At 32.9% G+C, this 66656-nt stretch overlaps 2 protein-coding genes across 3 annotated transcripts; one reads left to right on the forward strand and one right to left on the reverse strand.

The window, feature by feature from the left end:
* Window positions 1–1534: 1534 nt before the first annotated feature.
* LOC132760102 (tetratricopeptide repeat protein 27-like) lies at window positions 1535–60392 on the reverse strand. Its single transcript, XM_060752000.1, has 17 exons — window positions 60257–60392; window positions 59476–59585; window positions 53458–53527; window positions 52846–52959; window positions 52194–52289; window positions 49944–50066; window positions 49137–49310; window positions 48212–48265; window positions 47783–47881; window positions 47045–47097; window positions 44964–45042; window positions 44557–44643; window positions 43654–43767; window positions 43149–43211; window positions 42559–42670; window positions 41062–41163; window positions 1535–1662 (listed from the first exon to the last, which is right to left on the reverse strand). The coding sequence occupies exons 1-16, from the start codon at window positions 60389–60391 to the stop codon at window positions 41069–41071; spliced, it is 1578 nt and encodes a 525-aa protein (XP_060607983.1). The 5' UTR covers window position 60392; the 3' UTR covers window positions 1535–1662; window positions 41062–41068.
* On the forward strand, window positions 34159–38289 carry LOC132760101 (uncharacterized). Of its 2 annotated transcripts, XM_060751999.1 has the most exons (3): window positions 34159–34697; window positions 34963–35036; window positions 35550–38289. In XM_060751999.1, exon 3 carries the CDS (start codon window positions 35831–35833, stop codon window positions 37403–37405), a length of 1575 nt encoding a protein of 524 aa, XP_060607982.1. In that variant the 5' UTR covers window positions 34159–34697; window positions 34963–35036; window positions 35550–35830; the 3' UTR covers window positions 37406–38289. The 2 variants fall into 2 exon arrangements, with proteins under 2 accessions (XP_060607982.1, XP_060607981.1); XM_060751998.1 differs by lacking the exon at window positions 34963–35036.
* Window positions 60393–66656: the final 6264 nt, after the last annotated feature.

A 66656-nucleotide genomic window follows, 5' to 3' on the forward strand; every position in this document is an offset into this window, starting at 1 on the left:
CCTGTAAAGTTTCATGACTATAGGTCGAATATGTTATTGAGCTACGTGCGACAAAAAAATGGGAACGGACGGACAAGGGTCATTGTACCCCCCCCCCCTTAAGTGGGGACACAAAAATGTTCTAGAGCAAAATATTATTAATCATCAGAAAAATATTCATACTAAATCATTTAAACTTTATCAACATTTTTCTTTCCAGTTATATTTATAATAATTTCCAAATGATACACTTTTATTGTTTTTATTAATATATTTGAAATATTTTAAGAGAGAGGATGTGCCCATTGTAGACCAATTCACGTTAAATTAGTATGTTTTTTTTTTCTTTGCACATGTACAAACACTTTACAACTTCTCTTACGCTAACCGAAGCATTTTCGTAATATTTTAAAAACTATTGAGGATAATTGCTTGAAATTTTCAGGACAGTAAACGAAATATATCAGACAGTGTTTGGTGGAAAACAAACAACAGACATCTCCGCATTTTGAAGATTTTGTATTTTATTTGATGCAATTCCTACTTTACAAAGTCACAACATTTATCGGATAAATACAATTACTAATAAAGTTATGGTTCCCAATCTTGTAAAGTCCTTGGAATGCTAAAAATAAATGTTTCAATAGATTGAATAAAATATAAGATGTTATCACCATCTTTGTATAAAGTGAATGTAAAAATATATATAATATGACGCGTATTATTCTGACAAAAAAAAAAGTAACAACACGCTATCCACCGTGTATGACACACTAAACTTAATTGTGTATGTGTATTTGAAATACCATCTTTAGAGCTTTTCAAGCTCCATTACATAAAGCATTCAATGTATTATAGTCATGTATTCTCGGCATTATCTAAAACTGAATACTTGGTATGATCACTTTTTGTTAATATAAGCGCCCAGCATCGCCTGCGCATGGACAAGACGTTATTTCGACAAGTGGCCTGAAAAACACGGTTCCACTCCTCCATGACAAACTGTCCCAGTTGCCTCATGCTCATATGAGCAATCAAAAAGTTTTTTATCGTGTTTTTTTGAGAGGGGTGGTATATATAAAATAACATTTGATGACAATTATAATAATAATAGCGATTATAAAAAGAAATTTAATTAATTATAAATTTGCAATAAACAGTAAATAATGTTTGATACTGAATAGTTATCTTAGTTTGCGACTTTGAAAAACGGGATTTCGTTGTAAAATAAATAATATCTGTAATCTTTAAACTTCTTGCATTGTAAATTTTGTATCAAACAATGACATTTGTATCAATCTAAAGTTCCTGAAAATATTATTTAGTTCCTTTCGGTAGTTTTAAAGTTATTGCGAAAATGCTATTGGTGTCGTTAAAAAGTTGTTAAGTGTAGACCCATTATCATTTCAAAAATACTATACAATTTATGAACTAAGTTCTTTATTCATTTATTTAACTATAGGATTTAGCAAATCACATGTAAATTGAATGATTTTCAGTTTTTTTAAATTTCAACTGTTACTTTATATTTATGACTGTAATCACCAGTCACTTGTGGCATAAGCCAAATTTTCACTGTTTTATATTGTGTATAAGATTATCTAGTTGTTCTTGTAGCTGTGAACATAAATCTCGTATCTTGTCTGATGGTATACTCTCTGTTATAGGATCTGTATGTTGTTGCTAAAAATATTGAAAACGACATGTTGTTAAACAAGTGAATAGTTAATATAAAATATTGACTTACAAGTCCCAAAGACACAATCTGGGTGTTCAAATATGATCACATTGTCACAATGATGATACACTAAATATATCACCATGCAGAATTTATTTCATAACAGTTGTTAAATTCATTAAATTACTTCCTTTGAGAAGGTAACCAGACAGATTAACAGATAAAATGCTCACAACAGAACATTTGTTGATTGTTTTCAAAAGTACACAACAATTATGTAAGGGCAAAACAATTGCGGACAGCAAAATTAAGTTATCTATTTGTTCCCTGTCCTCTTGTCTCCATCACAGTTCACACCAGACATACACTACCAGGTTATTCCTTTGACATTGTTTATCCAAAATATTTCTTTTTTTGTCACCCAATTTAAAAAAAAAATACTATCACTCTTCATTTTGTTTTCTATGAAATATACCTAATAATGTTCGGTTAAAGACAAACAATTACCCCCAGTATCTACTTAGCCTGTACAAATCTAGGACAACCAGAGGCAAATAATGCCAGGTTCCCTTTTCATTAAAGAACAAAAACCTCTCACACTGAGAAAACACCTTTTATCATTAATTTTGCTGATGACATCAACTGTAGAGACTGCGTGGAAGTTTTAGCCACACTGCTAGCTGAGACGTAGCCTATAAAAACAAAGTAGCATACCTAACACTTTAACAGCAATTAACGTTTCCATTTTGTTAATATAACCTTTGATATCAATGTAAATTAAGCAATGAGGAAATACTAAAGGGTATTGGTAAATGTAACGCAGCATAATTTGAAAACTTGATGTGAAAAAAAAAACAACATCAAACGACCAAGAAGTAGATAAATGAAGCCCTCAATACAACCTGTTACCTCTCTTTAACTATTTTATTTATGAATAGATACACATATCTATGCTAAATGGTCTGGTATTTTGCCAACAGTTAGTTAGAAGGTAGTTTCAAAGTGAAAGAAAATAGTAAGAGAAAGCAGAACAAATTATTTGGCTTTGTTGTAAATCATTTCTTTCTCAGAAGGTTGAACAGGCCAACCAAACCAAGCTTGCAACATTTTCAAATTTGTCGATCCTTAGGGATTCAGTTTTTCTCTATTTTGTAAAGATGTGAAATTTTAAAAAAACTAGCAAGGAATGGACAGAGCCTGTCACATTGTGACATACTATATGTTTATGTCTGCCACAAATTTATAATTATGTCATAATCAGACAGTTCTAATCTGTTTAGAACATCAATAGACATGATCATTAACTTAGGTACTTTTCAATATATAATTTAGCTTTGCTTGAAATATTTCTATTTTACGTTGATGGCTATTTAATTTAGTATGCAATATTTAATTATTTGAACGTTCAGTCGGCCATTTAGAATTCTTAATCCACTGGCTCTGTGTTTAACAAGGAAATTCGATGAATTTATATCCCACGCCAAGAACTGGTTATTACTAACATAACAACTGGAGGCATAAGGTTTCATTTATATATTTATCATGGCATAAAGAGAAATATCCTTTGTACAAAATTCAGAGCAATAACAGAGGCCATAACTCCGTATTAAATAGTATTATCTGGACATGCGAATGAGATGCAATTGCTTTTTTGTATTGATGGTACCAATAAAGATTTGTTGAAATCAATCCAGCAGTTGCAAAGAAATAGCAATATTGCTCTATTTACATATTTCATAACTAATCAAGGGCCATAGCTCTGTGTTTATGGGGTGTGACCTGAACAAGGAAACGATATGCGGATCTCGTCTTGGTATTAATGGTTTCCATAAAGTTTTATTGAATTTAAACCCATAAATGAGAAATATTGCAGAAACGTTTATTGCTCTACATGCATACTTCATAACTAATCAAGGGCCATTACTCCTGTGTTGGAGGGTCTGACCGGAGGATCTCGTCTTGGTATAGAAGATTCGTATAAAATTTGGTTGAATTACTGCAGTAGATGCAGAGAAAATGCACGGAAACGATTATTGCTCTATATGCATACTGCATAACTAATCAAGGGCCATAACCCTGTGTTGAAGGGTCTGACGGTATGTGCATCTCGTCTTGGTATTGATGGTTCCCATAAAGTTTCGTTTAATTCCAGCCAGTAGTTGCAGAGAAATAGCACGGAAACTATTATTTGTATATATGCATACAGTATACCTAATCAAGGGACATAACTCTGTGTTAAAGGGTCTAACCGAAGCAATACGATGATATGTGCATCTCATCTTGGTATTGATTGTTCTCCTAGTTTCGTTGACTTCCAGCCAGTAGTTTCTGAGACGAAATTTGGACGGACGGATGGACGTACTTACGAAATGGTACTTATGTGACTTTTCCTTTGATCTTTTTAGCCATTTCTAGTCACACAAGGCCTAAAAAAGACCTCTCCGATCCTATTTCGAAAGAATCATAATATGTGTTTATTGGCTGAATAATGCCAAATACAATAATTGAAATTGCACCTGATATTTTTAAAGTCTAATAAAATCAAAACTACGCGGTAAAAGTATTTTATAAGATCAACCAATTTACTTTTGAAAAGATTTAGGCAAACTTGAAAACATTCTCTCATTCTGGTAAATTTGGAGATTTTTTGAATGAGGTTCACCAAGTAGGAAAATGGTCAAACAAGTGTTAAAAATGGGCCTGGTAGAGTAATATTTGTATATTTACTTCACACATTTTTGAGAAGAAACAATCATTTTGCTTGTGTGATTTGTTAGCTGAATGCTATTATTTGTTTCTTCACAATAGTCAGTAGTAAAACAATTTTCATGAGGATGATACCATGAATGTTTTAAAGTTTCCTCATTTCTGAAAAAGACCCCTTCAAAAAAGTGTCCATAATATGAAAACCGTACGGCAAATTTGTCAGTTGTTTTTTAAACCATACATCTGACCCATGTTGTCTATTTTTCAGTTCCTTAAAGTGCCCATTTAAAAGGTGGTCATACCTTAATTCTTAATTTTTCAGACAGTTCAGGTATACATTCATGGAAGTAATCAATGTCTATAGTTTCACAAAATAAGTTACCATCTAGGCCTTTCCGAATGTATGTTCTTAAACTTCTTTCTCATTCTATCCAACAATGTATCTTGTTTTTTCTTTCTTTTTAGTAAGATCTTTTGACCAATTACTAGTTTCACTATGATTTAATTGGCAGTTAAAACATTGAATTTGTTATTTCATGCCAAGTGTGTTTAAAAAGAAATAAACTTCATTATTTCAAACAATATAAATACTGTCATAATTTAAGTACATAGTACAAATATATAGAGGACGTTAATAAGCTTAATAGCTTTTTGCCTATACGCCGAATACGCAGGTGCGTACTATTCATTTTGGAAAATCATTTCAATGCGAAAAATGGCTTTAAAAAAAGTGCCATCGGGCCTGCGGTCAACTTACGTAATGTATAAAAATACCATATTTATTGTATTTGATTATAACATGGCCTTACAAATAGAAAGACCCTGATAATAATGTACTAGATTCTATTTTAACTTAGTTATATAACATTATTCATTTGTTTTAAATGTAGATATAGGTACCTCTTTCCGTTTTTAAAAGTGATCAACTTTTGTATTAAATTCGCCTGACATGTAGCTTGAATACCAGCTCTTTCCGTAAAATATTACGAAATAATACATTAGCTTTTGAAAAAGTTGCATTTCTTTTTAATTTTATGAATGAAAGAAAATAATGCAAACATTTTGATAATATCGACATGTCATAGATATCACAAACATGTAAGACAATACGTCGAAACAAAATTTCTTAAATGTGTGGTATTATAAATGTGATATCTTTAAATGACTTAAGTTTTATTTTGAGCGGAATAGGGCACGTTCTTAATATTGATTTTACTGAATAATCAAACAAAATATGTGTACAAGTTCACATGAGACGTACAAGTTCGATATGTCGTATCAAGTGAGCGTCTGAAAATCAGTCTGTTGCAAATTGTTTCAACATTGAATTTTGGAAGGATTTTTTTTTTCTTGCAAACATCATTGAAGTGAAATGACATTTTTTAACAATTTGAAAAAATAGAGTAAATTTTAAAAATGGTAAAATCCAAAAATTACATTGCTAGAACGTTTACCAAATATTGACTTGTGCGATTTCTTAAATATCTGCCAATTTTATAGTGGATGCAACATGATCCTGACCTCCCCTTTGGCTGAATATATAACGTATTTTACAGAGCTTGATTAAACAAGATATGTTTGTAAAACATGTATGCCCCCTATCAGCAGCCAATTAGTCATGTGATAAGGTTATTATGCATGACTTCTGACCCAGTGATCAAACAATTAATAAGGGTTATAAAGTATCTACTGGTCATGACCTTGACCTTTGACCTCTTGACCCAAAACTCAATAGGGGTCATCTGCTGGTCACGACCAATCATCATACAAAGTTTGAAGTTCCTAGGCCTAGGCGTTTTTAGTAAATTGATCAGAAACCGTTTTTACCTACAAGGTCAATGTGACCTTGACCTTTGACCCCTTGACCCCAAAATCAATAGGGGTCATCTGCTGGTCATGACCAATCACCATGCCTAGGTTGAAGTTCCTAGGCCTAAGGGTTCTCTTATTATTGATCGGAAACCGTTTTAACATACAAGGTCAATGTGACCTTGACCTTTGACCCCAAAATCAATAGGGGTCATCTGCTGGTCATGACCAATCACCATGCCAAGTTTGAAGTTCCTAGGCCGAAGCGTTCTTTAGTTATTGATCAGAAACCGTTTTTACTTACAAGGTCAGTGTGACCTTGACCTTGGACCCCTTAATCCCAAAATCAATCGGAGTAATCTGCTGGTCATGACAAATCACCATACCAAGTTTGAAGTTCCTAGGCCGAAGTGTTCTTGAGTTATTGATCAGAAACCGTTTTTACTTAAAAGGTCAATGTGACCTTGACCTTTGACCCCTTCACCTAAAACTCAATAGGGGTCATCTGCTGGTCATGACCAATCATCACACAAAGGTTGAAGTTCCTAGGCCTAAGCGTTTTTAGTTAATTGATCGGAAACCGTTTTTACCTACAAGGTCAATGTGACCTTGACCTTTGACCCCTTGACCCCAAAATCAATAGGTCATCTGCTGGTCACGACCAATCACCATACCAAGTTTGAAGTTCCTAGGCATAAGGGTTCTTAAGTTATTGATCGGAAAGCATTTTTACCTACAAGGTCAATGTGACCTTGCCCTTTAACCCCTTAACCCCAAAATCAATAGGGGTCATCTGCTGGTCATGACCAATCACCATACCAAGTTTGAAGTTCCTAGGCCTAAGGGTTCTTTAGTTATTGATCGGAAACCGTTTTTACCTAAGAGGTCAATGTGACCTTGACCTTTGACCCCTTGACCCCAAAATCCATAGGGGTCATCTACTGGTCATGACCAATCACCATCTCAAGTTTGAAGTCCCTAGGCCTAAGGGTTCTTTCATTATTGATAGGAAACCGTTTTTACCTACAAGGTCAATGTGACCTTGACCTTTGACCCCTTAACCCCAAAATCAATAGGGGTCATCTGATTGGTCATAACCAATCACCATACCAAGTTTGAAGTTCCTAGGCCTTACGGTTCTTTAGTTATTGATTGGAAACCGTTTTTACCTACAAGGTCAATGTGACCTTGACTTTTGACCCCTTGACCCCAAAATCAATAGGGGTCATCTACTGATCATGACCAATCACCATACCAAGTTTGAAGTTCCTAGGCCTTAAGGTTCTTTAGTTATTGATCGGAAACCGTTTTTGCTTTCAAGGTCAATGTGACCTTGACCTTTGACCCCTTAACCCCAAAATCAATAGGGGTCATCTACTGATCATGACCAATCACCATACCAAGTTTGAAGTTCCTAGGCCTTAAGGTTCTTTAGTTATTGATCGGAAACCGTTTTTGCTTACAAGGTCAATGTGACCTTGACCTTTGACCCCTTGACCCCAAAATCAATAGGGGTCATCTACTGATCATGACCAATCTTCATACCAAGTTTGAAGTTCCTAGGCCTTAAGGTTCTTTAGTTATTGATCGGAAACCGTTTTTGCTTTCAAGGTCAATGTGACCTTGACCTTTGACCCCTTGACCCCAAAATCCATAGGGGTCATCTACTGGTCATGACCAATCACCATACCAAGTTTGAAGTTCCTAGGCCTTAAGGTTCTTTAGGTATTGATCGGAAACCGTTTTTGCTTTCAAGGTCAATGTGACCTTGACCTTTGACCCCTTGACCCCAAAATCAATAGGGGTCATCTACTGGTCATGACCAATCACCATACCAAGTTTGAAGTTCCTAGGCCTAAGGGTTCTTTAGTTATCACTCGGAAACCATTTGGTCTACGGACCGACGGACCGACAAGTGCAAAGCAATATACCCCCTTTTCTTCGAAATGGGGGCATAATAAATGAAGTATTAACATTTATTCAAATGCGAGTAACTAACACGGTGCTGGTGTCATAGGCAATGCGAAGAGCCTTCCCAAATGTAATCGAGTCAACACAACCATTCAATAAGTGTCGAAATAATGGAGTTATGCCAATTAATATCCATGCATATACTAAAACAGAATCTCAAAATGCATTGAGAAATAAGCATCCAAGTAGAAGCGTACTACGTCGCAATATATCTTTAAAATGTGCTATTTTTAAAAACTTATACATAACTAATTAGATGAATTTCAAGAGCGAATTTCAATGTTATATTAAATTATTTCCATGATGTAGATTGTTTTTTGTTGTTTTTTTTTTTTCAAAAAGAGTGTCTTTAATCTAGATTATTTGATTTGTTTTTCGGTCATTGGGTACTATGCTTCCTAACTTTTCGTTTTGATTTGAATATTAAACTGTTAAATCGCGTAGAATTGCTTGGGCGAAATTTATGGCGAACGAAAAATCCAAAACAATGAGAAAGATGTTCTTCTTGGCATAACATTCTCCGATCATTGAACAAAACAAAAACAAGCTTTTAAATCGGGTAGTTTAAAAAACTGTTATTACCTTTTTCAGCTTTGTTTTTGTCAAGAGCTCTACAACGGTAGTATTGAGGACTCTCATTTAAATGAGAAAGAGCAAACCAGCATTTACTACCTCCCTGGGTGTAATTAGTCTTTCATAAGATTGCTTTTTTAGGATTTAAGCCACATCTTTGTGATATTAAATGCGTGTGAAATTGTATTATCGAATCATCATTAAAAGATTAAATCCGTGCGTGTACATTTGTGCGTATATTTAAAATTGCTCTAGCTACGCCCCTGAGACAGTTGTATTCATTGTTTGAATAAATTATGTTAGATCGGGTTTCTTTTTCCATACTTAAATCGGTTTATGTAACCATATTGGAAAATCAATATGTAGATTATTAGGACAGGTACGCTTTTAAACTGACAACAATTCAATTAAAAATATCTGACTATCGCAAGTATCGATCACTAGGTATGATTATTAAGTGAACTGTGAGAATTCGGTTGTTTATTTTTATCATTATAAACATTTTAATCATTTGGATGATGTTTGTGTACAACTAGAGGGTATCTTGTAACGAGTTTATCGTTTATATTCAGAATATAAGCAGTAAGCACAACAACTAGGAATGTAAGACAGTGAAATGATCAGTTTGCAAATACAAACTCAAAATAGATTCTGTCTCTTGTGTAGTACTTTCAAAAGTGAACTAAATTTTATGCTGTGATCTGTTTTCAAATATGGAGGAGTTTTGTAGTGATGTTATTGAAAAGGTCTAGATAGATAGATAGATAGATATTTATTCATGTATACATAAAACAAACACTTTAGCATTTTATATAAAACTGATGACACAATTGTAATAAAATATTTCGGAAGTTTGTCAAGCATAAATATCACAGACGGCTCATTAAATAATAAAATATTATAACTAAAAACAAAATCTAAAACTCTTTCTTTCCTATGACTAGATATCAATTTACTAGTTTAATAAAATGTAAGGACGTAAATGGAAACATGTATAGAGTAGTGTGCAATAACCTCGGATTGCCCATGAAAGCCCGAAGGCTTATTTCCAATGGGGTCCTTGGATATATACTTACTATAATATACAATATAAAACACAAAAACATTGAAAAATACAAAACGTTGGAAACAGGAAGATGTCATTTACGTAAAATATCAAACTTTAGTAGTATTTCCATTAACTTTGCTAAAAAGAAAACAATAAAAATGAGATCAATATCTAGTCATACTAGTGGATTTAATTATGATTTACTAACCTAACTGTTCTAGTAAATGGGCCTTCACAGAGCTTTTGAAATTTCCTATCTTATTAATTTTTTTGATGTATGTTGGCAAGGAATTCCAATCATTAATTGCTTTTTGAAAAAAAGTTACATTATCTTTCCCATAACTTCTTGGGACCCTAAAATTGTACTGATTCGACCGAGTTGAATAAGAATGAATGTCTCGAACAGGTATAAAATTTTCTATCATATATGAAGGACACTGGTTATTAACAATTTTAAAAACATGATTAAGACGTAATTGCTTATTTCTGTTTTCTACATTAAGTAAAGACATATTAGCAAGAATAACATTATTGACACTATCTCTAGGTCCCATACCGTGTATAAATCTAACAATTTTATTTTGACAAATTTGAAGCTTATTTTTAAAACACTTGTTCAGGCTCGGCTGTTTAAATCATGAGAAGGCAGAAGTAGAAGATGTAACAAATGGACTGGACCAATTGATAAATCGTTTTGTTGATCTTATGTCAGCAAGGTTTCCAGACTTTAACATTAAACGCGTGACACGTTGCGGAAGTATGGCTGAGAAAACAAGAATCAAAGAAAATGAACAATTAGAATATGATTATATTATTGAAATGGAATCCTGGCCAAGATGTGGTGAGCTAAAATTTCGAAGATCCTGTGAAGGATCAATGCAACCTCTTTATAAAGTATCAGCTAATGACTATGTATGTTTAAGCACTCAAATTATAACTGTTTTCCGTGACAATTTATTAAAATCAATTGAAAAAGGTTGCAAGAAATTTTTTTGTCCGTCTCTAAGACACAAACAGGTGTATTTAGGCGAAGGGAATAACAAAATAGCTTACAGGTGTCAAAGCTGTAGTATATATATGACTACTGGTTGTCTAATACTTCAGTCATCAACTAATGAGCCACAGTATCCGAAAGACAAAATGTATTTCACTTTTGCACGGAAATACATGTATCAGGCAAGCATTAATCATTCTTCATTATCCTCTACTCAAATCGAACATTATAGTGACAATATTTGTGATGTCTCTGTAGACATCCATCCCGTTTTAATTTTTGCTCCAGAACGAGTGTTGGAACATTATTCGGAGAAAAGAGATGTTTTATCAAAAATGGAAAGCAATTGCTATCTTTTTCCAAACAATACAAACACTAGCCCAAGCTGTGACGGGAGGACTGGGTGCTGGAGAATATCTCACTATGACATAGAAGTACAGATGCTGCAACAAACATGTCAGCTGCATAGGAACATGTATATGATCCTAAAATTCATAAAGGAAAATTATTTAACTTCTCTGACACGCATCACGGCTTATGGCAAAAGCTTAAAGTAACATCTTATGAAATTAAAACCGCTGTACTTCATCATATTAAAAACTGTAACTTGCCTGAACCTGACCTTAGAAGGTGTCTCTTAAGCACTATAAAACATTTATCTTTATGTTTTCAAGAGGAATCACTTCCTAATATAGGCTGTGGATTTAACATTTTCCTTCTTGAAACAAATCATGGATATGACACAGGCTAGACAGGCAGAAAGACAAGCTAGAAAATAATAGGATATATATTTGAAAGTCTTCATGAATTACTCACTACAGGTTTAAAAACAGGGAGAGCAGGAGTTTTGAGGAATTTAGAATCAATACAATTAGAAGTTAATAGAGCATTCGGCGGGTCAAAACATACAATAAAAATTAAGGAGATAGAAACTTATCATGTTCAAGCATGCAAAAACTTTTTGAGTGAATATGTTCACAAAAGAATCAGTAGAACAGCTGAGTCTCTCTTTCGTGAATTTACAATGAAGATGTATAGGTATGAAAGATTGTCTCGATTACTCAACCAAAATTCACAAATGAATATATTAAATGAGGATATGACAAGAAAGATCGAAGATGTAATAAACAACTGAAAGAATATGAAGGGTACTACACGTTCCCAATATGCTTCGGAATATTAGAAATGGACAACTACTAAGAGGATGTTATATCTAAACTTGTAAGCACAGTTCATATGTCTAAAAGTTTAAAATGGAAACAAGAACGTTTTTGTTAAACACAAATGCCCGCGGCTCAGATTCTTCAAACAACTCAGCGACCCCCAAACTCCATCCGAACTTTAAGCCAAAGGACCAACTTAGGTATTTTTCTTGTAAATATGAGACATTGGTAAAAAAACAACAACAACAAAACAACAAAGGCTGTATTCAAAAGTGTTAAAATCTATTTTTAGCACTGGTGACCTTGACCCAAATGACATCCTTTCAAATTTGAAAATTATCAGTAAAAAAATAAAGGCTAGCAAATTTGTAGAAAACTATTATTGTATTATGGGCTTTCTTGGCCATGAACACTGACCCCTTACTCAATCGAAAGAAAAAACATGCCAGTTATATTCCAACCAAATATGAAAGACATCTGTCCATCAATAAAGGCTCTATTGGCAAAAGTGAAAATATCTATTTTTTTGCACTGGTGACCTTGACTCAACTGACATCTTACTTAATCGAAAGGAAGAAGACCATGCAAGTTATCATCTTTTCAAATATGAAGTACGGCAGTGGAGAAAATAAAATCTATTGAAGAAAATGTGTAGAAATCTATTTTTGGCATCCTTGACCTTGACCAACTAACCCGTACCTCAATCAAAAAAAAAAATATCATGCAAGTTATATTCATACCAACTATGAAATACATGTGTCAATAAATAAAAGTTGTATAGGCAAAAGTGTAAAAATCTAATTTTAGCACTGTTGACCTTAACTAAGATGGCGCCAAATTCCATCCAAAGAAATAATACCATGCAAGTTATCTTTCTTCCAAATATGAAATACATCTATCAATAAATAAAGGCTATATGGCCAAGTGTAAAAACCTATTTTAAGCACTGGTTATCTTCACCCACTCACCCCTACCTCAATCAGAAGGAAGAATACCATGCAAGTGATCTTCCTATAAAATATATAAAACATCTGTCAATAAGTAAAGGCTGTATGAGCAAAAGCCTAAAAATCTTTATTTAGCACTGGTGACCATTACCGAATTGACCCCTAAGTCTATCTCAAGAAATAAAAAACAATTGTTATATTCCTATCAAATATCAGAAACATCTGTCAATAGAATAGAGTTCTAGTATGAAAATATATAAGTTTTTGACATTAATGACCTTGGCCTAAATGATCCCTAACTAAACCCAAAGGAAGTGGACCTCCCTCAGCAGTTTGTATTAAGCATGACTGACATCAACTTAAAAACAATAGCTGTCACAGGAGACAGCAAATTTCGAATAATAAAATACTGGACTCAGTTAGGAAGAAAAAAACTATGAAAGAACTAGAAATGTGCCGATAGGACACGGGTGCCCCCACCTCGCCACTGTTCTGTCAATCTTATGACTCTAGGTTTAATATTTTTTGAAAACTAAAAATCTTTTACTAAGTAAAGGGCAAGAACTTTACAAATACTGAATAAATCTACAAGCAAACCCCAAGGTGCATAAGTACACATGCTGACCAACATTCTTGTAAACTTTCAGGCCTACAAGTGAAATACTTTTTGAGCTATGTATGAACAAGTTGAAAATTGCAACTTTATACTACTTTAAGCCAAGGTCAATAACTCTAACAAAACTTTAAAAAAATCCACATGCAAAGTCCCAGGTGCATAGCTTCACAGTGATGTGAATCATTATTCCTGTAATTTAGTGATGTTGATCATTATTCTGATTCTTACTCAATCACTCAGAGAACAAATTACAACATAATGAAACGGTTTTTACTAAGTCAAGGGAAATAATTCTACAATACAAGATAAATACACAAGCGAAACCAGATGTGCAAAACTAAATATGCTGAGCAACCTTCCCGTAAGGTTAAATGACTCTAGGTCAAATCCTTTTTGAATTACATGCGACACAAGTTGAAAATTGCAAAAAAAATTTAAGTCAAGGGCAATAACTCTAAAATATTAAATAAATCCAGACGAAAATACCCAGGTTTTGTGACACAAAAGAGAACGGACGGACGGACGGATGGACGGACGGACGGGCGGACAAGGGTAAATCTAAATGCCTGCCACTTAAGTGGGGGCCCAAAAAATCAATTTTGTATTATTATGTATTAAGTGATAGTAAAAAAATAACATTTGGTAACATAAATTCCAAGTGTAAGGGGGAATAATTCTGGAAAAAGTCACGCTAGAGTTATGAAACTTGTCACACAACATGTGTGTAATAATAAGAGATATATATTGAAAGTTTGAAGTAGATAATTTAAAAAGTAAAGAAGTTATTATATTTTAAAAGGAAATCAAAAGTTCAAAGAGATATAAATCTGAAAATATTGCTCCAAGAGTTATGAGCCTTGTCACATGAAATGTAAATGATGATAAGGAATGAGTATTTTAAGTTTGAGGTAGATACCTTTAAAACTTTCCAAGCATAAACATCTATGTGTATGGGAAGAAAATTCTTTCAATATTGGTGCTAGAGCTATGAACCTTGTCACATAACATGTGGTTATTGAAAAGGAACATATATTTGACGTATGAAGTTTATCCCTTAAGAAATAAATAAGTAACAGTAAAAAATAATATTTTAAGGAAAATTCTTAGTTCAAGGGGAGATAAATCTAAAAATATTGGTGCTAGAGCTATGAACCTTGTCATATAAGATGTCGTTGGTGATAAGGAACATAATTATATTTGATTTTTGAGGTTGATACCTTAAGAAATGGAAAACGGTATAGTGAAACATATTTTACTGCACCAAATCTTTAATCTGATATCTCGACGCGGACGCCGACAACGACGCCGGGGCGAGTAGGACAGCTATACATATACTTCGTTTAGTCGAGCAATTAAGGGGCTAAATGAGCAAAAATGGTTCAATTTGTTACACCAGTGACCTTGACCTTGACCCCAGGGACACCTTACTCCATAAAAAGTTAGAGTACAATGGCCGAACGATTTTATTGCCTGTCCTATTTCGTCAAATTTTTCATTGAATTATGCTTGTTTCTCGCTTCCTGTCTTTGAAATCATACAAATGTGATATTTGAAAGTGAAAAGTAGGAAGAAGTATTAAATTTAATGAATCCAGATTGCTTCCTATACATTCTCATCTTAATAGTATTCTGCTTGATAACACACGTGTACATCAGCGTAAAGGTATTTAAAATACAAGAATAAAATACAAACATGTACATTATATAGAATTTATTTCACCAGCAAAATATATGTTTCAATTACATAAATAAAATTGTCAATTATTTTGGAAATAAAGTCAGGTTTTTTTTTGTTTTTGATGTTTTATTTTTGTATTTCAGACGCAGAAAAGTTGCCTGTAAGCATTAAGCATTTGACAGTAAGCATTTGACAGTAAGCAGTTGACCCTTGACAGTAGGCAGTTGACAGTAAACAGTAGGCTGTCGTTTATGGGGAATTCCGTAATTCGTAACCATTTTTCGTTGATAATGAAAAAATTTAATAAAAAGGTTATTATTTCGTTTTTTTGTAAAATGTGGTATACATTTTCACTCATCATGATAAAATGCCACATATTTTCACTCGCCTCCAGGCTCGTGGAAATATGTGGCATTTTATCATGTTGAGTGAAGCTATATTCCAAATTTCACTCACACGAAAAATTATCCTGCTATTACTAATAGAAAAAAGGAGGCGTAAGGCTTTATTCATATATTTATCATGGCATTTACAGATATATCCTTTGTACATGATGAAAAAATCACAGCAATAACAGAGGACATAACGCCGTGTTAAATACAGTATAATGGAACGCCATAGCTGCCTCATCTTGTTACATTTCGTTTTATTTTTCCCTAAAAGCGTCATATTATGTATAATAGAAGTGTTAGCTTGCCAACATTTTATGGGAGCCTGTCTTAACGAAGTCTTATTATGTCAAATATTAATTTTATCTTGTCAAAACGCAGTGCTGACTTGTCTAAACACTGTCTTATTATTTCAAAACGCCATGTTATCCTGTGCAAATCTGGTGTTAACATGCCGAATGGAAGTCATAATATGTCTAACATGCATGCCATCTTTTCTAATTAAGATTTCATTATTTCTGAACAAAGAGTGTTTAAATGTGGTGTTGAATTGTCTTGAAATTGTCTTATCATGTGAAACAGTAGTGTTATCTTGTCGGAAGTTGGTGTCATCTTGTCCAAATATGATCCTGGTATGTTATGACACTGCTGTATTTTGTTATACTGTCGTTTTGTCTTGTCCAAATGTGATATTCACTTGTCTTAACACTGTCACATTTTGACAGACTGCCATGTCATTGTGTTCAAAATCGGTGTTATCTTGCTTAAAAAATGTCTTTTATGTCAAAATAGCATGCTGTCTTGTCCAACTGTGGTTGGTAATTTGTCTAGAAATTGTCTTAACATGTGAAACAGTTGTGTTACGGTATCTTGTTGGAACTTGGTGTCAACTTGTCAAACTCAAGTCTTATCATGTCGGCTAGTAGTAATATCTTGTACAACCGTTATATTGACCTGGCTGAGTGCTGTCTTGTTTTGTCAAACAGTTTTGTTGCTTTGTATGAGGTGGCATTATTCTTTCTTATTGTGCCAAAACATCATGCTGTCTTGTCTAAAACTGTTGCTATCCTGTCTAAAAATACCATTATTATGTGAAATACTAATGTTGACTTGCCAATAAATTTTGTTTGTTTGTGTGAACGTTATTTTATTGGCAAGTCATTATGTCAAACAGTATTTTGACTTGTCGAAAGATGGTATTGACACGCCTAAACACTGCCTTATTTTCTCAGATCGCCAATCTATTTTATCCAAACTTTATGTTAACTGGCCTAAACAACGTATCATTATGTGAAATAATGATGGTATCTTTACAAATTATGGTTATGAACTGTTAAAATGCTATTTTAATTTGTCAAACTGTCATGCTATTATGTCCAAATGCAGATTCAACTTGTCTATCTTCGTATTATCATTTCAAATAGTAATATAATCTTGTAGAAACGTGGTGATGACTTGTCTAAAATTACTATCTTTTTGTCAAAGTGTCATTTTATTTTGTCAACGTTCGGAGTTATTTTTACTAAACATCGTCCTTTTATGGCGAAGTATTTTTTTCCCTTTTCAAATGTGGTGTTTATTTGTTGAAACACAGTATCATTATGTGATACAGTGGCTTTGACTTGCCAGTTTATAACGTTAACATGTCTAAATGCCGTCTCATTATGTCAGATAATCATGTTATCCTGTCCAGATGCGATGTTGTCAAAATTTAATTAAAATAATTATAACACTTCTGTTATACATTATAAGAAATAGTTTAGACAAGTCATTACCACATTTCGACAAGATAACGCAATTTTTTTTACTTTATAAGACTGAGTTTTACCAGTCAAAACTACTTTTTGACTAAATAGCATACAGTTTATCATAATAAGGCATGATTTAGCCCAGTCAACACCCAATTTCCGCAAGATAATTCGAACATTTGATATAAAAATACAATTCAGTAGTGTACGTTGGCAATTTAGTACAGTTGTTTGACACAATAAGACAATGTTTAGGCATTTAAACACCGTATTTTGGCAAAATAACATGACAGTTTGATAAAATAAAGCTGTCCTTTTACAGGTCAACACCAAATTTCGACAAGAGAACAATATTGTTTCAAATGATCAGACAGTCTTTTGAGAAAAAAAACAGCTCCACAATTTGACCAAATAGCGCGACTAGTTGACATAATATGAAACATTTCAGACAAGCCAAAACGACATTTTGACATGATAACACTACTGTTTGAAATAATTTAACAAGTCCACATCAAATTTTAAAGAGATAAGACTACTATTATGTATAATAAGGCAATGTTTAGACAAGTTGACAAACTACAATGGCATTACAACGCTTATATTTGACATAATAAGACGCTTTCTGGGCAAGATAAAAGGAAGTGTAATAACATGAGGCAGCTATGGCGTTCAATACAGTATTATCTGGACATGCGAATGAGATGCAAATTGCTTTTTTGTATTGATGGTACCAATAAAGATTTGTTGAAATCAATCCAGCTTTTGCAAAGAAATAGCAATATTACTCTAAATCAATTCTACATAACTAATCAAGGGCCATAACTCTGTGTTAAAGGGTCTGACCTGAACAAGGCAACGATATGCGGATCTCGTCTTGGTATTAATGGATTCAATGAAGTGTAATTGAATTAAAGCCAATAGATGAAGATAAATAGCGCAGAAACGATTATTGCTCTATATAGATACTGCATCACTTATCAAGGGCCACAACTCTGTGTTGAAGGATCTGACCGGAGCAACTCGTCTTGGAATAGAAGGTTCCAATAAAATTCGTTGAATTCCTGCCATTAGTTGCAGACAAAAAGCACTGAAATGATTATTGCTCTACATACATACTGCCTAACCAATTCATGGCAATAACTCTGCGTCAAGGGTCGGACAGGAACAAGGCGATGATATGCACATCTCTTGGTATTGCTGATTCCCATAAAGTTTCGTTGAATTCCTGCAAATGGTTGCAGAGGATTAGCTCGTAAACGATTATTGCTCTATTTGCATACTGCAGAACTAATCAAGGGCCATAATTATGTAATGGAGGGTCTGACCAGAGCAAGGCAGCAATATGCGCATCACGTCTTGGTATTGATGGTTCCAATAAAGTTTCGTTGAATTCCTGCAAATGGTTGCAGAAAATAGCGCAGAAACGATTATTGCTCTATATGCATTTGCATAACTAAGGAAGGGTCATAACTCTGTGTTGAAAGGTCTGACCAGAGCAAGGCGATGATATGCGCACCTCGTCTTAGTATTAAAGGTTCCAATACAGTTTCGATGAATTCCTATTAGTTGTTGCAGAGAAATAGCACAAAAATGATTTTTGCTCTATATGCATACTGCATAACTTATCAAGGGCCATGTTGAAGGATCTGACCGGAGCAACTCGTCTTCGAATAGAAGGTTCCAATGCAGTTTCGTTGAATTCCTGCTAGTTGTTGCAGAGAAATAGCACAAAAACGATTATTGCTTTAATTGCACACTGCATAACTGACCAAGGGTCATAACTCTGTGTTGAAAGGTCTGTCAGGTACAAGGCTACGATATGCGCATCTCGTTTTGGTATTGATGTCTCCCATAAATTTTGTTGAATTCCAGCAAGTAGTTGCAGAGAAATAGTACGGAAACGATTATTGGTACATGTATATATGCATACTACATAATTAATCAAGGGCAATAACTCTGTGTTAAAGGGTCTGATGGAAGCAATACGATGATATGTGCATCTTCTATAGATTCGTTCAATTCCAGCCAGTAGTTGCAGAGAACTAGTGTGGAAACGAAATTCGGATGGACGGATGGACGGACCAACTAAAGAAATGGTACTTATGTGACTTTTCATTTGATCTTTTTGGCCATTTTAGTCACACAAGGCCTAAAAAGACTTCTCAGATCCCTTTTTGAAAGAATCATAATACATGTATTTATTTATTGGCTGACTAATGCTAAATACAATAACAGAAATTGCACCTGATATTTTCAAAGTCTAATAATATCAAAACTACTCAGTAAAAGTATTTTATAAGATCAACCAATACACTTTTGAAAAGATGAACTTTGAAAACATCCCCACATTCTGGTAAAAGGGATTTTTTAATGAACCAAGTAGGAAATAGTCAAATAAGTGTTTAAAATTGGCATGGCAGAGTGACATTTGTATATGAACTTCAAACGTTTTGAGTAGAAATAATCATTTTCCTTGTGTGATTTATTAGCTGAATGCTATTTTTTTTCTTCACAATAGTCAGTCGGAAAACAATTTTCTTAAGGATGATATTATGTATTATTTAGAGTTTCCTCATTTCTGAAAAAGAGCCTGTTGTTGTCTTTTAAGCCATATATCTGACCAACGTTGTCTATTTTTCAGTTGCTTAAAGTGTCTATTAAAAAGGTGGTCATATCTTAATTCTAAAAATTTCCAAGCAGTTCAGTTATACATTCGTGAAAGTAACCGATTTCTCACAAAATATTTCGACCTGTCCGTATGTATCTTTTCAAACTTCTTGGACAATTGCTAGTTTCGCTATAAATTAATACGCAGCGTAAATCTTGGAATTGTTCTTTCATTCCAAATTTGTTTAAAAGAAAATAAACTGCATTATTTCAAACAATATAAATACTGTCATAATTTAACTACATAGTACAAATAGATCAGAAGTCATTTTTAAGCTTTCGGCTCTTCGTGTATCTATTTATTGTAAATGCATAGGGTACTTAACATATTGTATCCATTGTTTGAAATAAACTATGTTTAAACTATTAACTAGATCAGGTTTCTTTTTATATTTTGGCTTTCAATTTGTATTTTAGCATTCAACCATATCTTAAATCGGTTATTTTACTATATTGGAAAATTAAACTGTAGATTTATACGGGTATTGTTAAAACTTAAATTAACAATTCAATTAATAAATATCTGATTTATCACTAGTATTGATCACAAAGTGCATTGTAAGCCTTCGGTTGTTCATTATGAACATTTAAATAATTTTCATGAATATTCTATATTATGTTTTTGTACAACTAGTATGTATCGTATAATGCGTTTATCGGTTATCTTCAGAATGTAAGCGGTATCAGCACAACAACTAGGAATGTAGGACAGTGATTGATAAGTTTGTAAACATAACATTGATTCTTGTCTCTTGTTTAGTACTTTCAAAAGTGAAATTTATATTGTGTTCTGATCTGTAGTCTTGAATATAAATATGGAGGAGTTTTGTAGTGATGTAATTGAAAGGGTCTGTTTGAATCATGAAAAAGCAGAAGTAAAAGATATAAGAAATGGACTGGAACAATTTATAAATAATTTTGATGATTTTATGACCGCATATATGGTTTCCATACTTTAACATTAAGCCTGCATCAATTTTGTCGTTCTTTAGGGATTCAGTTTTTCTCTGTTTTGTAGAAATGTGGAAACACGAATTGAATTCCATGACAAAGATACAGAAAAATGGTTGCAGAAAATAGCGCAGACACGATTATTGCTCTTTATACATTTGCATAACTAATCAAGGGCCATAACTCTGTGTTGAACGGTCTGACCTGAGCAAGGAAGCGATATGCGAATATCTGTTATTATCTTGGTATTAAAGGTTCCAACATATGCCAGTTGTTGCAGAGAAATAGCACGGACACGATAAATGCTCTAAATGCATACTGCATAGTTGATCAAGGGCCATAACTCGGTGATGAAGGGTTTAACCGGGGCAAGGCAACAAAATGCCCATCTCATCTTGGTATCGATGGTTCTCAAAAATGTTCATTGAATTCATGCCACTGGTTGCTGCAGAGAAATAGCAGAGAAATAGCACGGAAACGATTATTGCTCTTTATGCATACTGCATAACTAATCAAGGGCCATAACCCTATTTTGAAGGGTCTGACCGAAGCATTACGATGATATGTGCATCTCGTCTTCGTATTGATTGTTCCCCTAGTTTCGTTAAATTCCAGCCAGTAGTTGCAGAGACGAAATTTGGACGGACGGATGGACGGACGTACTTACGAAATGGTACTTATTTGACTTTTTATTCGATCTTTTTAGCCATTTCTAGTCACACAAGGCCTAAACAAGATTGCATTTGAGAAAAATGCTATGCCACCGCATTAATACAAAACTAAAAAGTAGTGTAGGAACAAATTTTTTTTGTTTCTATACAACTGAAGACTGTCATAATGCATAGATACCTGACCTATCTAATTCTTAAAAGATCAGAGTAGGAATATATCAATGCACTTGAGTCTAGTGAATTTGGTGGTGAAGGTCATATTTCACACAGTCTAAATTGAATGACTACATCAAAGGACAACACAGTAAGACACTTTGTCAAACTCTAGGTCAGCTGATATCAAAGTTCACTTTACATCTTTATCTGTGCACATGGTTCAAATTTCATAGCTGTACATCAAAGGACAAGAAAGAAGGTCACATCATCAAAATCTAGGTCGCCTGATATCAAAGTTCAATTTAAAACTGTGTACATGATCAAAATTTCATTGCTGAACATCAAAGTTCAAGAAAGTAGGTCACTGTCCCCTTGGGCAAGGTAAAAGTTTGACCCAAGGGTTTAATTCAAAACAATCTTGGTACAGGTCCACCAAAAAACATTTAAAGTCAAATATCTAAGCTGTAGCTTTCTTTCATTCAGAAAACATGTGTTTTATTTTCTGTTTTTACTATATGTATATAATGAGAATCACTGCCCCCGGCAGGGCCAATTTTGACCCCAGGGGAAAAATTTGAACAACTTTGGTAGAGGACCTATAGATGATATTATATAGCAAACATCAAAGCCTATGCCTTGTACCTTCAGACAAAAATATTTTTTTCTACTATATGTACATAATGAAAATCAATGACTTCCGGGGCGGAGCCAATTTTGACCCCAGGGCTATAATTTGAACAATCTTGGTAGAGGTTCACTTCGCACAGTATCATGCCATATATTTAACCTCTAGCCTTTGTCAATTCAGAGAAGAAGATTTTTCAAGTTTTTACTTGATACATATAAGGTAAACTATCGCCTCTGGGACAGGGCAATTTTAACACTAGGGGCATAATTAAAAGAAATTTAGCAGAGGACCCATGAATGATAATGTATACCAAATATAAAAGCTCTAAGCCTTGCACCTTCAGACAAGAAGATTTTTAATTCTTTACTATATGTACATGGTGAAAATAAATGACCCCTGGGGGTGGGACCAATTTTGACCCCAGGGCTATAATTTGTATAATCTTGCTAGAAATTCACTACACAATGTTTCATGCAAAATATCTTAACTCTAGCCTTTGTAAATTAAGAGAAGATGATTTTTTAAGTTTTTACTACATACATATAAGGAAAATCTATGGCCCCCGGGGCGGGGCTAATATTGACACTAAAGGCAAAATTTTAACAACTTTGGTAGAGTACCTATAGATAATATCATTTAAAAAATATAAAAGCTCTAAGCCTCGTACCTTCAGACAATTAGATTTTGATCTTTTTACTATATGTATATAGTGAAAATCAATGACCCCCGGGGAGGGGGCAATTTTGACCCTAGGGCTATAATTTAAACAATCTTGCTAGATGTTCACTGCACAATGTTTCATGCAAAATGTCTAACCTCTAGCATTTGTCAATTGCTAGGAGCAATTATTTAAAAGTTTTTACTATAAGTTTTTACTATATACTTATAAGAAAAACTAATGACCCCGGGTTGGAGCCGATTTTGACCCCAGGGCTATAATTTGAACAATCTTTGTAGAAATCTACCAGACGATGCCTTATGCAAAATATCTAAGCTGTAGGCCTTTTGGGTCTTTACTAGAAGGTATTTTAATTTTTGATATATGTACATATAGTGAAAATCAATGACCCCCGGGCCGGGGCCGATTTTGAACCCAGGGCTATATAATTTGAACAATCTTGGTAGAGGTCTACCAGACAATGCTTTATGCAAAATATCTAAGCTCCAGGCCTTTTGAGTCTTTACTAGAAGGTATTTTAAGTTTTTACTATATGTGCATATAGTGAAAATCAATGACCCCGGGCCGGGGCCGATTTTGAACCCAGGGCTATATTATTTGAACAATTTTGGTAGAGGTCTACCAGACAATGCCTTATGCAAAATATCTAAGCTCTAGGCCTTTTGGGTCTTTTCAAGTAGATTTTTTTTAAATTTATTCCTATAATTCCTTTTGGTTGCCATGGCAACCAGATTTCTGCATGGAATGAAATTCTTTGAACAACTTTTGATGCCCTTCACCCAAAGATCAATCCTGCCAAGTTTATGTAAATACATGTAACTTCTAAGAGGTTAATTTATTGTTCTATTCTGGTCAGTATTAAATTGTTGTTTTGTACCATTCCTCTGTAAATGGTAAAATATTGTACAATGTTTGTAACACGTTTATCCCTTTTCATATGTAATTAAAAGTATATTGGCTATATGTATGCCCATGCTATTTTATGCGTAATGAAGATATGTTATGTTTTGTTATGTTATATTGGAAAATCAATGGACAGGTACGCTTTTATACGTGGCAACTATTCAATTAAAATATCTTATTTATCACAAGTATTGGTCGCTAGGTATGATCATAAAGTGAACTTTAAGAATTCGGTTGTTTATTTTATATCATTATTAACATTTAAATATTTTTTATGAATATTTTATATGATGTTTTTGTAAAACTAGTGTGTATCTTGTAATGCGTTTATCGTTTATTTTCAGAATGTAAGCGGTATTAGCACAACAACTAGGAATGTAGGACAGTGAAATGTTACGTTTGTAAACATTAACTCAACATTGATTCTTGTCTCTTGTGTAGTACTTTCAAAAGTGAGATGAATATTATGTACTGATCTATTGTCTTGTTTAAAATTCAAATATGGAGGAATTTTGTAGTGATGTTATTGAAAAGGTATGTTTAAATCATGAAATGGCAGAAGTAGAAGATGTAACAAATGGAGTGGAACAATTAGTAAACCGTTTTGTTGGTCTTATGATGGCAAAGTTTCCAGACTTTAATATTAAACGTGTGACACCTTGCGGAAGTATGGCTGAGAAAACAAGAATCAAAGGAAATGAAGAATTAGAGTATGATTTCATTATTGAAATGGAATCCTGGCCAAGATGTGGTGAGCTAAAATTTCAAAGATCCTGTGAAGGATCAATGCAACCTCTTTATAAGGTATCAACTGATGACTATGTTTGCTTAAGCAGTAACGTGATTACCGCATTCCGTGACAATTTGCGGAAATCAGTAAAAAAGAGTTGCCAAAAAAATTTTTGTCCGTCACTAACAAACCAATATCAAGCAAATAACAAAATAGCTAACGGGTGTCAAAGCTGTAGTGTATATATGACTACTGGTTGCCTCAGAGTTATGTTAAATAATGTGCATGCAAACAAAATTCTTTTCATTTTTGAACCGAAGTACCAGGCAAGCTTTATTCCTTCTTCATTATCCTCCACTCAAATCGAATATTATAGTGACAATATTCGTAATGTCTATGTAGACATCCATCCAGTTTTGATTTTTTCTCAAGAACAATTGCGGAAACATAATTCGGAGAAAAGAGATGTTTTATCAAAAGTGGAAAGCAATTGCTATCTTTTTCCAAACATTTCATCAGACTTTCAACCAAGTTGTGACGGGAGGAGTGGATGCTGGAGAATATCTCACTATGACATAGAGGTACAGATGCTGCAACAAACATGTCAGCTGCATAGGAATATGTATATGATCCTTAAATTTATAAAAGAAAAATTATTTAACTTCTCAAACTTGCGTGATGGCTTACGCCGGAAGCTTAACATAACTTCTTATGAAATTAAAACCGCTGTACTTCATCATATTAAAAACTGTAATTTGCCTCGACCTGACCTTGGAATGTGTCTCTTAAGCACTATAAAACTGTTATCTGCATGTTTTCAAGATGAATTACTTCCGAACATAGGCTCTGGATTTAACATATTCCTTTTTGAAACAAATCATAGATATATCAGTAGTAGAAAGAAAGGCTGCAAAATAATAGGATATATATTTGAAGTTCTTCATGAATTACTCAGTACAGGTTTAAAAACAGGGACAGCAGGAGTTTTGACGGATATAGAATCAATACAATCAGAAGTTACTAGAGCATTCGGATATACAATAAACATTTATGAGATAGAAACTCATCATGTTCAAGCATGCAAAAACTTTTTGAGTGAATATGTTCACAGAAGAATCAGTAGAACCGCTAAGTCCCTCGTATATGAATTTACGATGAAGATGTAAAGGTATAATAGATTGTCTCGATTACTCGACCAAAACTCACAAATGAATATATTAAAGGAGGATATGACAAGAAAGGTCGAAGATGAAATGAAGCAACTCAGTGAATATGAACAATACTTTAGGTCACCGGCATGCGAAATTATTAATTATAGACAACAGGAACTAAAAGGATGTTATATCTAAACTTCTAAACACACTTCATATGTGTATAAATCTTATATGTATGGAGAAAATATCAAAGAAAAAAAATTAAATATTTCTTATCATATTTCTTTTCACGAACACAGTAGATGTTTTTATATTTTAAGATTTATTTGTTGAATATAACATTATCTCTCATAAACAGTCTCGATAAAACAAAAGTCTACTATTGAGAATAACTTACATGTCCCAATGACACAATTTGGGTGTTTAAACATGGTCACATTGCCACAATGATGAAACACTAAATACATCATCATGCAGAATTATTTTATAACAGTGTTTAAATTCATTAAATCACTTCCTTTGAGAAGGTAACCAGACAGACAAACAAATAAAATGCTTACGACAGAACATTTCTTGAGTATTTCTTTTTTTCAAAAGTACACAACAATTTCGTACCTGATTACTCATTTGACCTTTTTTATTCAAAATTAATCTTTTTTCTCCCTCATTTGTAAAAAAAGAAAATACTAACACTCCTTATATTGTTTTCAATGAATTATTCCTTATAATATTCAGTTATACACAAACCACTGCCCCAAGTATCTTAATGGCTCGTACAAATCAAGGACTACCAGAGACAAATAATGCTAGGTTACCTTTTCATTCGAGAACAAAAACCTCTAACACTCACCTTATTTTTAGTGAGAACACCTTTTATCATTAACTTTGCTGATGACATCAATTGTAGAGACTGCTCAGAAGTTTTAGCCACACTGCTAGCTGAGACATAACCTTTAAAAACAAAACAAAAAACAACACACTTGACACTTAAACACCAACCAACGTTTCCATTTTATAAATTTTTATCAATGTAAATTAAGCAATGAGGAAATACTAAATTGTATTGGTAAAAGTATTACAGCATAATTTGAAAGCTTGGTGTGAAAAAATAAACAAACTCAAAAGATCAAAGAAGAAGATATAACTATTTTGAATGAACCCCTAATTAATACATCCTGTTAACTTTCTGTGGCTATTTCAGTTATGAATAGATACACAGATCTTTGTTAAATGACTGGCATTTTGCCAACTGTTAGTTAGAAGGTAGTTTCAAAGTGAAAGAAAATATTTAGAGAAAATAGAACATATATGTTTAGCTTTGCTGTAAAATAGTCTTTCACATAAGGTTTTGTAGGGATGTGGCACTGAAGTAATCTAGCCAAGAATGGACAGAGCCTGTCACAAGATGACATACTATATGTTTATGTCTGCCACAAAATTATAATTAAGTCATAATCAAACAGTTCTATTCTGTTTAGAATATCAATAGACATGGTCGTTTAACTGAGGTACTTTTCAATGTATAATTTAGCTTTGTCTGAAATATGTTTTGAATGAAGAACTCAGTATAACATGTAAACTCTCTTTAGTTATTTCACCTATGAAATACAGAGATCTTTGTTAAATTACTTGCGTTTAGCCAACAGCTAGTTAGAAGGCAGTTTCAAAATGAAAGAAAATAGAGAAAGCAGATCATATATGTTTGGCTTCGCTGAAGATCATTTCTTTCGAAGAAAAACACACACACACCTCCAATGACCAAGAAGGAGATATAACTGTTTTGAACGAAGCCCTCCATATAACATGTTAACTTTCATCAGCTATTTCACCTATGAAATAAAAAGATCTTTGTAAAATGACTTGAAGGCAGTTTCAGAATGAAGGAAATATTTAAAGAAAGCAAAGCATATTTGTAAATAATTTCATTCACAGAAGGTTTTGTAGGGATGTGGCATAATCATTTAATTAAACTAGCCAGGAATGGACAGAGCCTGTCACATGGAGACATACTATATGTTTATGTCTGCCGCAAATTTATATTCATGGCATAATCAAACAGTTCCAATCTGTTTAGAATTTATCCTGTCACTTGTATCAATTTCGGCCCGATAACAAGGTGCTGTATATTTTTACTGATCTACGACACTTGATCACATGGTATGCATGGTTTGCCGGACTACTTTTCAAGAAAAAATATAATTATTATTATATTTGGTGGTTAAATTTATTTTCGCCTCAGAGTTTCCAATAGAAACGTTCGTTAAATCTTCTGTGTGTAGAATAACGAATTTTGGAAACGTTGATAAAACTTTGTTTGTTTATTTTATTTCACTCTATAATTTTTCAAGCGAAATAACACGGTGCATATCCATATCGGTACCCTCTTTGCGAAATCTGCTGAAACGGTACCCTCTTTGAACATGCACAGGTCATTCTCTGCTAAAAACAAACCAGCAATGGATACCAATCCAGTAAAATTTCATTGTAATAAGGAAAGGGGGTATGTCACGTAGAAAAGATGTATACCACGGAACACTAGGATATTTTATTTATGTGCTGATTTGTCATGTGCCCGATTTTCATGTACTGCAACTTCACAATAAGCTACAAAAAATCGACATGTCTTGCTTCGCCCATCACCTCGACATATTTTTCGGGCTGAAATGAACCTGTTGCTTGATTATATATGCGTCATACATATTTAATATGTTCATATACATATCATCTTCGGACAAATGGCATAATGTGGCAAATCCTATGTTTGCTTATATGGTAGGCATACTGTGTTTAATTATCATATTCTTGTTTCCTTGTAAAGAGGATATATTAAGCAGTAATAAAGTGTTTATTATATGAACTTTGAATAAATATTATTGAATTTACTGTTTAAATTACAGGTATTTCTGGATCATCCCTTGTATTCTTGTATTCTGGTTATTGGTAGCTGATTACGTATTGTTTCAGTTATCACAGAACAGTATGTGTTATTTTAAGATGTAATTTTCCTAAAAGGCTTCTTGTTAAAATGTTTTAGGTGTATTTATTTGATCAAAGTTGCTGATATGACACAATTTTATTTTTTAAGGTTTTAATCTAAAATTATAAAAATATTAAATACCAACTGGTTAAAGTGTTTGGAAGTAACGTAAAGATTAAGTCACATATTGAGTTTAAAAATGTCACCTTTCAATTTTAAGCATTTCTAATGCCCATCCGTGCATGTATTCAAAAATATTTGTACTGATATGTTACATGTATTTGCTTAAAGTTTGATTTTAAAAGTGATAAAATTATTCTATAGTCAACTTAGGTGTGCATTCCGAAAGAAATACAAATATATCCGTATTTCGCTGTGAATTAATCTTATACACGTAATACACTTTTTCAAATTCACACAGGTGCTATTGTATGCATAAAAGTTTTTCTTTTAAATTATGGATCAACTGTGCATGTTTAACCTGAACTCATACACATCGCCAATCATGAACCATAACTAGAAATCACGTTTGTTTATGTTTGTTTATTGATAAATTTTTCATGTCACCTTTTCATGTATAAATGTCTTCTATGTCTATTAAAAAATGAAAATAATTTCATATATATTGAATTATGCATACATCGCTCTATTTCCTCCATGTTTAATATTCACTTAAACTAGTAAAAGATAATGTGTGATATTTGTGTAATATATGTAAAAATATTACAAATATAAGCAAACTTACTCATTTAGTGTACATATAGTTTAGTACTGGATTTTTTTTATTTTCAAAATCAAGCATACATCAATGAAGACTGCCTCAAAGCGGTACCCCTGAAATAATACATTATATATGTAAAACAATTTAAAAAACTATTAAAAAATACAAAAAAAACCAACCTTGAATACACATGATTTAACAATAAAACATGATTAAAGTATTCAGAATTTATTTAATGTAATTCGTCAGAATTAAAGTGATAATGGCGTTCCATAGTTTAAAAAATACTTTCGAAATTAACTTGTTATAAATACACACTTGTATGCCGTTTTAGAATGTTTACTAAGACAGGAATTAATCAGAGTTGTAATTTAGATGAGTTAAACTATTTTCCGTGAATATTATAATACAGAATGCTTGAAACCCCTGTTGACCTTCAATGGATAAAGAACTGGTAAAACAAGTAATAATTTTCAACAAATACTCATATTAAAGTTACGACCCCACATTAATTATTCCTATTATGATCTGTAATATTTTAAGGAAAATATACCAACCCACTTTACAGTGTACTTTACTGAATTTAATTTGTTTACACTTATGTTGTTGTTGTTGTTGTCACCATTATGCATACGCTTTTCTGAGTATTGTAGACGCTTTGTTCGCCTATGGAAGACCGTTGTCGTCAGAAAAAAATCACAAAAAAATAACGCGATAAAAACCCGTTTTTTTCTATGTTGCGCAACTTAGATTTTGCTAGACTTTTGATATGATTCATGTTATTCCATATACTTTCTATACCAGGTAAAATATTTTCTCTTGCAATTTGTTTGAGGTCGATTTACAGACTGACTGGACTAATAAATAAAACATCCTAGTGTTCCGTGGTATACATCTTTTCTACGTGACATACCTCCTTTCCTTATTACAATGAAATTTTACTGGATTGGTATCCATCGCTGGTTTGTTTTTGGCAGAGAATGACCTGTGCATGTTCAGAGAGGGTACCGTTTCAGCAGATTTCGCAAAGAGGGTACCGATATGGATATGCACTGTTAATAAGAAAATATTAAAAGTGAATAAATGTAAAACTTAACTTGTTTGCGACATTAGAATAGCGTACTTGATTTGATTGTTTTGCACGTGCTGTTTGGCGCTACATTGTGACGTCACGTAAACAATACTTTAAACGTCTGTACAGAGTTAACGACTGAATAAAAGATATTGGTGTTCGAATTCATTTTCTTAGTTAGACCATTTTTTTTCATTCTAGATAGTTTTCACAACAAAATTCGACAAAACATTGTTTTTATTTATCACATTTTTCAAACAAAATGGCGCCCTCAATGTGAAAATACACAGGGAGATAATAAGAACGGCGAGTGCATTGTTGTAGAATAATGCACGCTTCGGGCCTTCTTTGTTTATATAGAAACATTTCCGATAGTGTGATTAAAGGTAGTTTGACTAATAAAATTCTTAAAGAAAAACCTTCGGCTCACCCAATAAATTCCTCCGCCTCGCCAGATAAAATTTCTCCATCCACGGCACCAACCTATTATTCTCTATATCAATAGACATGGTCATTTCACTGAGGTTCTTTACAATGTATATTTTAGCTTAGCTTGAAATATTTCTATTTACGTTGATAGTTATTTAATTCAGTGTGCAATATTTAATTATTTGAATATCCAGTTTGCTATTTAGAATTCTTACTTCACTGGCTTTATGTTTAAAAATATATAACATATTCAAGAGTTATAAATATAAAATTCATAAAGATAAGAGTTGACATACTGTCAGCAAGTTGTAGAGACTGCTGGGCTACAGTATGACACTGATCTATATCTTTCTCCCAGTTTGATGTCTGCATCACACATCTTTGTGCCTTTCGAAGGTACTGTAACATCTGAAATAATGTAGTCATGATAGTATTGCACACAATTCTATACCTTAGGATAAATAAATGTTGGTACAGGAAAGCAAAAGCATTACAGAAAAGCAAAAATGCTTTCCTGACGTAAAAAAATAAAGTACCATCTGAAATTTCTATCAAAAATGTATTTTTATTTCTTTGTTTATCCAGTAGTTATGTTGATTACAATGTAGTAAGTTTTTGGTCATATCTCAGTAGATGGTCAAACCAGCCAGCTTTCCTGGATAACTTATTTACAATCTTCAATTTCTCCGAAAGTGACCGACTACTAATCAAATATGATTTCTATATAAATCAGTGGCGTGAGACAAAAACTACCACAAGACTCAATGTCAAAAATCACATGTCACAGAAATTTCGCATTACACAGGCTTGAAATCTTTAGCAGACTCTAAATAACAAATCCTTCCTATTGAGGTAAGCTTGCAGACTTTTATTTATTATTTTATTGATAAAGATAGTAATGTCATTGACTGATGATGAATATTATATATGGTAATACTACACACCTTACCTTGATCATCAGTACACAATATATATATAATTAGCCAGATAGAACTCTATAAAACACAAATGCATACAAAATTCTGTCAATAAATAAGTTTATTAAACTTCATTCATTAAGAAAATAGGGAAATACAGAATCTCTAAAGAAAGCCCAACACGACAAAATTGAAAATGTTGCAGGCTCGGTTTGATTGAGCCTGTTTATGGACGGTACTGGAAAGTTGACTTGAACGTCAAGGTCATATTTCAATAAATCAAAAAGTTACTCTTGTCCAAAGTTTTAAGTGATAACATAAATAGTTTTATGCCACTTACCTTGCGAACAAAACCAGGATTTATTTGTTTACAAAGGGTTATAATAAATTCAAAATCCATTTCAGAACTGTAAGGTAGTAACCATCAACTATGATCCCTAAGGCATGTGTGAAGTTTCAAAGGTAAATATCAACTTAATTTAAAGTAAATGATGTAAAGATAAACTTTATTCAAAGATTTCAAAGTTTAAAGGGTCCATAATTCATTTAAAATCAAATTTATTTTCAGTCAGAACATGTTTTAGGTCTAGGAGTCACGTATTAAATTTCAAGTGAACACCTTCCGCAGTTTTGAAGATTGACCTTTCAAGGTTTTACAAAGTATAAGATAAAACAGCTCGTATATTGAAGGTGATCCAAAAATAAGTGGCATGCTTATATTTCTCCCCGTAGACTGGCGCATATCCAAAAGAAATTGATGCAGAAAAAAATGCTTACGGCTTTTTTATTTTTCGAATCGAGCATTTTTGTCTCATGCACTTAACCTATTATCTAAACATTACGGCACAGATGTTTTGCTTTTCTAAACAATTTAAACAAATATGGATTTCTGAGGCAAAGTGTGCCTTTAAGTTAAATATCAATGCTAGGCAGTCAGGTTCGGATTGTACTTTTTTTCGCAAAACATATTTCAGTATTATTAATAATCAAATAAGAATACGTTGTATTTTTCTTGTACATATTTTAAGTGTTGTGTAATTTTCTATTAAATTTTCATTTCTCGTTTTTCTTTTGTTTTCAATCTAGCCAAATCTAGCAAGTTGGTGCAACATGATACTGAATACTAAACGGAATGCATACAATTCAAGTAAAGTCAAGTTGTCACGAAATACTCGTGCAATATACAAGTTCTATGACTCATACATAATTCATACTACACAGGATAACAAAACATTATTACCGGTATAATTGAATTATTACATATTAAAACAAACCCACCTTTATATTCTACTTCATTTGCATCTAATGTATAATATAAAAAATCAAAACCTGATGGACACACGTTTAATTGAAGAAAGTTTGAGAAATGGGTATTTAAGTTAGCCTGAATATGTCTGTGTATAGAAGGGAACAGCGTAATAAATAAATAAATCTGACACTAAGGGCACTTACTATTTCTGTCAAACTACTGGACAAATGTTCAGTTGAGTGCTTTTGGAAAATAGATATTTGAAGTTTGTTTGGTTATTGTAAGAGTAGGATCGTAACGATAGCAACATTTTCCCGCACACAGAAATCTCAAATATCTTGTACTGGAATGTTCTATTTTTTCCAGTAAGACCTCTTGGGCCAATTGTTGATAAGAAATATGGTTAAACTTTAAAGTTACTAGTCTACAAAATTCTCGGATATCTGATACTAAGGATACTACATTTACAGGGGAAAAGATTAATGAACTAATTCTTTATAATGTTTCTACATGTATTGTATTTTTGGAAAGAAATAGAGGATAAGAGATTGTTCAAATGTAAAAGAAGGGGAATGAAGGTTAAGTTAAGCTTGATGTTGAGAATAGTTTTTGAGAAAATAAAATGTTTCTTGAAATATATATTTTGGATAATTTAAGAATTAGCTTGAGATTGTTAGTTTGTATTTTACTATTTCTGCAGTCATTTTTATTATTATCATTTTATTATAAGTTGATATCTAATCAAAAGGTAAAGAAATCCCAAGAAAAAATTATATTTGAATATTTAAAAATTACATTATAATTCAAATATTTAATACATTAGATTTCTTCTATCAAACCTTGTATCTATAGATTTAATTTAATAATAGTAATTAGGAAATGTTAATAATGTATATATTGTAATAATTGGCATTATTGTAATTATTAAATATGTAATTTATGAATTTTCTAATGTATAATATTTCTCTTTATTATTTGTGTTATAATCATTTCATTTTGTTATAGGTTTCTAAAAGATAAAACTTATTGAGAGTTTATCTTCACATAACCCCACCACTACATAACATAACTACATAATAATTTTCATGAATATTTTATATTTTGGTTTTGTACAACTAGTGTTTATCTTATAAAGCGTTTATCGTTTATTTTCAGATAACAACAAGGAATGTAGGACAGTGAAATGATAAATTTTTAAACATAAACACGACGTTGATTCTTGACCTTCAAAAGTGAAATGAATATTATGTTCTGATTTGAGCTGTCGGTTGTCTATTTTATGCAATAATTAACAATTCAATTATTTTCATGAATAGCTCATTTTATGTTTTTGTATAGCTATTGTGAAATGATGAGTTTATTTACAAAACCCACAATCTTTTGAGCGCGGGGTGATTTCCGGTTTAGAAAAATAAGGAGGTGTACACAACGAAAGTCTACAGAAGTAAAAGACAAATTGCTGTTAACTTTATACGCTCTGCTGTGTTCCTTCATGGTAAGAATGATAAAATATTGCTTTAGTATGAACAAGAATTAAACAACTTCCTCAAACTGCAGAAAAATATCGAGATTTTAACGTATATATTTTGTTGTTTGTGTAAACAAGTGGGTGGGATAAATAAACATACTGGTTTGCAGCTAAACCTTATGTTAATTTGTTTGTGTTATCATTGAAATAGACTCAAACACTATTAAACAGTTTAATGTCACTTTTCAATCTTTGTATTAGTTTATTGCCAGTGCATATTATGAACTTTCAGGCTAGATGGTAAAAGTACCCTGCTTAGCCCCGAGAAGTATATTTGACACTTAAATTGAACATCATAAACTAAGGGTATCTGAAAATTCTGATATTATTCTCGTTATTTTGGACAAAATTTGAAACTCAGATCTTTTTTTTACGTACAAAATGTAAAATAAACTGTTCGTTGAAAAATGTAATGAGATCTGAATTCAAGAAGTAATGTTAAACAAAACGTAATTATCTCAGCAATTAAACAGAAAGTTAAACTACCCTTTACATTTTAGTTTAGAACTACGTAAAATGACAAAAACTATCCTTTACATTTAGTTTTAGAATGCCAATGAGATTCCCAGATTTCATTTTGTCATTCTAAAATGACAAATGACAACTCTTCTTATATTCAGTTCTTCTCTGTAAATTTTACAGGTCATATTGAAAACAGACCGGCCTTCGGCCAGAAAAAGAGCATTACAAAACCATGGGATTATTTTCCCTACATTTTATGCTAGTACAAAATGGAATTTAGCTAAACATTGGCCTAAGCTGTGTCTATATTTTGCAGACTGATACAGCAATTTAAAAATGATTTGTATTCTTTTTCAGGTATGTCAATGATTTGATAATACAGAGAAATGAAGTCAAAGAAAATAAGCGATAGTAATACCTTACAACCAAGTAAAACATACAGTTTCAAAGAAATAAAGTTTCTGTCAGCAAATAAACTTAAAGAGTTGTGTTTGGAATTTAATGTTGACAATACATTACCAAAGAATGCAAAAAGCATATGTTTCTGTGTCATTCATAGGAATATTGATTTTGTGTAGTACTTTTAAAATTGTAATGAACATTATGTTCTGATATGTAGTCAAGTCTAAAATTCAAATATGGAGGAGTTTTGTAGTGATGTTATTGAAAAGGTCTGTTTGAATCATGAAAAGGCAGAAGTAGAAGATGTTACAAATGGACTGGAACAATTAATTAATCGTTTTGTTGGTCTTATGATCGCAATGTTTCCAGACTTTAATATTAAACGTGTGACACCTTGCGGAAGTATGGCTGAGAAAACAAGAATCAAAGGAAATGAAGCATTAGAGTATGATTTCATTATTGAAATGGAATCCTGGCCAAGATGTGGCGAGCTAAAATTTCAAAGATCCTGTGAAGGATCAATGCAACCTCTTTATAAGGTATCAACTGATTACTATGTTTGTTTAAGTACTGACGTTATTACCACATTCCGTCACAATTTGTGTAAATCAGTTAAAAAGAATTGCAAAAATTCGTTTTGTCCGTCACTAAGAAACCAATATCAAGACAGTAACAAAATAGCTAACGGATGTCAAAGCTGTAGTGTATATATGACTACTGGTTGCCTCAGACTTGAGTTATCTGAAATGCATGGAAACAAAATTCATTTCGTTTTTGAACCGAAATATCACGAAAGTGTGATTCATTCTTCATTATCCTCCACTCAAATCGAATATCATAGTGATAATATTCGTGATGTCTGTGTAGACATCCATCCAGTTTTGATTGTTGCTCCAGAACGATTGCTGGAACACAATTCGGAGGAAAGAGATGTTTTATCAAAAGTGGAAAGCAACTGCTATCTTTTTCCAAACAATACATTTAATTTAGAATTTAAACCAAGCTGTGACGGGAGGAGTGGGTGCTGGAGAATATCTCACTATGACATAGAGGTACAGATGCTGCAACAAACATGTCAGCTACATAGGAACATGTATATGATCCTAAAATTCATAAAGGAAAAGTTATTTAACTTCTCTTACTTGCGTGACCGCTTACAGCGAAAACTTAAAGTAACTTCTTATGAAATTAAAACCGCTGTACTTCATCATATTAAAAACTGTACCTTGCCTAAACCTGACCTTGGAAGGTGTCTCTTAAGCACTATAAAACTATTATCTGCATGTTTTCAAGATGAATTACTTCCGAACATAGGCTCTGGATTTAACATATTCCTTTTTGAAACAAATCATAGATATATCAGTAGTAGAAAGAAAGGCTGCAAAATAATAGGATATATATTTGAAGTTCTTCATGAATTATTCACTACAGGTTTAAATACAGGGACAGCGGGAGTTTTGTCGGATTTAGAATCAATACAATCAGAAGTTACTAGAGCATTCGGATATACAATGATAATTCATGAGATAGAAACTCATCATGTTCAAGCATGCAAAAAATTTTTGAGTGAATATGTTCACAAAAGAATCGGTAGAACCGCTGAGTCCCTCGTCTATGAATTTACAATGAAGAAGCAACGGTATGATAGATTGTCTCGATTACTCAAACAAAACTCACAAATGAATATATTAAATGAGGATATGAAAAGAAAGGTCGAAGATGGAATGAAACAACTTAGTGAATATGAAAACTACCGGTTCACGTCATACCAAAATTATAGACTACAAGTACTAAAAGGATGTTATATCTAAACTTCTAAACACACTTCATATGTCTACAAATCTTATATATACGGACAAAATATCAATGATGAAGAATTGAAATATTTTTATCAAATTTCTTTACACGAACACAGTAGATGTTTCTCAATTTAACATAAATGTGTTAAATATTACATAATCTCTAAAACAGTCTTCATAAAACAAAACTGTACAATTGAGAATGACAATTTTATACTAAATGGTCTGGGCATTGAAGTTTTAGATCAATTTTCCTATACACTATAGTACTAACATATAAGGTAAAGGTAAATGTTTTAATTTATAGTTTTATTCTATGTACAATAAAATAAGAGGCTCACAGGGCTTGTGAGCAAAACATTTTTTTGGTCCCAGATGTAAATTTATAATTACTTTTGTCAGGGTCATAATTTAAATAACTTTTATAGAAAACTTCATGATAAAACCTCCGCTACTAAACCATCCGATTTAAGTGACGATTATTTAAATGTATTTTCCTATGCAAAATCTAAAGTAAAGTAAGTCACTAAGTGACCATGGGAAAGAACCAGTTATGATCCTGCAGGAATGATTTGCATCAGATATTTGCAGAGGACCAGATGATACTTCTTCTTATCAAATAAGTTAGCTATATAGAACAGTTCTTCTGGAGAAGTTTAAATGGTTTTAAACATGCAGAAATTGATCCTTTGACTCCCAAGGGTCAAGATAACTGTTTGTTTGTTGTTATTTTACGGTTTATTAATCAGACAGCAATTATCTTTTATGCATAAAGTGAATAGGTCTATAATGGAAGGTCTGTTGTATATTAAATAATCATGTTGATAGTATTAAGTATCATACATCACAGCAAACCTAGAAAGAACAAGATATGTTTGTAAAACATGTATCCCCCTAATCGGGCAGCCATTTATCATGTGAATCAAAGGTTATTATGCATGACTTCTAACCCAGTGGAACAAGCAATTAATAAGGGTTATCTAGTATCTACTGGTCATGACTAGTCACAAGGTAAATAATTATTGTGGACCCCCTAGGTTGTGTGCAGCAATTAAAAGATATTAAAAATCTTACAAAATAATACTATACATAAATTTTTTATGAATCACATAGGCCTCATTTCATTAATGACAGCCAAGTTGTTATATACATTAAGATCTTCAAATGTGTTATACCAAAAGACATAAAAATATCAACCAAGGCAACTTGAAGTTGTTGAGTTGACATTGACACCTTGACCCAAAAATCAATAGGGGTCATCTACTGGTCAATGACCATCATACCATGTTTGAGGTTCCCTTTAGGCCTAAGGGTTCCTTTAGTTATTGATCGGAAACCGTTTTTACCTACAAGTCATGTGAAACCTTGACCTTTTGACCCTTGACCCCAAAAATCAATAGGGGTCATCTGCTGGTCATGACCAAATCATCATACCAAGTTTGAAAGTAACTGGGCCTAAGCCTTTTTAAGTTATTGATTCGGAAACCGTTTTTTACCTAAAAGGTCAATGTGACCTTGGACCTTTGACCCCAAAATCAATAGAGGTCATAATGCTGGTCATGACCAATCATCATTTACCAATATTGAAATTTGTAGGCCTTAGCGTTCTTTTGTTATTTGATCAGAAACCGTTTTTACCTACAAGGTCAATGTGACCTTGACTTTGGACCCCAATATCAATAGGGGTCCATCTGCTGGTCATGACCAATCATCGTACCAAATTTGACAGTCTCTAGGCCTTAAGGGTTTCTTTGGTTATCACTCGGAAACCGTTTTTACCTATAAGGTCCCAATGTGACCTTGACCTTGGACCCTTAACCCCTAAATCAATAGGGGTCATCTTCCTGGTCATAGACCAACATCATACCACAAGTTTGAAGTTCCTAGGCCTAAGCGTTCTTTTAGTTATTGAATCGGAAAAACGGTTTTTACCTACAATGTCAAAATGTGACCTTGAACCTTTGACCCCAAAATCAATAGGGGTCATCTGCTGGTTATGACCAATCACGCATACCCCAAGCTTTGTTTGAAGTTCCTTAAGCCTGGGGGTTCTTTAGTTATTGATCGGAAACTGTTTTTTACCTACAAGGTCAATGTGACCTTGACCTTTGATCCCTTGAATCTCAAAATCAATAGGGGTCATCTGCTGGTCATGACCAATCAACCATATCAAGTTTGAAAGATCCTAGGCCTAAGCGTTTCTTTAGTTATTGATGGAAACCGTTTTAAATACAAGGTCAATGTGACCCTTACCTTTGAAACCCCCTTGAACCCCAAAAAATCAAAGGGGCATCACTGGCATGACCAAAATCACCATACCAAGTTTGGGAAGTTCGCTAGCCATAAAGGTTCTTTAGTTATCACTCGGAAACCATTTGGTCTACGGAAAACCCGACGGACCGGGACGGACCGACAAGTGCAAAGCAAAATACCCCCTGTTCTTCCCGAAGTGGGGGCATAATTATACATGGAAATGGTTGTTGGCAAGAAGTCAATATATTACATATATTTAATAGCAAGAATAAATTATTCTAAGAACAAAAAATTTTTTAACCATCACTAAAAAATGTTTCATTCTAAATCAATTTTATCAAACATTTTTTCTTTCAAAGCAATATATTTTATAAAATATTCTGAATACACTTCTATTGTTTTTATTAAATTTATTTGAAATACTTGTAGAAAAAAGTGTATATTCAACTTATTTTAAAGACCTATTCACTGTAAAAAATCCAAGATGTTATTTTTTCTTTGTAACAGTACATAGAACAATTGTCGTTTCAAAACATACAAATTCAAATATATGAACTAAGTTCTATATTCATTTTATTTAACCATACTTTACCAATATTACAATGTAAATTGATTGATTTTCAGTTTTTTATTTCATATGACCATAAATCAGCAGTCACTCGTCTATTGTTCAAGTTTTTAACTGTTGTATATTGTGTATAAGTATTAAATCTAGTTGTTCTTTGTATCTGTGAACATAAATCTCGTATCTTGTCTGATGGTAATCTCTCTGTTATAGGATCTGTATGTTGTTTGCTGAAATTAATAGGAATAACGACATGTTTGTTAAACAAGTGAATAAAGTTTAATTTAAAATATTGACTTACAAGTCTCAATGAACACAATTTGGGTGTTTTAAAACATGGTTCAACAATTGCCAACAATGAATGAAACACTAAAATTACAATCACCATGCAGAATTATTTTAATAACAAAGTGGTTAAAGTCATTAAAATCAACTTCCTTTGAGAATGTAACCAGACAGACAAACCAGATTAAATGCTTACCCAACAAGAAACATTTGTGAAGTCTTCTATTTTTCAAAGAACATAACAATCATGTAAAGGATATCAAAGGGCAAAACAATTGCCAAAAGACCAGCAAAATAAACAGAGTTAACTGATCCTCTCCTCTTGTCTCCAATCAAAGTTCACACCAAGACATACACTACCTGGTTATTCCTTTGGACCTTTTTATAACTATCACTCCCTAATTTTGTTTTTTCTATGAAAAAATACCAAATAATGTTTCGGTTATACACAAAAAAAATTAGCACCCAGTATTCTGCTTTGGCCTGTACAAATCCTAGGACTACCAGAGACAAATAAGTGCTAGGTTCCCTTTTCATTAAGAACCAAAAAACGTCTTACACTGACCTTAATTTTAGTGAAGAACACCTTTTATCATTAATTTTGCTGATGACATCAACTGTAGAGACTGCGTGGAAGTTTTCGCCACACTACTAGCTGAGACGTAGCCTATAAAAACAAAATAACATACTTAACACTTTAACAGCAACCAACTTTTCCATTTTGTTAAGTTTTATTCCTTTGATATTAATATAAATTAAGAAACAAGGAAATACTAAGTTATATTGGTAAATGAAACATAGCATAATTTGAAAACTTGATGTGAAAAATAAAACCTCAAATGACCAAGAAGGAGATATAACTATTTTGAATGAACACCTAATTAATACATCCTGTTAACTTTCTGTGGCTATTTCAGTTATGGATTCACAGATCTTTGTTAAATGATTGGCATTTTGCCAACAGTTAGTTAGAAGGTAGTTTCAAAGTGAAAGAAAATATTTAGAGAAAACAGAACATATATGTTTAGCTTTGCTGTAAAATAGTCTTTCACATAAGGTTTTGTAGGGAGGTGGCACTGTCACATGATGACATACTATATGTTTATGTCTGCCACAAAATTATAATTATGTCATAATCAAACAGTTCTATTCTGTTTAGAATATCAATAGACATGGTCATTTAACTGAGGTACTTTACAATGTATAATTTAGCTTTGTTTGAAATATTACTGTTTTTATGTTGATAGAACTTTATTTAGTTCAGTGAACAATATCTTATTATTTGAGCATTCAGTTGGCCATTTAGAATTCTTACTTCACTGGCTCTATGTTTAAAAATATATACCATATTCAAGAGTGAATATATAAAATTCATAAAGACAAGCAATTATCACGGGTTAGAACCCCAGCAACATTCTGATGGGCCATTGGCCATTCAATTATCCCACTGAATGAATGACATCAATGAACTTAAATCTTTTGAGTTCTAAGTTTGTTTATATCATAGTTATGTGTTAGCTTCCCTGCCAAGTAAGGAAATTATGTTTATACAACAGATTATCAAAAAGGTCCAATTTGTTGGAAAAAAAATCTTGTTACATTATTATGATGTGGGAGTTTGAAGTAAATCCTAAAATGAATGAAGAAGTTGGGAGAAAAAATACCTATTTCTCGAAAAAGTTCAAGAAGGGCATAATTCTGTAAATAGTCTTGCCAGAGTATTGAACCTTCTCAAATATGTTGAGTGATAATAAGAAACATACATATGAAGTTTGAAGCAGATACATTAAGAAATAAAGAAGTGATTTAAAAAAAACTACATTTTTTTCATGAAAATTCCAAGTTCAAGGGAGGTAATTCTGATAATTTTTGTGCTAGGTTGTAAACCTTGTCACATATAATGTGGTTGATGACCAGAAACTAAAATTTAAAGTTTGAAGTAAGTACCTTAAGGAATAAAGAAGTTATAGTGAAAAAGCGTAAAAATCGGACAGACGAACTGACGGTAAACCTAAAGTCCCCTCCGGTTAAACTGATAGGGGACTAATAAGAGTTGACATACTGTCAGCAAGTTGTAGAGACTGCTGGGCTACAGTATGACACTGATCTATATCTTTCTCCCAGTTTGATGTCTGCATCACACATCTATGTGCTTTCTGAAGGTACTGTAACATCTGAAATAATGTAGTCATAATATTATTGCATACAATTCTATACCTTAGGATAAATAGATGTTGGTACAGAAAAGCAAAATTGCTTTCCTGATGTAAAAAATAAAGTACTATCTGAAATTTCTATCAAAAAAGTATTTTTATTTCTTTGTTTATCCAGTAGTTATGTTGATTACCATGTTATTATGTAGTAGGTTTTTGGTTATATCTCAGTAGTTGGTCAACCCAGCCAGTTTCCTAGATAACTTATTTACAATCTTCAAATTCTTCGCAACTACTAATCCAACATGATTTCTGGACAAAATGACCATTAGTCTCAATGTCCGACACCATATGTCATGGAAATTTCGCCAACCAAAGTCTGTTAATAATAAATCCATCCTATTGAGGTAAGCTTGCAGACTTTTATTTATTATTTTATTGATAAAGATAGTAATGACATTAACTGATGATGAATATTATATATGGTAATAGCACACACCTTATCTTGATCATCAGTACACAACTGAGCGTACAATCTCCATATTTCAGCTTTATCAGTCACCTAAAATAAGTATTCAAATCTTTATATGTATACCATGTTCCTCTGAAATATGGTGGTTGATTGAAATTGATGATGCTTAAAAACCTTAAACCAGAAATTTTCTCAGTTCACAAAAAGCCATAAATGAGTCAAAATACATGCCAAATTTACAACGAATATGTTAAATAGTGTAGTGAATTGGTGTTCTTGCAAAACTTAAACCTGTATCTTTAAGTTCACAAAGGGATATAATTCAGTCAAAAAACATTTTTAGAGGTCTTGGACAGTGACTCAGTCATGTATGAAGTTACAAGCAAATACTTCTAGGGGTTCATGAGATATGAATTTGTAGAACTTAAACCAAAGCATTATGCAGCCACTGACTCCCTGGTTAATTGAATAGACCCATTATTAATCAAAAAGTTAACCTAAACAAAACAAAATAATACACAGCAACATTTACCCTTGAAGTGACTCTTCCAAACAGTTCACGGAGTTTTGGTTCTATTCTTTTTGCTGGATTACCTTGAGCATCTGGTAGGTTCTCATTAACAGCTCTAACAAGTATACCCAATATCTGAAACATGGTTTAACATGTACAAGTTTACCATGGTTTTACATTTTATAGTTTACCCAACAGTATATCATTGTGATAAAGACTACGGTCAACTGATATATATGAAACAGATTATGGAAATCAATTATTATGGAAATCAATGTACAAGTTAACCATGGTTTTACATTTAATAGTTTACTCAACATGTGAATTATGGTTTATAATGTACAAGTTTACCATGGTTTAACATTTTATAGTTTACTCAACATGTGAAATATGGTTTATAATGTACAAGTTTACAATGGTTTTACATTGAATAGTTTACCAAACTTGTGAAACATGGTTTATAATGTACAAGTTTACCATGGTTTTACATTGAATAGTTTACCAAACTTGTGAAATATGGTTTATTGTACAAGTTTACCATGGTTTTACATTTAATAGTTTACCCAACATGTGAAATATTGTGTATAATGTAGAAGTATTATAGTACATGTATACCAAATATCATATTCATGATTTAACACCAACAACAAATATCCAAAAAACTATAAAGGAAATATCTTTAAAATAAGATTTTACAGATTTTCAAAATAACAGCATATAAAAATGTTACAATTAAGCTCAAAGTTGTTCTGTATAGTCGAAATTAATGTTTGAATAAAATGTTATACATCCATTCATTAAATATAGACAACAGGAGCCTTGACAAATTTCACTTGGCTTACAGGACACAATATATGACCTAGCTAACTATATTATAGATTAGGAAACACAGGATGGTATTTTATAACAACACAAACCTCTTACCTCTTCATCTACCCATTTCTCCTTCAGATCACATAATCTGTGATAGGCCCTTATTACTTCACCAAACTCCCCGCAATCTGTTCCAACCTGAATAATATCATATATTTTAATATCTAGATTTTAATTTTACTGACGTTAACAAGATTCCATACAGGACAATGTTATTTGCTTGCAGCTGAAAATAAATTAAAAGGACTTGAGTTTTTTTTTAACATTTGACTTTTCCTTCCCTGAATAGAACTGGCAATGCAACATTCTAAGAAATTGTAACAAAGCGTTTGTCTTAATGTTCAATTTACTACTATTTAGGCATCATCTAGCCTTGCTGTTCTATATCTCATTATATAAAATTTTCTTCTCTAACTTTAGAAAAAAAGCAAACGGATAATAAAAACTGAATAACCTACCAGTAAATAATTTTCCCAGATTCTCCAGTTTTCATAGTTACATTTTATTGCATCTTTTAACGTCATAAATGCTTTTTTCCTAAAATTATATTTGACAGAGAGTTTTTCTCAATATAAATATAAGTGAACAAAATAAAGAGTCAACCTTCTTAAATACAAATACATGGAAACATATCTGATATGTAAAACAAAACAGATTGATCCACTTCTATCCAGCATGTTTGTCAATATATTTCATTGCAAAATAGAAGGAGCAGATGTGTAAAGATTCATTTTAGCACAAACTAGAACTATCAACTAAATGTGATTAATACCCCCGCAAGACTGCTTTGGAAATGAGGAAGTTACTAGACACAAACCACTTTGTAAAAAAATTGAAATAGAGTTATGGTTGTGGGCAATTAAAGATAGTTGTGGTTCTTGTAAGTAGCATTTCCTTTCAATGTGGTTGACCATTGATGCAGTTTTATTGAATTACTATGTAATAAGTCCAGAAAGAGTTACACTTCCTGAGCACTGCACTTTCTCTCATTGTGCTTGACTATTGTATGAAGTTGAATTGAATTCTAAACATAAGTTTTTAAGTTATGCACTGGACAAGGAAAAGGAGCAAAGGGCAATAACTCTACAAATACTGAAGATGGAGTTATGGTTATTGTACACTGCACTTCCTTTCATTGCCCTTGACCATTGTATGAAGTCTCACAACTATTTTATGTTTGAGTTCTAATGGCAATAAGTAATGTCTATTCCATCAGAAAACAATAAGAGAAGACCGCACATACAGGTATGTAAAATCTGACCAAACCATTTTTTGTCATCTGAATTTTAGTATCTGGATATCAAAATAAATTTAACTTATTACAATACAAAATTAAGATCATGTTAAATTTCAATTATTTGACAAGCTATGAAGCTATGAGTTAAGTTTTAACAAGGTATGTTTGTAAAAAATGCATGCCCCCTATCGGCAGCCAATTAGTCATGTGGTCAGGTTATTATGACTTTTGACCAAAAATCAAAAGGGATTATCTACTGGTCATAACTAGTCACTAGGTAATTGTGACTGTAAAGGTTGTGTATTGCAATTTTATGACAAAGTTATCAAAAATCTTACCAAATAATATATGCATAAAATTTATGAATCATGTAGGCCTTCTTAATGACAGCCAATTTGTTATATTACATAAGACCTTGAAATGTGTATACCAAAAGCATTTTTAGTTTAATAAAAAATATCAACCAAGGCAACTTCAGTTGTCAAGTTATTGATCAGAAACTGTTTTTACCTAAAAGGTTAATATGACCAGGATCTTTGACCCATTGACACCAAAATCATCTACTTGCCAAGATCAATACACCAACACAGTTTACAAAGTTTGAGAGTCAACAGCCAATGGCTTGTCAAGTTATTGATGGGAAACCGTTTTACCTGCAAGGTAAATACGACCTTGACCTTTGACCCCACAAATCAAAGGGGTCATCTACTTGCCAAGTCCAATGCACCTGCAAAATGTTTGAGGGCAAATAGTCCATGGGTTGTCAAATTATTGATCAGTAACTGTTTTTACCTACAAGGTCAATGTGACCTTGACCTCTCACCCCAAAATGAATAAGGGTCTACTGGTCATGATCATCACAATAACCAAGTTTGAAGTTCCTAGACCTAAGCATCTACAGTTATCAGAAACGTCTTTTACCTACACCTTTGACCCCAAAATCAATAGGGGTCATCTTCTGGTCATGAACAATCACCATATCAAGTTTAAAGTTCCTAGGCCTAAGCATTCTTAAGTTATTGATGGGAAACTGTTTTTACCTACAAGGTCAATGTGACCTTGACCTTTGACCCCTTAACCCCAAAATCAATAGGGGTCATTTGCTGGTCATGAACAGTCACCATACCAAGTATGAAGTTCCTAGGCCTAAGTGTTCTTTAGTTATTGATTGGAAACCATTTGGTCTACCGACCAACCGACATACAGACAAATGCAAAGCAATAAACCCCCACTTCTTTGAAGGGAGGCATAATAATATAAAGAAGTTAATATGATAACAATAAAGAACGTTTAGGTACTTACTTTTTCCCTAGTTTTATATATGACGATGCCAGATTATTCCATGCCTCAAAATTCTAAAAGTAACAGGAAAATCAGGTCAGTAAAGTAATTATTCATATTTCTGAAAAGACGATATACATGTACTTTTGTTCTGTCTTGTAGCAACTTGGTAATTATAGTGACCAGGTAAAACTGGGGTTCTACCAGTAAAACTTTGGCATTACCAAGTAAACTTGGGCATGGCCAAGTAAACTACGGCACTTCACTGCAAACTGGGCACTAATAGGTAAACTGGGTCAGAACCTGGCAAACTTAGGAATATTTAACTTAAGGTAAACCTTGGACATAACCAGGTAAAACTTGGGCTGTTCCAGGTAAATCTGAGGCACCACAAGTTAAAACTAATATTTACAGGGCAATTACTTGGGCTGGAACTGATTAAACTGCTTTGGCCTGAATTGTCTTTGTATTACCTAATACATTTAAAACATAACATGAGGCACTTAGCATAATAGGTGAATGACTGGCTTTTCTCCACTTTTTATTACAATCAGTGTTAAGTAAGCCACATACAGTTTTGTATCTATTTTTAAATCTGTATTCCACTTTCTATAGTTTACTAAAATCATACAGAAATAAATTCTCGTTACATTATTTCATTTCTCATAAAGGGTAAGCCTGATGACATGCCCTGAATCCTTACTAAGCTAAAACAAATGGATATACCTTCAACATGAACAAACTAGCTTATAAACTTACATCATAATCTATGCTCACACATCTTTGGAATGCCCTCACAGCAAGATTGAAATCTTTAGCTGCCATTGCTGCACAACCATATGTAAACCAAACTGGTACCTGAGAAATTATTACAAATATTTGAGCTGTGTCACAACAAAGCCAACATGTGAATCATATTAAAATAATCAACTTCCTGAGAATAGTGAAACATTTTGAAAACTGCTCAATAACATAGCCACCATATCCATGTTATTGTTTCTCAAAATAGTTTCAACAAGTTATGTGTAATTTAATTCAAATTGATATTATATGATAAAATAAAACATTTTTATTTTACATGAAGCAGTAGAGTTAGTGATGATTATATATCATTATGAAAACATTTTATACAAAATAAACATGTAAATATAAGATATTGTATAAAAGTAAGCATCATTATATTATTACCTGTAGAGCATTAACATTCAGGGACTTCTCAAAACATTCTAAACACTTTGCATACTGAAAAAGAGTACCATCTCAATATACATACTGGATAAATAAAATACAAAATCTTTTTTTCATGATTTAACACCACCCTTTCTTAAAAGCTTTAAATATATATCTGTGTATGACCTAGTTAACATCAAGTTCTGTACTGAGAATTTAGTCAGGTTAATGGTACAAGTATATTTTTAGTGCAACGCTATACAGTTACTCAATTTTATATATACGAGTATATATAAAATATAGACCAACACATACTGACAAATGTTATCATCACCACTTTTATCAACATTTCCTTAAGTGTTTCGTTTCATTAATTTATCATTACAGTGTTAAAACAGAACTTTCAAATAATCAAAGCTAAGGTCAATGTTCATATTTATATATGTTAGTTTCTAAGTCAAATTTTGGTAAACAAACAGTATTTCACTCAAAATGAACTAAAATGAAACTAACCAATTGGAAATATATCAAGTTTTTATTTTTTCTTTGGAAAATGGGCCTTTAAGACATTTTTACTAAACTCAATTTTCACCCCAGGGGCATGACTTACATAACTTTTGTAGAGTCCACTAGGCTAAATACATGCCAAATATCTAAGCTTGAGATATTGAAATTTCACAAATAATAAAACAATTTATTTTCCTATACATGTCTATATAAACTAAGTGACCCCTTTAGGGCGGGGCAATTTTTTGACCACATAAGCATGATTTGTATGACTTTTGTAGAGGACCACAAGGTGATGCTTCATGCCAAATATTTAAGCTCTGGACATTTTAGTTTCTGAGAAGATTTTTAAAGTCTATTTTTAACTCCTGTTTAGCTGAATAATATGACATATTGTAAAAATTTTACTGCACACTCCATGTATAAATAAACCGACCTGTTCTTTAGCAAAGTACAAGTATCCCATACATCTCTGAGCTCGTGCTGACCTATGTTTAGATAACTCCCAACCTTTCTCATAATGTTCAATATTGCGTGTTATATCACCAAGGAAACACCACAAGTTTGGAGTTTCTCTCACAGCAAGTTGCTCTCTTATCACTGTCTCTGCCTGTAGAAATATAAATATATAAATACCACTATTTTCTTTTATATAATATCACATAGATAAGCAAACTTGATTGGAGATAACAATAATAGAAGCCATATTAATCTTTTAAGAATGAAACAAACAATACCTTTATTTTCAGATTTTTCAAAACACTATTAACCTCTTCAAACTAGACCCCTGTATTTCTTAGTATTCACTGTCAGATCTCAAAAATGGTTTATCAACAATGTAAGATAAAAACTTTCTTCATGGTTAAGCTCAAATAATGTTTAAAATAATATCAAAGTTTTCAGATCTTATATATCTACTTCTAAAGTATTTACTCTTCTAAATTTACTGATGCAATATGTATGATATCAAACTCAACTGCTGTGAAATTTACTTGTATGATATAATATAAGAGCCGCACCATGACAAAACCAACGTAATGTGTTTGCGAGCAGCATGGATCCAGACCAGCCTGCGCATCTGATCAGGATCCATGCTGTTCGCTATCAGTTTTGCTACTTGAAATAGGGTTGGTAAGCGAACAGCATGGATCCTGATCAGACTGCACGAATGCGCAGGCTGGTCTGGATCCATGCTGGTCGCAAACGCATTATGTTGGTTTTGTCGTGACACGGCTCACATTACCTTTTCAGATTTACCAAGTCTCTGGTAGCAGGCCACAGCTTCCTCCCACATCTCTAGCTCCTCATAGATCTGTAAAGCTGAACCAATAGCACCCAGTGCCAACAATAGTTCAGCTAGTTGTTTCTGTAAAATTACAGTGTCATGGTCTCTATTAACAATGTACAATTTTTAACAATCACATGAATTAAAACGTATTTTAAAAATCTTCTTGTGGTGCAAAAAAAAGATCTTTGCCAATACCATGTATATGTTATCTGGCCAGCTATTATTCATAAAAACATATAAGTTTTGACGAGGCCGTTAAGATGGTACAAGAGTTAGGTCCCCATTGTAAACTTTTTAAGTCAGATATTAAGAGCGCTTATCGCTTAATTCCAATAAATCCCTCTGATTTTGAGCTTTTAGGCTTTTGTTTTAAAAATAAATATTATTTTGATAAAGCATTACATTTTGGGGCCTCAATTAGCTGTGTAACTTTTGAACGGTTTGCTAGGTTTTTAGAATTTTGTGTAAAATCTAAATTTAAATCCGGTAATTTAATACATTATCTTGACGATTTTTTGGGCGGAGATAAAACAACAAATTCTTGTAACAAGGCTTTAGAAATATTCAAGGATACCATGACTGAATTGGGTGTTCCTTTAGCCATGGATAAAACTGAGGGCCCGACTGAATGTCTGATATTTTTAGGCCTAGAATTAGATTCGGACAAAATGCAAGTTCGGATACCCATGCCAAAAATTCAGGAAATAATTGATAAAATTTTGTACATTTTGAGTCGGAAAAAGTGCACTGTGAAGGAAATCCAGTCACTAATAGGTTCTCTTAATTTTTGTTGCCGGGCAATTATTGCAGGTAGACCATTCCTACGCCGGCTTATTAATTCAATATGTGGGCTTAGTAAGCCTTTTTTACGTGTTCGTATTAAAAAAGATACAAAACAGGATTTACTTATGTGGCTAGCTTTTCTTAAAAAATATAATGGTATTTCAGTTTTTCATGACAAATTTTGGGTGTCTAATGACGATGTACAGCTATTTTCAGACAGTGCTGGCGGTGACAATCTAGGGTTCGGTATCTATTTTCAAGGTCATTGGTGTCAGGCAAAATGGCCGGAATTTTGGCATAAATCTGGTATTACTGCTGACATAACCGTTTTAGAACTTTTCCCGATCTTTGTTTCGTTATTCATTTGGGGCAATCATTTAGCGAATAAGAAAATAAGATTTAACTGTGATAATATTGCAGTAGTTCACATCTTAAATAAGGCAACTTCAAAGTCAGATAGAGTAATGAGCTTGATGAGGGCAATTACTTTAAGATCCCTGAGTCTTAATGTCTTAATCCGAGCAAATCATGTGCCGGGTACTTCAAATGATATCTGCGATGCTTTATCTCGGTTTCAGTTAACCAGATTCCGGAAGTTGGCTCCAGACGCAGACTTACATCCTTGCCCGTTCCCAGAATTCCTATGGAATGTCTTCAGTACAGAGCTAGACGACTGGTACAATCGGGAATAGCTTCAAATTCTATGTTAACTTATAACACTAGCATAAATGTCTTTAATACATTCAGACAAAATTATAATTTGCCAAATCAATGGCCATTTCCAATTCATCATATTTCTTTATTTATGGCATTTTGCTTCGAAAAAGGCCATTCACCGAACACAATTTCTACCTATATTGCAGGGATAAATTATTTTCATAAACTTAACGGATTTTATGATATTACCAATATCTTTGTAATTCAGAAATTGTTAGAAGGGTGTAGAAGATGTCATCCTTGTTGTGATATCCGGGCTCCACTTACAATGCAGATCTTTATTTCCGTATATAATACTCTACCAGGAGTATGTTATAACAACTATGAGTGCAAACTATTTTCAGCTCTTTTTGTTTTGGCTTACTTCGGACTTTTTCGTGTAAGCGAACTGGTGAGCTCACTCAGTGACGACATGCTTATGTGCTTTTTGTTCATTGCTATACTTGCGTATTAAACAATGGTGCATGTACCATGCCTGCTTGCCCTTCGGTCAAACACAATTCTGAGCGGCCAAAATTATTCCATAATATTTTAATAGAATCATTTTTTATCAAATTTGGAGTAAGGTATTGAAAGCTCAATCGTTATATATGATATTGCAATACATATGTATGAAATAAATACAATTGAAGTATAATTGCACAGTTAGTTATTTTATTTTATTTCGAGTATTTGGATGATCTACTGTTATAAGAGAAAGCCCACCTGCATATCCCAGACAGGAACTATCTTTACAGCGTAGAAAAGATGTGACCTCTGACCTGCAGATGGCTCCTCCCTCATTGTCTGATTAAACAACTCCTTCAAGCGGAATATAAAATATCAAATATATATATACTATACACTCTAGAAAAAACTCTAAGGTGTTTAAATTTATATATACATATGAAATATTTACCATAAATTTCCATGTGAAATACAGTCCATGAATTATCACAACTAAAACAAATTGTACAATAGTCATGTATAATGAAACTTCTATAATAACACATAAACTTACATTGTTTCATGGAAATAATAACATTTGAATATAAAAAATATGAATAATTTTTGTTTGTATTAGCTTGTCCAAACAGGGGTTTTAACTTCTCAATGATGGAAAAGAAATATATCCTTAAATTTGAATGTATTTTGCTTTACACTGATTATCATTGTTCAATTACATTGAGATTCAATGTTGAAAATGGACAAATAGATATCATGTGAAAATAACAAGAACTACCTTATTAAAGATACAATATTTACTAATTCTGTTCCCTAAGTGGTCCAAAACATAAATACAAGTTTGACAATGATTTCTGTTTTTATGCTGTCACATTGTGATATAAGAGAATAAAGAATGCAGACATAAACAAACCTCAATTTGTCTCATGGATCTCTCTAATCTCCGACTGCTACCCTTCTCTAACTTTGACCTCAATAGCAACCCTGCCACACCTACACTCCATGACCTCATCTGACCTAGAACATACTGAAATAAACAAGGTACAATGTATCTCAATTTTCAAGATAACCTTTATCTGAAGCAAAAATATCCAGTCTAAAATAATACTCTTATCCAACACAAAATTAATACTTGTAAATGATACAAAATGATTTAGTGTGACTTTGACCTCAGGAAGGTCAAGCCTGCACTCTGCACATGGTCTCATTATGGTTAACATTTCTGCCGAGTAGTTTCAATTTCCTTCCACTGGTTGAAAAGATATAGAGTGGACACAAAATTTTGAAATTGATACAAAATGATCCAGGTTGACCTTGACCTGAGAAAGGTCAAACCTTTGCTCTGCATATCGTCTTGTTATGGTTAACATTTCTGTCAAGAAGTTTCAATTTCCCTGCACTGGGTCAAAAGATACAGACTGGACACAAAACCTGCTAACAGGCAGAATGACCTACGAACAATCAGGTGCATAACATTATACGCCGAAATGTTTACAGGCATATAATTATATAGGACAATATTTACTGTAAGATAAGCCTGAACTTCTTCCTCTGTTAACTCATCATGACTTGCCCGACTTCTTCTGTAATCTTCCCTGTAAGTATAATCATATCTCTGCATTTATGGCAAGAGCATATCTACATTTATCTTATCTTCCCTGTAAGTATAATCATATCTTTGCATTTATGGCAAGAGCAGATCTACATTTATCTTATCTTCCCTGTAAGTATTATCATATCTCTGCATTTATGGCAAGAGCATATCTACATTTATCTTATCTTCCCTGTAAGTATAATCATATCTTTGCATTTATGGCAAGAGCAGATCTACATTTATCTTATCTTCCCTGTAAGTATAATCATATCTCTGCATTTATGGCAAGAGCATATCTACATTTATCTTATCTTCCCTGTAAGTATAATCATATCTTTGCATTTATGGCAAGAGCATATCTACATTTATCTTATCTTCTCTGTAAGTATAATCATATCTCTGCATTTATGGCAGGAGCATATCTACATTAATCTTATCTTCTCTGTAAGTATAATCATATTTCTGTATTTATGGCAGGAGCATATCTACATTAATCTTATCTTCTCTGTAAGTATAATCATATTTCTGTATTTATGGCAGGAGCATATCTACATTAATCTTATCTTCTCTGTAAGTATAATCATATCTCTGTATTTATGGCAAGAGCATATCTACATTAATCTTATCTTCTCTGTAAGTATAATCATATCTCTGTATTTATGGCAGGAGCATATCTACATTAATCTTATCTTCTCTGTAAGTATAATCATATTTCTGTATTTATGGCAGGAGCATATCTACATTAATCTTATCTTCTCTGTAAGTATAATCATATTTCTGTATTTATGGCAGGAGCATATCTACATTAATCTTATCTTCTCTGTAAGTATAATCATATCCCTGTATTTATGGCAAGAGCATATCTACATTTATCTTATCTTCCCTGTAAGTATAATCATATCTCTGCATTTATGGCAGGAGCATATCTACATTTATCTTATCTTCCCTGTGTAAGTATAATCATATCTCTGCATTTATGGCAAGAGCATATCTACATTTATCTTATCTTCTCTGTAAGTATAATCATATCTCTGCATTTATGCAAGAGCATATCTACATTTATCTTATCTTTCCTGTAAGTATAATCATATTTCTGTATTAATGGCAAGAGCAGATCTACATTAATCTTATCTTCTCTGTAAGTATAATCATATCCCTGTATTTATGGCAAGAGCATATCTACATTTATCTTATCTTCCCTGTAAGTATAATCATATTTCTGTATTTATGGCAGGAGCATATCTACATTAATCTTATCTTCTCTGTAAGTATAATCATATTTCTGTATTTATGGCAGGAGCATATCTACATTAATCTTATCTTCTCTGTAAGTATAATCATATCTCTGTATTTATGGCAAGAGCATATCTACATTTATCTTATCTTCCCTGTAAGTATAATCATATCTTTGCATTTATGGCAAGAGCATATCTACATTTATCTTATCTTCTCAGTAAGTATAATCATATCTCTGCATTTATGGCAAGAGCATATCTACATTTATCTTATCTTCCATGTAAGTATAATCATATTTCTGTATTTATGGCAAGAGCAGATCTACATTAATCTTATTCTTCTCTGTAAGTATAATCATATCCCTGTATTTATGGCAAGAGCATATCTACATTTATCTTATCTTCCCTGTAAGTATAATCATATTTCTGTATTTATGGCAAGAGCAGATCTACATTTATCTTATCTTCCCTGTAAGTATAATCATATCTCTGCATTTATGGCAAGAGCATATCTACATTTATCTTATCTTCTCTGTAAGTATAATCATATCTCTGCATTTATGGCAAGAGCATATCTACATTTATCTTATCTTCCCTGTAAGTATAATCATATTTCTGTATTTATGGCAAGAGCAGATCTACATTAATCTTATCTTCTCTGTAAGTATAATCATATCCCTGTATTTATGGCAAGAGCATATCTACATTTATCTTATCTTCCCTGTAAGTATAATCATATTTCTGTATTTATGGCAGGAGCATATCTACATTAATCTTATCTTCTCTGTAAGTATAATCATATTTCTGTATTTATGGCAGGAGCATATCTACATTAATCTTATCTTCTCTGTAAGTATAATCATATCTCTGTATTTATGGCAAGAGCATATCTACATTTATCTTATCTTCCCTGTAAGTATAATCATATCTTTTGCATTTATGGCAAGAGCATATCTACATTTATCTTATCTTCTCAGTAAGTATAATCATATCTCTGCATTTATGGCAAGAGCATATCTACATTTATCTTATCTTCCCTGTAAGTATAATCATATTTCTGTATTTATGGCAAGAGCAGATCTACATTAATCTTATCTTCTCTGTAAGTATAATCATATCCCTGTATTTATGGCAAGAGCATATCTACATTTATCTTATCTTCCCTGTAAGTATAATCATATTTCTGTATTTATGGCAAGAGCATATCTACATAAATCTTATCTTCCCTGTAAGTATAATCATATTTCTGTATTTATGGCAAGAGAATATCTACATTAATCTTATCTTCTCTGTAAGTATAATCATATCTCTGCATTTATGGCAAGAGCATATCTACATTTATCTTATCTTCTGCATATCTACATTAATCTTATCTTCTCTGTAAGTATAATCATATCTATGTATTTATGGCAAGAGCATATCTACATTAATCTTATCTTCTCTGTAAGTATAATCATATCTCTGCATTTATGGCAAGAGCATATCTACATTTATCTTATCTTCTCTGTAAGTATAATCATATTTCTGTATTTATGGCAAGAGCATATCTACATTAATCTTATCTTCCCTGTAAGTATAATCATATTTCTGTATTTATGGCAAGAGAATATCTACATTAATCTTATCTTCTCTGTAAGTATAATCATATCTCTGCATTTATGGCAAGAGCATATCTACATTTATCTTATCTTCCCTGTAAGTATAATCATATTTCTGTATTTATGTCAAGAGCAGATCTACATTTATCTTATCTTCCCTGTAAGTATAATCATATTTCTGTATTTATGGCAAGAAGATATCTACATTTATCTTATCTTCCCTGTAAGTATAATCATATCTTTGCATTTATGGCAAGAGAATATCTACATTAATCTTATCTTCTCTGTAAGTATAATCATATCTCTGCATTTATGGCAAGAGCATATCTACATTTATCTTATCTTCTGCATATCTACATTAATCTTATCTTCTCTGTAAGTATAATCATATCTATGTATTTATGGCAAGAGCATATCTACATTAATCTTATCTTCTCTGTAAGTATAATCATATCTCTGCATTTATGGCAAGAGCATATCTACATTTATCTTATCTTCTCTGTAAGTATAATCATATTTCTGTATTTATGGCAAGAGCATATCTACATTAATCTTATCTTCCCTGTAAGTATAATCATATTTCTGTATTTATGGCAAGAGAATATCTACATTAATCTTATCTTCTCTGTAAGTATAATCATATCTCTGCATTTATGGCAAGAGCATATCTACATTTATCTTATCTTCCCTGTAAGTATAATCATATTTCTGTATTTATGTCAAGAGCAGATCTACATTTATCTTATCTTCCCTGTAAGTATAATCATATTTCTGTATTTATGGCAAGAAGATATCTACATTTATCTTATCTTCCCTGTAAGTATAATCATATCTCTGTATTTATGGCAAGAGCAGATCTACATTTATCTTATCTTCTCTGTAAGTATAATCATATCTCTGCATTTATGGCAAGAGCATATCTACATTAATCTTATCTTCTCTGTAAGTATAATCATATCTCTGCATTTATGGCAAGAGCATATCTACATTTATCTTATCTTCCCTGTAAGTATAATCATATCTTTGCATTTATGGCAAGAGCATATCTACATTTATCTTATCTTCCCTGTAAGTATAATCATATCTTTGCATTTATGGCAAGAGCATATCTACATTTATCTTATCTTCCCTGTAAGTATAATCATATCTTTGCATTTATGGCAAGAGCATATCTACATTTATCTTATCTTCCCTGTAAGTATAATCATATCTCTGCATTTATGGCAAGAGCATATCTACATTTATCTTATCTTCCCTGTAAGTATAATCATATCTTTGCATTTATGGCAAGAGCATATCTACATTAATCTTATCTTCCCTGTAAGTATAATCATATCTCTGCATTTATGGCAAGAGCATATCTACATTAATCTTATCTTATGTAAGTATAATCATACAGTTGACTCTCGGTAACTCGAAATCCAAGGGACTAAGTATTTTACTTCGAGAGAAACGGAATTCGAGTAACGTGGAACTACCGCCATTACGTTGACTTCGTACATGTATATACATGTACATGATTGAATGTGCAAAGAAGTAGGTTTCTTATTGTTGTTAGCGGCAATGCTGCAATATTTAACCATTGAAATGACGGTAAATCACTTTCAACTACAAATTATAAATGAACAAAAATATATCATTCAAAATTTAATACATGTACATTTATGTATATTAATAGTGAAACATAAACACACAATTATATTTGATTTAATTGATCATCGGACGAAAACGAAATTAGCAACTATCGTGAACCGGAAGTACAAATTAATGTATGCAATATGACGGAACATTAATTATATAGAGGATATTGAATGAGTGTAAGTTCAATACTGAATTTATTGCACGAGTTGAATAAAATTATATTATGCGAGCCTCTGGCGAGCATAATATTATTTTATTCAACGAGTGCAATAAATTCAGTAATGAACTTACACGAATTTAATATTCTATTTATCACATACCCAAAATAAAGACCGTTTAAAGTTAAATAAGAGTCATTTTTCATTGACGCGCCTATAGTATAACGCTAACATTTAGCGCGTCTTTACACTATGTTTGTATAACGCTAATGACGTCACGCCAAAATATATGCACGGCCGTGCAATACCATATTTACGGAGTCGCAAAATCGGCACGGGTGTGTGATAAACAAATATCATTTACGTTGATAATACACATCAATACCTAGGCTGTTATTTGACTAGGATGTTATTTGACTAACATCCGTCAGACTGGCATGAGTAAACTTTTTTAAAGAAATGTAATTAAATTTTAATTTAGTTATCTAAATGTTAAAACTAATTAAGTCGTGAAACGGATTAAAGACACTTTTACGACGTGTTAATAATACATGATGACCGGCAATTAAAAATTACTATGAAACGTGTAAATCACGAGTGACAACATCTCACCTTGATGTCGCCGACCTTTGATCAGTCGGCTGTTTTCACACTTTGACTAATTGAGATGAAAATATGTGGACTTTAATTGACGGGACCAAATTTTCTTTTCGACTAAACAGGAGTCTCGGTAAGTCAAAATTTGACATAAGCGGAGTTAAAATACAAAGATAAAGAAGGAAATTTGACGGGACTTTAGAAATTATTCGACTAAGGCAGAATTTTGAGTAAAGCGATTTTGACTAATTGAGAGTCAACTGTATTTCTGTATTTATGGCAAGAGCAGATCTACATTTATCTTATCTTCCCTGTAAGTATAATCATATTTCTGTATTTATGGCAAGAGCAGATCTACATTTATCTTATCTTCCCTGTAAGTATAATCATATTTCTGTATTTATGGCAAGAGCAGATCTACATTTATCTTATCTTCCCTGTAAGTATAATCATATTTCTGTATTTATGGCAAGAGCAGATCTACATTTATCTTATCTTCCCTAAACATATAATCAAGTCTCTACATTTATGGCAAGAGCAGATCTACATTTATCTAAATAATAACATTGTGTGCTTTTAAAATCCAAGTATCGTTGTCAAAATCTTCCTGATATTTGGTGAATGCCTAGTATCAGGCCGACTTCCTTACGAAAATTCAAATGTTTTGTTCGAATTCTATTCAAAAATAGTATAATTCTATTGGTTTTATGATAAACTTACATGACTCCTAGAATAAGAGCCTGTTCTGTTGCAGATACCTGGGTAGATTTTACATCCCCATCTGTAAAGCTGATAGCATTTAGAATAGTGTCATCATCTAGATTCAGGTCCTGTAAATTGTCCAAACATGTTACCCTGTTACAGTTGTATTTCAAGGTATGACAATGCACTTTTGATAATTTTCTTATAAAAATTTTGTATACTGACTTCTGTCAAAACGACTCTTGTTTAAGCAGCCACCAAAACAGAGAACTTTAATGAAGTCAATTACCTTATAAACAATGACAACTGTAAAACTTTCAGTTCTCCAATTGATCAACCTTAAAGGACAGAATTATACTTGCATAAACAAAATAGATCATTTCTAAAAAGTTCCTTGTAGGTAAACAAAACATAACATACATGTATATCAATACATTACAATATTACTGAACACATTTAAACATCCACTTTAGTACATTATCATTAAGTAAGAAGAAGCATGAACCATGACAAGTATGGTGTTCTTTGTTAAATTCTGACCACAATATAAGATGAATGTGTAAGACCTATATACATAACAACTAGTAGAACCTGTCTTGATAAAAATTGTCCCTGTGACAGATGTTTACCAGTCATAGTTTTTTCCAAAGCAATGAAGTTCAAACTTCCTATAATTCAAGAGAATCATTATAGAGATAAAAGTAGTCATCATACTACTTTTTGAGTTATCTGCCCCTGAAAGTGAGTTTTTTTAAAAAAACTTTTAGACACTTTTCAAGTAAATACTAGGGGAACCTACCTTTGGAAGACTGGAGTTAGTATGTGAGACCTCCACTTGTGTACAGTCTACATCTGAGGAACTAACAGAATTTCTTTTGACTTCCAGGATTAACTGAGCCTTATCATCTACCTGGAACCTTGTTCTTTTACCCATAGCACCTAAATTAACGGTAAACAACTTTTAAATATTGAGTTACCTACATATTAAGTATTGAGTTTCCTATAAAACAAAAGGGCCATGATGGCCCTGAAATCGTTCACCTGTATATAGGCCCCCGGGGAGGGGCCAATTTTAACCCAGGGGCTTTTATTTAAACAAACTTGGAAAACACCAATTTGAAGTTGTTTCATGATAAATATCTAAGCTCTAGCTGTAAGAAGATTTTTTAAGTTTTTACTATACATATATAAGGAAAAACAATGACCCCCCCCCCCTCTGGGCAGGCAATTTTGTCCCCAGGGCTTTTATTTCAACAAACTTGGTAGTCACTCACTAGAAGATAAGTCATGCTTAATATCTAAACTCTAGCTCTATTGGGTTTTTTTTAAAGAAGATTTTTAAGTTTTTACTATATATATTAAAAGAAAATCAATGCTCCCCGGGTCGGGGCCAATTTTAACCCAAGGGCCCTTATTTGAAAACAAGAGGGCCATGATGGCCCTGAAGTCGCTCACCTGTACATAGGCCCCCGGAGCGGGGCCAGTTTAAAGCCCGGGGCTTTTATTTGAACTAACTTGGTAGACAACCATTAGAAGATGTTTCATGCTAAACATCTAAGGTCTAGCTTGTTGGGATTTTTAAAAGAAGTTTTTTCTTTACACATATAGTTAAAAACAATGACACACCTGGGGCAGGGCCAGTTTTGACCCCAGGGCTTTTATTTGAACAATCTTTGTAGACACTTACTAGAAAATGTTTCATGCTTAATATCTAAGCTCTAGCTATTCAGGTTTTTTCAAAGAAGATTTTTAAGTTTTTGCTTTACTCGTATAAGGAAAATCAATGTCCCCCAGGGCGGGGCCAATTTTGACCCCAGGGCTCTTATTTGAACAAACTTGGTAGACATCCATTAGAAGATGTTTCATGCTAAATATCTTAGCTCTAGCTCTTTTGGTTCTTTATAAGAAGATTTTTAAGTTTTTACTATATGCATATGGGGAAAATCAATGACCCCCTGGGGCGGGGCAAATCTTGACCCCAGGGCTTTTATTTGAACAAACTTGGTAGACACCCATTAGAAGATGTTTCATGCTAAATATCTTAGCTCTAGCTCTTTTGGTTCTTTAAAAGAAGATTTTTTAAAGTATTTACTATATGTATATATGGAAAATCAATGACCCCCTGGGTGGGGCCAACTTTGACCCCAGCGCTTTTATTTGAACAAACTTGGTAGACATCCATTAGAAGATGTTTCATGCTAAATATCTTAGCTCTAGCTCTTTTGGTTCTTTAAAAGAAGATTTTTTAAAGTTTTTACTATATGTATATATATATGGAAAATCAATGACCCCCTGGGGCGGGGCCAATTTTGACCCCAGAGCTTTTTTTTGAACAAACTTGGTAGACATCCATTAGAAGATGTTTCATGCTAAATATCTTAGCTCTAGCTCTTTTGGTTCTTTAAAAGAAGATTTTTAAGTTTTTACTATATGCATACAGGGAAAATCAATGACCCCTGGGGCGGGGCCAATTTTGACCCCAGGGCTTTTATTTAAACAAACTTGGTAGACACTCAATAGAAGATGTTTCATGCTTAATATCTAAGCTCTAGCTCTTTAGGTTTTTCTAAAAGAAGATATTTTAAGTTTTTCTTTTGGTTGCCATGGCAACCAGAGTTCTGCTTGGAATTAAATTCTTTGAACAATTTTTGAAGTTGACTACCAAAGGAACATTACTGTGAAGTTTAAATGAAATTAGCTTAGCCGTTTATATTGAGATGTTGTTAATGTAAAAGTTTACGGACGGACGGACGGACGCTGGATGAAAAGCGATCACAAAAGCTCACCATGTCACTTTGTGACAGGTGAGCTAAAAAAGTTAAGGTGATTCCTGAGCTTGGCCATTCACCCCAGGGGCATGATTTATGCAATGGTTGTAAATATCCACTCGATAATGCTACAAAGCTCGTCCCTAAACAAGTCAATGTAATAAAAGTGACTTGAAGGATGGGGTCATTTTATATTTAAGGCACACAATTCATACTACTTTTCTGAATGTCCAATAGACAATACTACATATCAAATATCAAGACCTAAAGCTATATAGTTTCAGAAAATACTGTTTAAATTTTACATCATGAAAAACAGTTGACAAAATGCATGGTTTATGAAACTTTTGCAGAGGTCCATTAGATACTTTTACTTATCATTCACAATAGCACAAGTTTGTGCTTATCATTTACATTAGCACTATTTCATGCAGTATCACAAGTGGAGATTTTAAAGATTTTTTCCCCATTTTTATACATATACAATGTATATATGTGAAGGACCACTACGCAATGCTTAATAGCTTGGCTCTTGACCTTTTTAATTTCAGAGAAGATTCTAATCACTTTTATTGCAGATGTTTCAACAGCAAAAATAAAATTGGGCTTGCACAAACTTTGACCAAAGGGATATATTTTTTAAAACAAGAGGGCCATGATGGCCCTGGATCGCTCACCTGACACAACCGCATCCAAGCAATGTCTTAAACAAGCATCATGACCAAGTTTGATGCGACTGAGTCAAACATGTGACCTCTAGTGTGTTATAAAGATTTTTCCATATTTTGGGCAATGTGACCTAATTTTTGACTGGACACAGACCTATATTCAAACTTGACCTAGAAATCATCAAAACAACCTTCCTGACCAATTTCCAGGAAATTTGGATCAAAACTGCAGCCACTAGAGTGTTAAAAAGATTTTTCTATTTTTAGCTCCTGTGACCTAGTTTTTGACCGGACATGACCAATCTAGCACTTGACCCAGAAAACATCAAAACAACATTCTTGACAAATTTCCAGAATATTTGAATAAAAACTGCAGCCACTAGAGTGCAAACAAGCTTTTTCTATTTTTAACTCCTGTGACCTAGTTTTTGACCTGAGATGACCCATCTTCAAACTTGACCTAGAAATCATCAAAAACAACCTTCCTGACAAATTTCCAGAATATTTGAATCAATACTGCAGCCACTAGAGTGTTAACAAGCTTTTTCTATGTTTAGCTCCTGTGACCTAGTTTTTGACCGGAGATAACCCATCTTCGAACTTGACCTAGACATCATCAAAACAACCTTCCTGACAAATTTCCAGAATATTTGGATGAAAACTGCAGCCACTAGAGTGTTAACAAGCTTTTTCTATTTTTAGCTCCTGTGACCTAGTTTTTGACCGGACATTACCCATCTTCCAACTTGACCTAGATATCATCAAAAACAACCTTCCTGACAAATTTTCCAGAATATTTGGATCAATACTGCAGCCACTAGAGTGTTAACAAACTTTTCTATTTTTAGCTCCTGTGACCTAGTTTTTGACCGGAGATGACCCATCTTCGAACTTGACCTAGATATTATCTAAGCAACCTCCCTGACAAATTTCCAGATTATTTGGATGAAAACTGCAGCCACTAGAGTGTTAACAAGCTTTTTCTATTTTTAGCTCCTGTGACCTAGTTTTTGACCAGACATGATCCATCTTCAAACTTGACCTAGATATCATCTAAACAACCTTCCTGACAAATTTCCAGAATATTTGGATGAAAACTGCAGCCTATAGAGTGTTAAAAGCTTTTTCTATTTTTAGCTCCTGTGACCTAGTTTTTTGACCGGAGATGACCCATCTTTTGAACTTGACCTAGAAACTATCAAAAGCAACTTTTCCTGACAAATTTCCAGAATATTTGGATGAAAACTGCGGCCACTAGAGTGTTAACAAGCTTTTTTCTATTTTTAGCTCCTGTGACCTAGTTTTTGACCAGAGATGACCCATCTTCGAACTTGACCTAGATATCATCAAAACAACCTTCCTGACAAATTTCCAAAATATTTGGATGAAAAACTGGCAGCCACTAGAGTGTTAACAAAAGCTTTTTTTCTATTTTTTAGCTCCTGTGACCTAGTTTTTGACCGGAGATGACCCATCTTTGAACTTGACCTAGAAAACTATCAAAACAACTTTCCTGACAAATTTCAGAAATTTGGATGAAACTGCGGCCACTAGAGTGTTAACAAGCTTTTTCTATTTTTTAGCTCCTGTGACCTAGTTTTTGACCAGAGATGGACCATCTTCGAACTTGACCTAGATATCATCAAAACAACCTTCCTGAACAAATTTCCAAAATATTTGGATTGAAAACTGCAGCCACTAGAGTGTTAACAAGCTTTTTCTATTTTTTAGCTCCTGTGACCTAGTTTTTGACTGGAGATGACCCATCTTCGAACTTGACCTAGATATAAATCAAAACAACCTTCCTGACAAATTTCTAGAATATTTGGATGAAAACTGCAGCCTCTAGAGGTGTTAACAAGCTTTTTTCTATTTTTAGCTCCTGTGACCTAGATTTTGACCCAAGATAAAACCCCATCTTCGAAGAACTCGACCTGTATTTCATTGGAGACAAACATTCTGACAAAGTTTGATGAATGATCCAATCAAAACTGTGACCTGCTCTAGAATGTTAACAACCCAATTATTAGAGTGTCAACAAGCTTTTTCTATTTTTTAAGCTCGTGACCTAGTTTTGACCAGAGATGACCCATCTTCAAACTTGACCCTAGATATCATCAAAACAACCTTCCCTGACAAGTTTTCAGAATATTTGGAATGAAAACTGCAGCCTCTAGAGTGTTAACAAGCTTTTTCTATTTTTAGCTCCTGTGACCTAGTTTTGCCCTAGATAACCCATCTTCGAACTCGATCTGTATTTCATTGAGACAAACATTCTGACAAAGTTTGATGATGATCCAATCAAAACTGTGACTGCTAGACTGTTAACAACCCAATTTGTGACGACGAACGACGCACAACGCACGACGACGGACGCCGGACATAGCCCCATCACTATACCTCACCTTGACCACTTCGTGGTCAGGTGAGCTAAAAATTGCAGAGAAGCATCTGGGTAAAGCTATCTGCCAAATATCAAAGTACCGGTCCTTGTGGTTTCATCTTAAAAATCTGTCTGGCTTTTATGTCCTACTTAAGCATCAGGCCAGAACCTGTAACGGATCCAGAAGGAGTTTATTAAAAATTGTTTCTAGCGATTTCCAAAATATTATTCAATAATAAGAAATTGTTGATAATTATACACAGCATGAAAATCTGCATCAGGTGATCACAAAAGCACACCTTGTTCTAATGCCACTTATACCAGTACTGTCCATGAACAGGCTCTATCAAACAGAAGCTGCAACATTTTCAAATTTGTCGTTTGTGACTTTCTTTAAGGATTCTATTTCTCTATTTCATGTTCAGATAAACACTGAAGTTAATAATTTAACATTACGGTATGCTAAAATGCTATAGTTAAATCCTTTTCTTAACAAGAGGGCCATGATGGCCCTGAGGTCGCTCACCTGTATATAGGCCCCCCCCCCCAACCCCAACGTTGCAGGGCCAATTTAACCCAAGGGCTTTTATTTGCACAAACTTGGTAGACACCCATAAGAAGATATTTCATGCTAAACATCTAAGCTCTAGCTCATTGGGCTTTTTAAAGGAAGATTTTTTTTAAGTTACACTATACACATATAAACAATGCCACCCCTGGGGCCGGGCCAGTTTTGACCCCAGGGCTTTTATTTGAACAAACTTTGTAGACACTTACTAGAAGATGTTTCATGCTTAATATCTAAACTCTAGCTATTTGGGTTTTTCAAAGAAGATTTTAAGTTTTTGCTATACACATATAAAGAAAATCAATGACCCCCGGGGCGGGGCCAATTTTGACCCCAGGTCTTTTATTTGAACAAACTTTGTAGACACTCACTAAAAGATGTTTCATGCTTAATATCTTAACTCTAGCTATTTGGGTTTTTTCAAAAAAGATTTTTTAAGTTTTTGCTATACACATATAAGGAAAATCAATGACCCCCGGGGCCGGGCCAGTTTTGACCCCAGGGCTTTTATTTGAACAAACTTTGTAGACACTTACTAGAAGATGTTTCATGCTTAATATCTAAACTCTAGCTATTTGGGTTTTTCAAAGAAGATTTTAAGTTTTTGCTAAACACATATAAAGAAAATCAATGACCCCCGGGCAGGGCCAATTTTGACCCCAGGTCTTTTATTTGAACAAACTTTGTAGACACTCACTAAAAGATGTTTTATGCTTAATATCTTAACTCTAGCTATTTGGGTTCTTTCAAAGAAGATTTTTTAAGTTTTTGCTATACAACATATAAGGAAGGGCGGTGCCAATTTTTGACCC

Source organism: Ruditapes philippinarum, unplaced genomic scaffold (assembly GCF_026571515.1).
Source record: "Ruditapes philippinarum isolate M1 unplaced genomic scaffold, ASM2657151v2 ctg4124_1_1_1_1, whole genome shotgun sequence".
Taxonomy (NCBI): domain Eukaryota; kingdom Metazoa; phylum Mollusca; class Bivalvia; order Venerida; family Veneridae; genus Ruditapes; species Ruditapes philippinarum.

What these genes read in the sequence shown, in the direction of transcription:
- LOC132760102 (XM_060752000.1), bottom strand. Translation starts at nt 60,391, where the DNA reads ATGGGTAAAAGAACAAGGTTCCAGGTAGATGATAAGGCTCAGTTAATC. An exon ending in CTAACTCCAGTCTTCCAAAG is followed by an intron (nt 59,586 to 60,256) that starts GTAGGTTCCCCT and finishes GACAATTTACAG; the next exon opens with GACCTGAATCTAGATGATGA. An exon ending in AGAAATGGGTAGATGAAGAG is followed by an intron (nt 43,768 to 44,556) that starts GTAAGAGGTTTG and finishes ACCATGTTTCAG; the next exon opens with ATATTGGGTATACTTGTTAG.
- LOC132760101 (XM_060751999.1), top strand. Translation starts at nt 35,831, where the DNA reads ATGGAGGAGTTTTGTAGTGATGTTATTGAAAAGGTCTGTTTGAATCAT.